We start from the raw sequence: 72,089 nt of genomic DNA, 5'->3' as shown, positions 1-72,089 counted from the left end.
ACAACTGATCCATGGGGGATAATCTCTTCAATCCATGCAGTCCAGAGATCAGTCTGTATAGATCAGTTTGTACAGTAGGTTGTAACATTTTAGGTATCAATTAAACAAGCAAATTGACATCCTTGTTTATCACATATCATGACTTCCACAATGCTTTTTCCAATACTTTGCCATGCCAGATGCATGAGTAAATCTGAGGAGAGACTTCTGTTTGACTGTCACACTGAATTGCTAAAACTTACTAATTATTCTATCCCTATGAAATAGATAATAGGCTTCACCTCATTATACCTGTGCTATTACTGCAGTATTAACAGGAAAGAACCCCCTGCAAATCTATTTTTCATAACACAGTAAAAGAAAAATAAGTAAAGATGTGTACAGGCAGTATATTTCAATGAGACATTTTCACTTTCAATGGGTAAATTTTCACAAGACATGCATTTAACTTTATTTCTTAAGTGGCATCATTTCAACGTTCTTGTGATGGAATAATTGCAGCGTGATCAGTTTGGAAGCACCTGCGCTTTCAGGATCGTATAGCCACAAAATTAACTTCTAACAAGTAAAAAAGAGACACAAATGGATAGTTTTTAAAGAAATACTAATTTGTCAGTGTGATAGTGTTTCCTCTTGTGACAAGATAGTGTACGCATAAGATAGTGTAACAATATTGAATCAGGTAATGCAAGTGCTGCATGCTAGTCTTGTACTCTTTATTTCTTTTTGATTTCAACAGGCAACAACAACTGACTCAGTCACCTCATCCCTGGAGAGGTGATGGAGCACCCCGTTCTGGAGGCAGCCTCTATCCGTAGGGATGACAAGAAGTCAGCATGGATTCACTAAAGGTAAATCATGCTTGACCAACCTTATTACCTTCTACAATGAAACAACTACCTGGATGGATGAGGGGAAAGCAGAGGATAATGTCTACCTCAGCTTCGTCAAGGCTTTAAACACAGTCTCTCATAACTTCCTCCTGGGCAAACTCGAGAAGTGTGGACTGAATGAGTGGACGGTGAGGCGGACTGAGAACTGGTTGAATGGTAGATCCCAGAGGATCAAAATCAGTGGCAAAGGGTCTAGCTGGAGGCCTGTCACTAGTGGTGTCTCCCAAGGTTCAGTACTGGCCCCAGTATTGTTTATCTTATTCGTCAGTGTCTTGGATGAAGGGACAAAGTGTCTCCTCTGTGAGTTTGCTGACAGAACTGGTAGCAGTGGGTGATACCCCTGAGTGCTGTACAGCCCTCCAGAGGGACCCTGACAGGTTGGAAAGATGGGCAGAGAGGAACCTTCTGAAATTCAACAAAGACAAATGCAGGGTCCTGCACCTGGGCAAGAATAATCCCAAGCACCAGTACAGGCTGGGTGTTGACCTGCTGGAAAGCAGCTCTGAGGAGAGGGACCTGGGGGTCCTAGTGGACAACAAGCTGTCCCTGAGCCAGCAGTGTGCCCTGGTGGCCAACAAGGCCAATGTTATCCTGGGGTGCATTAGGAAGAGCATTACCAGCAGGTTGAGGGAGGTGATCTCCAGCCCCTCTACTCAGCCCTTATGAGGCTGCACCTGTCCAGTTAGTTCTGTGCTTCCCAGTACAAGGCAAACATGGAGCTCCTGGAGTGGGTCCCACGTAGGGTAACAAAGATGATTAAGGAACTGGAGCATCTCTCTTATGAGGAAAGGCTGAGGAAGCTGGGCCTGTTGAGCCACCAGAAGAGATGACTGAGGGGGAACATCAATGTCTTTAAGTATCTGGTGTGGGGGGTGCCATGAGGATGGAGCCAGGCTCTGGTCAGTGGTGCTGAGCAATAGGACAAGAGGCAATGGGCAGAAACCGAGGCATGGGAAATTCTACCTCAACATGAGGAAGAACTTCTTCGCTGTGCAAGTGACTGAGCACTGGAACAGACTGCCCAGAGAGGTTTGGAGTCTCCCTGACTAGAGATATTCAAGAACCTTCTGGATCCAATCCTGTGCCATGTGCTCTAGGATGACCCTGCTTGAGCAGGGAGGCTGGAACCATATGGCCCACTGTGGTCCCTTCCAACCTGACCCATTCTGAGGTTCTGTGATTCTCTGAGAAAAGCAACACCTTCTTTCTCAGAAATAAAGGGGGAAAGAGTAAGAAGTTATGCAGAAGAAATTTTTATTCTCTAATGACATCACACTTCTCTCAGAAGCCCTTCCTCAGCCTTTCTCCATTCTTGTAGGCTATGCAGCTACATACAGTTTGTTCTGCTGCAGCAGGGGAAGAGAGGTTAGTCACTGTTGAATTTTTTTGACAAGGAAATCTTACAAAGCTGTTATTTCAACATGCATCATATATGCTTCCATGACTGGCACATCGCTGACATACTGCTGTTTCGGTCAGGAAGAAGACAGATACCTGATATTTCCAACTCAGGGTACGTGCAAGAGGAGTAAACATTCAGTGAGATAGACTCACCACATTTACCACAAAGTATAGCAGTGCAAGGATGTGCACAGAGGCAATTATCATAAAACAGCTGACATGCTGCAAGCTTACATCCTGCAGTTTCCTATTCATCTACTCAAATCAAAATGCCAAGCCTTGCAATCCATCCTTAGAATAGGGCAAGCTGAGTAATCATACAGCTGCTTGCTCAGAGGTGGCTGAGTAGAAGAACTTGCACAGGGAGAATATAAGGCTTGCCTCCACAGCTGTGAAGCTTAATCATTTTTAGCAGACTGCAAACTGCTTATGAATTCAGTTTGTTAGCAAGGACACTTTGTAAAATTATTTAAAGCTTTCATATTTCCCCACACGATCACTATCTCTCAAAGAGGGGGTGAGGTAGGAAATAATGTATGTTATCATCTCTTTATATTAAATTTGGCAGATGCTATAAAACAAGGAATTTCATAAGCAAGACAGTATTAGTTTACTGTACCAATGGAATGTTTAATCAGAATCATTGTATGCCACACACATTTTAAAAATTTCAAACAAGTACAGAAATTCAAAGAAATTAATAATAGGTTTGTCTGCCAAAGTCTCCCATAATCAGCCTGAGTTTGTGTCAAAATTGTTTTCCATAAAAATAAAAAAAACGGAGGAGCTAAATTAAGATATAAGGCCAAAGAACACATTCAAATTTAAATTTACCTTGCTTTCACTGATGGAGAGTGGATCTGTTCTGGAAAAATACTAAATTATGTATTACTTTATCATTAAAAAGCTTGCTATTGAATGAAAGTATTTTACACAATTTAAATCAGTCTGCTTGTATCAGATATGTATACACTGTCTAAAATAATGTTTTTAACATACTGGCTTTGGTTGTTCCACTGTGTAAATATTTTAATATTTAAAGAGAGATCCATATTTGCTGATGTTTCTCATTTTAAAACATAGTCTAAGCATCCGCCATAGGCTTTTTTTATAATTTCTCTCTGACCAAAAGTATGTACTATTTAAAGGAAGCGTGACTTCTTATTTAAAGTTATCAGATTAAAAAGATCAGTTTGCAAGGAAGTACATTTTTTGCATCAGAGTACACAATGGAGACCCTGTGTCGTGACCTGTATGAGGAGAGGACTCCCTTCTCCAATAAAGGAGACACATCCCTCTCCGTAACGACATGACAGGGAGCAAAGTGCTGCTTGTGTTAAAATTAGGGACTCCAAGTCTTCTGCAGTTTTGCTGCAGCTGGAGTGGGCAACGTCCAAGGGTGAGGGAAAGGCAGGGAAACTGCTGTATCTTGGATGTCAGAAATAAAACAGAATTAGGTTTGCATGAAATCAAACCTCATTAAACATCCTGGATGAAATGTTAAATCTGATGAAGTGAACGCTAAAATATCCACTGCCTTCCAAGGAGGTCAGGAATTTATCCGTCATTTAAAGCAGAAAAAAAAAAAAGCTGTAGACAGTGATCAGAGTTTAGAATATGAAGCATATTTTAATCACCATTCAAGTAAAATGTTAAAGAGCTATGGCAGAGTTCAGAGGGCCAAGGTCAGCAGAGTAGAATCCAGACAGAGGCCTGTAGTCAGTGGCATTTCCCAGGGATCAATACTGGGTCCAGTTTGATAAACATTTATAAGTCTCTTATAACTCTTACAGTCTTATAAACTCTGAAACCCTTGTTTATCAATGACCTGGATTGAGGATGGAATGCACCCTCAGCCAGTTTGCTGATGATATGAAACCCGGGATAGTCGCTGAAGCACCTGAAGGCTGTGCTGCCATTCAGGGGGACCTTGATAGGCTGGAGAGTTGGGCGGAGACAAACCTGATGAGGTTCAACAAGGGCAAGTGCAGGGTCCTGCAGCTGGGGGGGGGATAACCTCAAGTACCAGTACAGACTGGGAGCTGACCCACTGGAGAGCAGCTCAGCTCGGAGTCTTGGTGAATGACAGGTTGACCATGAGCCAGCAGTGTGCCCTTGCAGCCAGGAGGGCCAATGGTATCCTGGGGTGCATCAGGAAAAGTGTGGTCAGCAAGTCAATGGACGTGATCCTGCTCCTCTACTTGGCCTTAGCGAGGCCACATCTGGAGTATTGGGTCCATTTCTGTGATCCTCAGTACAAGAAACAAAAGGACTAACTGGAGAGGGTTAAATGGAGGGCCACAAAGATGATTAGAGGTCTAGAGCAACTCTCTTGTGAGGAGAGACTGTGGGAGCTGCTCCTGTTTAGAGAAGAAAAGACTGAGAGGAGACCTCATCACTATGTATAAATATCTCAAAGGCAGGTGCTAAGAGGATGGTGCCAGACTCTTTTCAGTGGTGCTCAGCAACAGGACAAGGAGCAATAAGCTAAAACACAAGAAATTTTACCTCAAAACAAGGAATAATGTCTTTACACTGAGAGTGGCAGAGCACTGGAACAGGCTGCCCAGGGAGGTTGTGGAATCTCCCTCTCTAGAAACATACAAAACCCCACCTGGATGTGTTCCTGTAACCTACTCTAGGTGACCGTGCCTTGGCAAGGGGGATTGGACTGGATGATCTCCAGAGGTCTCTTCAAACCCTAACAATTCTGTGATTCTGTTATTCTATAACTACAGCTTAGCTTCAAATTTGCTGAAAAAAATCCGTATTACTACAAAACTAAATTTGCAGTTTTCAAAAAAAGACACAAGTAATTTTAACTACTGTGGCTGAAGAAGGAGAAAAAAAGTTTGATCTATGGTTCTTTTAGGATGAGAGAGATTGCTGCTATTAGGGCTGTCTTTGTCAACGTCTTCTTGTCAATCTTGTTTTGTTTAAGTTTTGTAACTATAGTTGGTGCATTCCTTCCAGCAAAGCAAAATTAAAAAGGTAATTAAGTGCTCCTTTCTGCAGTAATATCTGGTAAATGTAGGAAGACATTCTCAGGCAATATTAACACTAATCAAACAGAAGACATGCAAGCAATTTACTGTGGCGTTGACAGAAAACAATGCAAGTAAGGAGCTTACTAGCCTACTATACAAATAAACAGAAGAGTTACATGGCTTTGAGGACAAGCACATGATGCTTTGTATTCACAGCAATTATAAAAGGGGCTCAAAACCCATGAAAAATACAGCTAGTGCTATTTATTTCTATTATGTTTAGAGAAAGAGGACTTTGTATACATATTTCATAAGCAAAAGCATGCAATTAAAAATACTCCTGGCTAGCAATATAAATGTTTTCCTCCTCAGTGAATAAAGCAAGCCAAATACTGTCAGACTCCATGGATAACAGGAGCAGAATACAAATTACTGTTTTCACCTAAAAACTACTAGGTTTACTCAAAAAATCTGTAGAACTTTTTTCATTAGTTTTGCAACTATCAGAATTTTCCTTTCCTTCTTCCTTGTGCTTCTGAGTATAAGGTGATCATAACTCTGGTAAGGCTTCCTAGACTGATAACCACCAGGGGTGTCAGGTCTTTGCTGTGCTAAAATACGTGCTCTTAAGCTTCACTAACTCATTTTTTCTTGTCCTGTCTAGCACACTTCAAGAGCATTCTCTCACCCTCCACACAAGTGGCACCCTCTGATCAATAATTTTTCATTCCTGTTTGTGTGAGTAGATGTTTTTTAGCTGCAACTTTACTCTGACTCCCAAGTTTGTCTCCTCTCTGTAATCAATTGCTCATAGGCTGCCTTCTGCAATTCTGTCTCGAAATACTAATGTACTCTGGGCAATGCCGAGCTGTGGTTTTGTTCAGTGCTGCATCTGAATTCACATTCGTTTTTAGACCTCTACCAGAGTACAAAAAGTTCCTCTTTGTACTTTCTCTGGATTTTAATTCAATATGCAAACAAAGGAGTTCTTGATTTGACCTGCATATAGATACACATTATCCAACATTATCCAAAAATCAAAAATTCCAAACTGTCAGATTTTTAACTAATCACATAGAACATTAAATATGATCTCCATTAGAAAATATTACTATTATATATTTCTAAAAAGATATTTACAATGAAAAAACCTTACCTGTTTGTGAAGCTGCCATCACCTACCCCATGAAACAATTAGAAGGACTGAAAGTATGTTTTGCTGTGATACATTGTTCTTCCTGCTGTTGGTTTATGTTTTACTTAAACCAATATACACATCTATATTATGCTTTATTACCTGTAGAAGGAGCTTTGATTGATGAATAATCCAGTTGTGTTCAGTGAGACTATTTACAAGCACAAGAGCATGCTTGGAAACTCAGAGTTAGAGAACACAAACAAATAGGCAACAATTAGTTTTGATGTTCATGAAATAAGTTTCAGCAATCCCATCTGGTAAGAGAAAATATGAATTTAAGAGAGGTTTCTTACATCTTTACATTCATTGTTACTTAATAGCAACAATGCTTAATGGTTTCTTACTCTCATTTAATGTAAGATTAAAATCTGTTAACAGTGTCCCATACTGTTTTTAAGCTTTAATCATACTAGAAAATACAGAAAGAGGTATGAAACCACTCAATGGTCATTAACAAAACTCCTGTAAGAAAGCTGAGGGGTTTTGCAGTTATACATGATAGGAAGCGGCCTTTTGTCCCCAGAGAAAGTATGGGATGCAGATAGGACTGTGGAGCAAACAGCAGCTGGATGTTAAAGGGGTAAGTATAAAATACTTAATATTGCAATAAAAAACCTGAGGCTATCAGAAATCTCAGATTCATTGATTCATCAAACCACCTCTGCCCTAGTTAAACTCTGTTCTTAGTTGGCAGTTTTCCTTCACAACCTTTAGAAATAAAGATGGGTTATTTTGTAAATAGCATGTTTCAATCCTGGAGCTCCATTTCCCTACAGACAACGGATGCTATCAGAGACATCTGCATCCAAACTATCATGAGTATACAATGAAAATAACACAGTTAGTTTTCTCACAATGTATTTACACAGCTTACCTTAGACTTTACCTGAGGTTTTGCTCTGTAATGCCCAGCAAATGGACAGTTCAGTGTTGGTTTTGGTGAACTAAAATTTTTAAAAAATAAACACCACACAAAGCACAAATGCTTAACCGTAGTTAATGTGAGATAAGGGCATCTGAGAATGTATTTAGATTAAATCTTGAAAATTTAGGGCTTCAGGGTCCTCTGAGAAAAAACTCACATTTTTATTAAACAGAGCATACATCTACAGTTCAGCGTTTCAGTGACAGATAATTTACCTTTCTAAGACCAAATGATTATAGCATTATTTACAAGCATACTGGACCAATTTAAAAAAAAAAAAAAGAAAAAAAGAAAGAAAAAGAAAGAAGGAAAAAGAAAGAAGTATGTGAGAGAAGCCTAAGCCTAAAAGCATGTAAAATATTCATTAAGCTTCTGGCCCAAGTTTTTCTTATATATGTGTGAGACAACCTAACTACTGTACAATATCAGTGACAGTCTGGGGAACTACAAGATGACTCCCAACAGGTATATAAACAAGTCTATTAATGGCAGACAACAGGCAGGGCACATTTCCCAGCCCCTGAGCTCTCTAAGAATGTGGTATGGGCCATTCTGAAAGCTGACATATCTCGATCACTCGCCTTTAAGGTCACACTTCACCCCATTTACCCGTTTAGTCTCGTACTATGATGTCCCAAAACCTAGTAGCAAAAGAAACTGAGGGTTTATCAGAGCTTGGGTATATGGGTTACAGGTTAACAAAGATAAAAGTCTTTATTCTAACCCGTATTTAACAACCAAGTAGAATTTTTGTTGATGCAGCAGCTCTCACCCTCAGCCCTAGTTGCACTTTTGAGAGTTGTGTACTCAGGGTGCTGTTTTCAAACAGATTAAGACTGTGTAAACTGGGGCTACTGTGGTCCCCTGCCTTGAGCTGACACTTTTGCAATGACCCAGATAAGGGACCTATTCTGACCAAAAACCAGACCTAGGAGAAAGGAAATGCTTTTAGTGAATTCAGGATCGTTCTTTGTTAAATATCATGTGATGTTTGACATCCTGTTTTAGTGAATAAAAACAGCAGAAAGGATTTATACCTTCATTAGGGATTTGTTTGTTTGTTTGTTTCTCTTACATAGTGCCTCATTCTCTCTGACTCAGAGAGATGTTCTGAGAAATTTATAAATCCAAAAAGTCCTGAAAAAAAAATCACCCAATATCTATCACATATCCATTGTATTAAACTTTCAGTGGCTGATGCTGTTAGAGACTAAGAGAGGGAGACAGAACACGGAGTCTTTGTGCACACTTAACATGTAACATCAAGGAACAGGAAACTTATTTACACCTGTCCTGAAGGATAAGCTGCTGTTCAAATCACAAAAAGCAATGAAAATCAGGAGAGAACACTGTAATAAAAGCCAACTTGTAACATATCTGTCCATTTTAATATTTAACATATTATAAGCTATTTAACATACATTTAAATTACAGTATCATACCTACAGAAATCTCCATTTCATTTCTGCTCTGTAAAAACAGCAATTACCTTGTGCAGTACATACATCAGGAAACTCCCATTCAATAAATGAAGTTCTTTCATATTCTAGGTACACCTAACCAAAAGGTTGAAAACACTTGCTAGAGTGTCCAAATAATTTGTGACAAAATATAAAAACATTATAATGTTCTCCATCTTATTTTTATAGTGATAAAAATATTAACCAAAATAAAAAAGTAACAAAAATAATTAAGGGAAATTTTAACGGGAAAAACTAATTTAAAAATAGTAATAACAAGCAACAAGCAGGATTCAATTACATTAGCATACTGTCCAAATAAAATTATGTATGTCCTAACTGCATAATGATTTCTCTTCCTCCTAAGCTAAGCTGACAGCATTCTGGAAAGTTTGAAGCGCTACAGATGCCAACTGTGTCTGGCACAGTGATTCTTAGACTTCTTTTGACTAGGACACTATCAATACCTAGTATTTTTTTTGTGAGTCACTCTACATCTTAACATCAAATTAAATGAGGAAAATGCTCTAAAGATGCTGTAAATAATCAGGAAGTAAAACTAACATTTTACTGATTGTTTTAATGAGATTAGTGAAAAACTTCAAAATTTTATTAACACAGTTCTGTAGGACATGCTGATTAGCTAACCATGGCGCAGAGACTACTTTTCTGCAACCACTGTTCTAGTGCAGATAAGACCTCAGTGTAAAATATCTGTGTAATACATCATTGTCACAGGCAGAACCAATTTTAACAGAAAACTCCTACCACGTGCCCTGACATTTTCATTGCCATTATTTCTTCAATCTATACTTTTCCTGAAACTCAGAAATTGCTTACAGTAGGAGAAACAAAATCCAGAAAGTATTGACATCATTCAGTAGTCCTTCAACATAATTAAGGTGTATTATTAAGGAGAAGGAAACAGCCCACTATGACCCATCAGCCATTAGCTAATAGTCCAGCTGGCCTTCTTGGTTGGTACAGCGTTTTCCCTTTGTTCATGCTTACTTTTGATTTACTGGAGATCTTATCCAAATTCGCCTCTAAACTACTTTGTACGCAATTTTTAAAATGCACAATCAGAATATGTGGGATGCTTTGTCAATATAATTGAAAACATGTAGATGTAACAATTCTACGTATATCTTTTGACACATCTGAATGAAATGCATCTCATACTGCTTCTGTTCAGTATTTATAAAAAATTCCTGAGTCCCTTGCAATTTATTGGGAGGCAGTCACGTGAAAAGCCTGAATGTACCCAAATTAGAGTGAAATTTGTGATGAATGTAACTGTCTAGTTTTTCATACCCAGTCAATAGCATTGAAGAATCCAGAAGACAATACAACCTAAACTTTATCAGTGTACGCTTCTACCATGGGTTTAGTTTTACGAAGTCAATCCTATATACCATCTTGCTGATGTCAGAAAAGGCATTCACATTTCTTCATTCCTTGAATATAAACTCTTGCCACTTTGTGCCACCTCTAAATGCCCACCTGACCTCTCACAGAGCAGATTCAGCTTGCCCAAGTAGCAAAAAAAGTGCGTTAGAGGGAAAACCCAGTACAGTACCACTGCATGCTCTCACTGTTTTTTCTTGCCTATAGTGAGTGAACCACAAGTGCAATGCCTGTTTTTGGTAAGGGGCATTGTCAGACACCAGTTGTGTTTGTGCTTTGGTCAAGAGTTACCATGTTTTAGAACTATTTTATAAATACATATAGTTAGTGAGTCACGTCAATAAAGAGTATTTAGTATCTTTTAGTATTAGAATGAAAGCCTCCCTTTAGTTTGCAACGAAAAGAGGGTGGATGATGGACGCAGTTAATACCGTATATTAAATAAAAATTCTGAACCTGACAGTACCAGTCAGTAGTGATTAACTTGATCTTCATTAAATACAGGTTTTCTTGAAGTGGAGTGTTTGTAGCTTTCTTCCCTAGCAAGAAACTATACCAAAACATAATCTCAGAGCTCTTCTACACTATAAAAATAGCAGAACAATGGATTCCTGTGCCTGAGACTCTTTGGAAAGTGACATTACACTAATACCGCATTACTGGGACACTATGAGAGGCTCAAATTTATTTTGAGATCCAAGGGAATATTTGCATTGGTAACGATGAGGTGTTAATATGATTCAGCTATACTGGAAAATCACATCCTGAAACATTAACCTTGACCATTGTTTAGGGAGTGGTGAGATGATCGATGGCCTCAGAAGTGAGTGCACTAAAACAAAGTTTGCCATTGTGTCAACCAGACTGGAGAAACTAATTGTAGCAGCTCCTTGTGGCTTTTAGTGACTCCCACAAGCAGTGTCTCTATATTTTTTTTAGTATAAGCAGACAAAATACGGGCTTTTAAGGTACCTTTTAGGAACTACACTCTTTAAAGTGTATACACACAGTTGTCTCTCATCATTTGCAATTGCTGAATATTTTTTTTCTGAACTGACTACTTGGTCATAGAATCTCTCTGTACTGACATTCAGGACTTGGATATTTTCAGTTGTTTAAAAAATTGCTGACGACTTTGTATTTAATTATCTGTTATATGTCTCCCTAGCTTTAGAAGACACAGTTAAACTTTTCTCCAGTGCCTTTTATAGATCCCCAATTTCTTGGTTGGAGTAAATCTGAAGGAGCAAAGCAACTAAGATCAAGCACTACAGCCCGCCAGACAGCTGCAGACTGTGACTGTTCGGTGACTCAGGTCTTTGAATAACTGTCTTAGCAATAATTACATCATTCCGATTTTTATGTCTTTTTAATAGCTACTTTACCGAGGGAAAAAAAAAAAAAAAAGTCTTCCCCTAGGGTTGTTGGTTCTGTGAAGCAGGAAAGAATGAAAACAGCCACTGAGACGTCAGTTTCACTTTTAAGTACACACGATGAAAGCTTTTCTCTGCTATGGGTTTTTCCTTTTTTTTTTTTTTTTTTTTTTTTTTTTTTTTTTTTTTTTTTTTTTTTTTTTTTTTTTTTTTTTTTTTTTTTTTTTTTTCTCATGAATAAGCTTGAGGCCATGTTCCGGTGTCTCTGGAGATAATGAGAAAATGGCCTCTTACATTCACCCCCTGGCTCCCCAAACTTTAATTTGCACTCTTGTGGACGTTAGTTAATCCAGCAGCACTAAGGACACGCTGCACACACGCAGCGCTGACACCCGCGATAGGGGCCGTAGGTCCCGCCGTAGCTGAAACCCGAGGGGTAACGCAAGGCAACTCTAGGGAACGGGCGCAACATCTGCACCCCCGGTCTCCTCCTTCCACCGCTGCCGGCCCCTACCGCCACCCCTTCCCGGCCGCCCGCCATGGCCGCTCCGGGCCCTCCGTTCGCCCGGCTCAGCCTCTGTGGCCGCGGGGCCGCCCGGGGCAACCGCCGGGGCGCCGTCCTGCCGCAGGTGGCCCAAGGGGACTACGCGCCCCAGCGTGCACTGCGCCCGCCTCCCCGCAGACCTCCGCGCGGGGGAGGCCGCGCGGCACGCTGGGTAACGTAGTCGCGGCCGCGAGGCGCGGAGGGAGTGGCAGGGGAAAAAAAGGCGTCCGGGGGCAGTGGCGGTTTCTGTTTTTCGCGAGAGCGAGAGGGGAGCTCCGGCTGAGGGCAGGGGTCGGGCTGGCGGGGAGCGGCGGGGCCGGCCAGGCCGGTAGGCGGCGGCACCACCTGGCCGCGGGAGCGGCGGCACCGCCCGCCCGGCCGGCGGGGAGGGGAAGGAGGAGGCGGAGGCGGGGGGAGCGGAGCCGCCGCGCGCTGCCGCATGTGCCTGGAGCGGCGCCGGAGCGGGCAGCGCGAGCCATGGCGGAGCACGGCGGCCCCGCCATCCCCAACGGCGAGTGCGCCGCCCGCCGCCCCGGCAACAGGGTCACCGTCGTGCTGGGCGCACAGTGGGGCGACGAGGGCAAGGGCAAGGTGGTGGATCTACTAGCGCAGGACGCCGACATCGTCTGCAGGTGCCAGGTGAGGAGGAGGAGGAGGCGGCCGGGGGCTCGGGGGAGGCCGCGGGTGTCACCTTGAGGCGGGCGGACCCCCCGGGCGCTTGTGCCCGCCACGGTTTCTGCCCCTTGCGAGCGGGGAGGCGCAGGGCCGGGGTCGGCGGTGGCCGTGGGGCTCTCGCCGGGGAAGGCTCTGCTGCCCCGCAGCCCTCCCGCGCCGCCTTTGTCCCGGCGCTGGGGAAAGAGGAGGAGGAGGAGGAGGAGGAAGGCGCCCTCCTCGTTGCCCAGAGCTGGCCCCTGGCAGGAGGAACGCGCCCGGGATCGCGTCCTTCCTCCCCCTCAGGCTTCCCACTCTTTGTGTCGGGGAGGGGGGCGCCGGGAAGGGGCCGCGCTCGGCAGCTCCCGCAGCATCGCCGCGGGTCCAGGATCCCCTTGCCGGCTGTGTCGGCGGGAGCCCTCCCGGGCCGCGGCGCCGGGAGCTGCGCGGAGCCGAGCGCCAGTTGCAGGATGCACGTGGGGGGATCCCTGTAGTCTGCCACAACTCGGGCTCTTCGGCCAAAACGAGATGCTAAAGGACTCGCCTGCCCTTTCTTTCAAGATCGTTGTGTCAGTGGAATCCTACAGTTAGATGTTTGTTTATTTATTTGTAATTTTTCTTGTCTGTGTAGAGGCCTTATTCCAGCAAAAGAGGGGAAAAAAAAAAAAAAGAAAAGACACACAACCAGACGAGTCTAGCCTGCAAGCATAGTAGTCTTAAAAGCCTACGTTAAAACAACACAGATCTGAGGAGATGTTTTTCTTAACATCTCTAGTGTAGTAGTGCTGTAGAGTACAACACAATGAGCTAAAGCCTTGCGCGGTTTTTTTCTTAAAGTTAAGAGAGACAGCAGCATAAAATGCCCACAGCACGTGCAGGCTTCGTGTAAGTGTTGTTATCTGTGTGCTTTTGTTGAATGCACAATTTAAATTTTCTCTTAAATATATTTTGGAAGAGCATACCATTCCCCAGAATGAGAGTTGTGTTATCCAATGAGAACTGCACGTAAACTGGTGTTTTCAAAAACAAGTCCTTGCAAACCTGACAAATCGATACCTTGAACTTCAGAGAATTTAATTTTGAAGTAAACAAACATATTTCTAAATAATGTTTTCACAAATGAAATTTTTTTTTTCCCTTAGATCATGGGGTTTTTTTAAATAATCTGATTTGGTGCTGTGGCATGACTCCCTGTCTTTGTGGGTCATAGAACAGAGTGACTCAGTTCGTCCTTTACGACTTTGTTCTTGAGACTCGAAGGGCACCTACGTGAGTGTGTATGTTTAATGCTAGGAAGTTTTGGAGGAGAGACAGAGAGGCAAACAGTGCATTTCTGTGTGCACGTCTTAATGTTACTTGTTTTGAATCCACTTGGTAAAGGATCAAGAAAAGGGAGAAATTATGGTGTTATCTCAAGCTTGAATTTCCTGGCCAGTTCTGCCATTTCTAACAGCTTGTTTCTTCTGATGAAGGAAGGAGTTTTTCTTCCTCTTTTCTTCCCTTTCCTGTTGATGACTGTGCTCCCCGAGTCTCCTCCCATGCACTGACTCTGGCACTTGAACACTTCTGTAAGTTGATTAAACTCATCAGAGTGGCAGGAAACTATTTTCTGTTGGATTTACTTGCTATGGTTTTAGTAAACAAAACTGAACTTTATTGGCTTAGAGGACCTTGGTGAACAGAAGAGCCCAGGACAGGATAAGCACAAAGAACAATTTCTCAGAATGAGAAGGGGAAATAGGAACATTTTCTTTCAGTGGTACTGAGCTATTAAAGATATTATTAAATAATTAAATATTAATTAAATAATTAAATATTAATTATTTAATATTATTAGATAATCTTGTTATGTATGTGAGCATATTTGTGATGCTTTTGTTACTGCTGGTAAATTAGAGTGTGACCCTTGTGCTTTTTGTAGTGGTACAAATCCAGAAAGAAAAATCACAACACACTTGGTTTGGCCCTTGCTAATATCAGCTTTCCGTAACTGGAGCTTCTGATCCTTATTTCAACGCTATACTCTTACGTATCCCAGGACGGTTCTTTCTGTTCATCATGCCAGAGTTGCTAGAATGCCTGTGGATGACGTCACATATTTCCAGCGTGTTCTTGTGGAAAACTTATTAGTACATCTGTTGGAGGACTAGGGAAGTTGTTGTAGCAGGTCTAAGATGTCTTAGAAACTTGGGTTATGCTTGCAGTGAAGCACTCTAGGGTTGACCACACTGTCCCTTGTTCTGGGCAGATGCAAAGCATAAAAAAGGTCCTGCCGCAGAAGTGAGAAGCAACTTATCACTTAATTTTACAATTCCTGTAAAGGCGTTCCAAGAAGTTGTACTCTCAAATCTATGGCTATGCCTTCTTGTCTCCTACGTAGCAGGTGTGCTAATGATTCCAGTGATTTGTTTGATTGACCAGCTGTGGCATTTGGAACCAGGTCCTTAGGCACACTTAGCTGAACATGTGTCAGGAAATAAGTTACGATACGACTACTTACTCCTTCTCAACCCTACCCTCCCTAGTATTTTATCTTAGGTTTAGAGGTTGTGGAAATGAGTCTTGTGCTCAGAGAAAGCGAATGGTATTTTCTTTTCAGGAGACAGTTTTGTATTTATCAGAATTAATATTACGGTTTCAAATCCAATTGTTGAAGAGGCTAAGCTAAAATTAAAATAGGTCCAGGGGGCCAGATGTTGTTGCTAATGCTGTGGCACTGGCAACTATGATAGTTTTGTGAAAATGTTGCTAGCACCAAGGGTTCAGATGCAGTTTAAACAAACATGCCTGTATAACATGTACTTGTTCTTCTACTGTAAAATTTGAACTGGTCTTGATTTACCTCCAGGAGGTATCTGGTAATACGATGCTGTTGATAAAACAAACACGTTGGTGAGACTTTTGCCCTTAAACTTACATCTTGTTTTCAGTGGCTTAAAAAACAAGGTCTGTTTACCTGCTATCACATAAATCATAGTCCAGAGAGTAAAATAGAACAAGAACTGGTTTGAGATTCACAGATAGTTGCCAGAGAAATTTTTGGTTTGTGTGTTTTGATCGACATAGTTTCCTCTGAGTAAGCAGCTAGCCTTGCTGCCATCAAACCTGGAAATTTTGAAAGTATACATTGTATTTTTGTCCATTCCCCAAGTAATGGAAAGTTAAAGGAAAAAGTTTCCTGTTTTGATTAAGGGACTTCCTCACCATTGCAGAATGCAACCAAATTGGGAAATTAATTACCAAGTTTCATTCATTTGTGGGAATGATGGAAGTGACAAATTAATGCAAGCAAATTATTTTAGATAATAATTTTATCAAATATGGTACCAGAATATGCTATATGTCTCTTGTATTAACATCACCACTCCCACCCAGTCTACCAGTGTATGCCATGCAGCAGAATATGTAATGTCTGCACTGCTTGAATCTGTTCTCATTCACTCATTTCATCAACACATTTTTGTTCACTTCCTGTTCTTACAATTGGAGGGAGCTGATTTATTCAGAGAATATAATTGACAGAGGTAAGATTTCTAAGCCTCCACATTGTTTCTATGCCGTGTTCCCCATGTTAAAGAATCCCATTTTCCTGTTTCTTCAGTTCTGTTGTACATCTTGTTGCTACTTCTAAACAGATTTGCAGCTTCTTACCACATATTCTCATCTGGTTTCAGTGGGGTCTGCCTGCTGTGGGGTCACACAATTCATGCTCCTGAGGTGCTAAGCGGTGTGTGAAGTCTTTGTACTCCCTTTTCCTCTTCCTTCTGCCCCAATAAGACTGTGTTTATTAATGCCACTGTTGATGACTTGATATGTGGCAACTGCAGTGCACGATCTAGAGAAGTCTTCAGTGTGCAGATCCTTGGGGTTAAGCAGTTACCATCGGCCAGCTGATAACTGCTGACTGAAGTCCTCACACCAGTGCTGCCTGATACCTCCATATCACTAGTCTGTATATGGCTACTTTTTTTAATCTTCCATTCTCTGAGCCCACTGTTCTTCTAAATATTCTCATTTTAAAAAGTGTTTTAGTCTAAAGCTTATGCAAGCCATGCAGAATTAGGAATAGCAGAATCAATAGCTATAGCTATTAGTGCTTTTTTTAGCTGCTCAGGCATTTAGTAAGTGATGCCTAGCTAGAGCTTTCTTCTTTTCAGTGCTGGGTGCACTTTTGGACCTTGTAGTGGTTGGCAATGTGCCAGTGATATGCTCTGGTGAGGAGAGAGGTCAGTAAAATGAGTTCTTTGGCCTACTCCATCAGTGAGTCATATGCTTTACAGACCTGCTTTAGAGCATCTCTGACAGGTGATCTCTTGTTATTGTAAACAATCACACAAAGTCTGCGTTATTTTAAATAGAACAACAGTTGAAATCTGATTTTCCAGTTCATAAAGTTTGTACCATTAACAAAGACAGCCTTAAGAGCACTGAAGAGCAAATTACTCCTTGATCTACTGATTTCTTATTGCGCTTTCAATCTTACTGTTATTGCAAAAGCTTAATGTGTGTGTTTGGTTGGTTAAGATGCAGTAATCTGTAGCAGCTTATTAAGATTTCAAATGCATTTTTTTATTTCTACTACACTACCTCACACATTTGGAAGGTGTTCTCTGTAAGTATTCCCAAAGTCACTTTTTGGTTTTGATATCTTTTCTCGAATGTTCTTGTGACTGTAGCAAACATTGGTGGGGTTTTGTACACTGGAGCAACGCAGTGCTGGACATATCTGTGCTTTGAACATTTTCTTGTTCCTGATTTACCTGCCTCACTTGATCTCTTCTATTTCTTTGGGATAAATTTGTCTTTATTCTGGACTTGAATAATGACTCCTCTTGGCTACCTAACATACAATAATATAAAGTTTTGCAAGTGAGATAAAATAAAACCAAAACCACCTCTAAAGAGTCCTTTTGAATTTTGTCTTTCAGTAGCAGTTCATCAGAGCTAATTCTGTTAGTACAGAGAAATGGATGGAGTTTCTTGAGATTAATAGACTTCAGTAAAGTTAATGTTCTATTTGTTAGAACACAGGTGAATGTGTAAAACATAATGTGCTAATTCCGTCATATTCTGCCTCAAACTATACTCTTGATCATGTTCTGATTCAACAATACTTGTACTACATGCTCAAAAATTTCTGAAGTCTAGCCAAAGTTTCAGAAACCTTCATAAAGTCAGTGACATAATGGCTCCTTGAACTAGGTTTAGGTCTTGCAAACATGAATGGATTTGCTAAAGGAGAAAATGGCTAGCTGCTGGATGTTGTTCAGACTGAAGTTTGGGAATATGTTATGCAAAGTAGAGTTTGTTAGATGTTAACTGGGGATGAAGGGGGGAGAAAGAAATTAATCTCAAGATCTGGGATGTGAGAGAATGAATTTGTTATCAAAACCTTGATTTTTATAGTTCTTTTAACTTATTTATGTTTTTTTGAAAGGGGGATTTTTTGCAGTCTTAATTTCAAAACAGGTTTTTGACAGTATGTATCAAAATGAGAAGCAAATAGCCTAGAAATTGCAAAGCTATGTCTGGTTGGGGTGTGTCACAGGGGTTCAGATATATCTTCCCTAGACTGATGAACTTTCTAAAGATGTGCTCAGCATTCCCAGAATCTGATTGTGGCAAGAAGCAGCCTTTAGTGTGTTTCTTGTAAGTAATGGTAGTATCCAGCTTTCTCGAAGTATTTTTAACTTTTCATCTAAGAGTTAAAAGAAAATGTTTACAGCTATATGATGCCAAAGCAGCATCGACTTGCTTCTTGTCCAACTTGGCAGTCACTTGGACAGCTAGCTCAGAAACAACAGTGGTTGCCCTGAGCTAAAAAGGAATGCTGGAATGTGGTAGCAATAAAAGTAAACTGTAGAAAAAATTATGCACACACACATCTGATGGGGAGAGTTGAAAGGAGTGTATGGCTTCTTCCTTAACGTAACATGAGATAACATCTCTTTAAAGTAGACAACTAATTTTTATTCTAGAGGAAATAACTTGAGAGACTTCTTTGCTCTTCCCTGAGGCATCATATTTTTGAGATAGACAACTTGGCATGATCGTGTCATAAGAAAAGGCAGTGATTGTCATCATAGACTTTTTGGGTAGATAGTTCTCTTAAATGCACGTCAGTATTTCAGAACTGCTTTAAATGCTTTTGTATTTAGTACCAGTATAGAAAGCCGTTCACAATATGCTGTTACTTGCAATTCCAGTCTGCTTCCCTCAAATGTTTCTTTCCCTGTGCACCTCCACTGCCTGGTAAAGTTGCAGTAATGCAGACCAGCCTTAGCAGTTACGGGAGTACTGCTGGCTGTAGGTGGGGCAGTGGGGTTCGAACTGCTGTCTTGTTGCATCCAAATTAATTCAACTGTTCTGGTTGTTATATGAATGTCTCGTCTGCCCTTGACTAATGGAGACATGCTCTGAAAATAAAAAACATAAATCAACTTGCATAGATCTAAAATGGAGAAAGATATACTGTTGTTCCTCCATCTTAGTTTCATGTGCAGTGATTTCTTTCTTGCACGTTCTACTTACGTATGTGCATGTGTGTCATACTGAAGTGTGCACTTCCTTGGCTAGCACACGTGGCACACATTTATTCTTGCTCTTTGTGCTCGACACAAAGGTTTTAAAAAACAAGGAATATGAGGAGTCTTATATTTGCTTTCATTTTAAGAGCAAGCAACTCTGCTTTCCTTTTTGGTTTTGCTGAAAATTAAAGTTAGTACATTCATGTTTCCTATTAGACTGTTGGCACGTTTTTTCTAAAAGAGAACAGGAAAACCCCAAAGTTTTAAGTTAGAATGAATTTGAAATTAAGTGAACAATGAATATATTAAATGTGCACATTTTTTTTCTGGAAGAGTCCCATGTGCCAGGAAAATGGAAGACCTGCAAATCCTTATCCCTTGAGTGGTCAAGTCCTTTGCATACTTTTCAGGCAAACCAGTGAGACTGGCTGCAAACCCAGGAGCAAGGAACTTCTTTGATCAAACTCACCAGAGAAAAAGGGTTCTGGTTCAGAATGTCCCTGTGTAAGCATTTGAGTAGGGCTTTGTATCATTTTCAGTGTCTTTTTGGAGATTCCATGTTTCCTTAATTGTTGACTTTACTTAGCTTCAGATGAGCTTCTAAGTTAGCAGGCATGTAGAATAAACCAGAGCTTGTAACACCCGGTTCCGTTAGCTGAGTTCTGATTAGTGCTGGTTATGCACTTTAAACTTGAAATCTTGGCTGATAAACTTCATTGTGCTATTTAAATTCAGCAAGAAAATAATCTTTTTGTTTAAAAAGAGCATCTCTCTTTAATCCTGTCACTAGAGGTCATGTTGCAAAAAGGCTTATGAAGTAGTCATCAATACAACTTTCTGAAGATCAGCATAAGTCATTACTGTTTTACCAAATTAATTTCATTAAATTATCAAAACTCTGCCATAACTCCAGAAAAAAAGATTGCTTCTTACTTATCTAGTGAATCAGCTCAACACATGAATGTTCCCTGGGGGCTTCTCACTAGTACAGCAATGCAATTCCAGAAGAAAAATTGCTGTTAAATATTATTAACAATGCTCCTTCTCCATGCTCTATATGTGATTTGAAAGCTGTTGTGCGTGGACAGAATATAACAAGCTAAAGAGCTCTTGTGCTGTGGGAAGGTTCAAAGGGAGAAGACTTATAAGAATGCATGAACAACTTCAGGGATGAGTTTACCAGTCTGGATCCAAAATATACCTTTCTAAGAGTTACACTTGTAAAAATTGTTTCACTGTTCAAAACTCTAAGGAAAAAAAAAATCATAAAACTGTAGTCAGGCACTTGCATTACTATTGTTGCTAGCTCTATTCCATTCTTTACCCAAAATACTTTAGGTTGCTGTCATGATAGTTAAAAGCTACAGAATGCAAGAGGCAGTAAGTAAATTTTGCAAGATGGGGGAAGTGCTGACATGATTGACCTTAAAATTACCATAGATGTCCTATTAGAAACACTGTTCAATTAGTGTGTTTTAAATGTGACCTCTTCAGTAATATTGATTAGCCTTTTGTAGGTCTTCCGGTGGTACCATCTGGACCATGGCACAGCGTTGTGTTACCTGGTGTGTTTGTGTCAGGTGCACGAGCGTGTTGTTTGTTGCCTTGCAGCGCTTTGATAGTGGGTTTTGGCTACTGTGAGTCACTTGTTTGATTTATTGATGTTTTGAGGCTTGTGTCTAGTCCAATGTCAACTAGCAGATAATGACTTTTCCCCCTTCCAAGTTAGTGTTTTCAGGCACTCAAAACTATTGCAAAAAGGGTGTTTCCAAAGAATGTTTATCGAACAGCCCCCAGATGAGCAATACTTGCAGCTGCCTTTGCTATCTAATAACCCCTCTGTGCATGTGTCACTGATTCTGTTCACATTTGCCAGGATAGGTATGTTTTAGAATAGTATCTTGTTTTGTGTGTAGTACTGATCAACCTATCTGAATTGAATATGCAGATTCTTGGGTGTGGTGCTTACAAGGAGAAGGATTTTTAGGCTACTTAATACTCTTTAACGAGCTGAAGAAAAAAATACCCTCTTTTTTGTTTGTTTGTTTGTTTTTATTTTGTTTTTTTTTTGTTTAGTTTTCTTTAAAAAATAATATCTCTGAGCAACTTACCATTGTAAAACATTTCAAAAGTAGTGTTTCGTGGGGACTGTTTTATGGAGTTAGGCTTTTAGAAAAGCGGGTAAATACGGGGTTTTTTACAAGGGTTGCTGTCACTCTAACAGTACTAGTGTGATAATTTGTCTCTTAGCGTACAACTTTCTGTCATATGTCCTGTATACTTTGCTTTTCTACATGTTAAATAGCTTGGATATTTCAAGATTACCAGCTACTGGTTAGGGATCGTATGTTTTTTCAAGAAAGTGATTTAAGCATACTGTACCAGTAAAGCTGGAATAATGCTTTTTAAAAAAGCTTATGTATTTGGTTATCCTACAACAGGTTTTGCTTAAAATATTATAGCCTGGGTGTAAAGCTCATGGTCCTGATCTTACTTTCAATATTCCACTTGAAATACTCTAAAATAATACTATAATTCAATAGTGTCAGGATTATGCAAGGAGAAAAAAAACTACTGTCTCTTAATAGGATTTTAAATTGTTCATCCATCAGAGCATCAAATTAAGAAGTCCCTAAACTAAATCTGTATACTGAAATCATAGAAACATACAATGGTTTGAGTTGGAAGGGACCTTAAAGATCATCTAGTGCCAACACCCCTGCCATTGTCAGGGACAGCTTCCACTAGACCAGGTTGCTCAGAGCCCCATCCAGTCTGGTCTTAGACACTTCCAGCAATGGGGCATCCACCAGTTCTCTGGGCAACCTGTTTCAGTGCCTCACTACCCTCACAGTAAGGAGTTTCTTCCTAATACCTAATCTAAACCTACCCACTTTCAGTTTAAATCCATTCCCTCTGGTCCTATTGCTACATGGTCTTGTCAGAAGTCCCTCTCCAGCTCTCCTATAGGTCTACAGGTAGTGGGAGGCTTCAGTAAGGTCACCCCAAAGCATTCTCTTCTCCAAGCTGAGCAAGCACTACTCTCTCAACCTGTGTTCACAGGAGAGATTTGGCAAAACTGATCATCTTCATGGCCCTACTCTGGATTTGCTCCAACACGTTCATGTCATGTTGGGACACACGACATAGTTTCACATTTGTTATTTGTGATGACTTTCACGCTGTGTCCTCAGATAAATGGAAAAAAAATGTTTTCTTTCCAATCCAACTGGTACCCTTCTGAGCTGGATAAGTGCAGAAGCTTTAAAAAACAAACAGCCCCCCCCCCCCCCCAACAAACAATCCAGCAACTCTTTAAATAGTACTAGGAAACTTTCATAGCTGAGGTGTTTTTTCCAATTCTATTTTGGTTTCTTTTTGCATGAAGACTGTGATTAGAGCAGCTATTTCTAAGGTTCCCAAATTCCTAATTCCATGAATTGTTTGAACTGATATTGTTGTGGGGAAAAAAAATAGGTGTTTGGTTTTCCCTCAACTTTGAGCGAGCTCCTGTTTTCTGTGTTACCAGCCCAAGGGCTCAGTGTCACATGGTGGTAGTTCTTCCTTCAGCATTGCAGGCTGGAACTGGGAATCTTGAAAACTGGAGACTGGGTTCAGTGATGAGACCAGCTGCCCTATCTTTGGTGTGTTTCAGAGTCTTGAGCAACAGCAGTGGTCCTAGGTATTGACTCCAAGGTGAAGTAAAAAGTTGAGGAAGGACAGCTTATATTTATATTACTTTCTGTTATGAAGTTCATGCTCCTGGTGGTTGAAAAGTTGGAGAAATTCAATTAGAGATACAATTTAATATTGTAATTTGGTACATCTGTGGGCTGCTGAAAGTGCAGCTTCTTTGGTCACCAAAAAATCCTTTGGGAAAGGAATGAGAACTTTTCCAAATACTGTGCTGAAAAATACAAGGAAAAAAAATAACAGAAGAAAAGGAGAAGGGTCAAACGAACAATGCTTTTAACTTTTTAGTGCTAAGAAGGTTGCTGAAACAGAAAATCCAATTTTGGAAACCTCAAAGTGTGCTTAAACTGATGTTCTATGCCTTGATAGAGATGCACAAATAAATGGTGCTATACTGAAGCAAAGTATGCCTGGAGCTTCACAAGCAGTGGCTGTGTTAGCGTCTAGATAGGAGTACAGTGTGTTGTTACTGGTTCTTAGTGGTCTTTGTTTTGGGTCACTGCTTCGTTGCTAGATGGAGAATCAGTTTTGTGTTCTGTTCTTTGTTCTTTTCCTACATACCAATTTTTCTGTGATGAAATGAGCCCAAGTCTAGGGGATGTTTTCTAATGTAAGGAAAACCTAAAGAGAAGTGGTTGGGGTGTTTTTTTTAAAGTCGCTTTCTTCTAAGTGAGCTGTATTAAACTTAAGGGAGAAGTCTGTTTATATTCTTACCTAAATAGCCTAGTAATAACCTAACCTAATCTAGAGAGATACCTCAATGTTAAATAAGCAAAAGTTAAGCATTACGCACATTGACTTCATTAAGTTCTTAGTCTCTGGTGTAATATTAACAACTGTTGTGTTTTTTGGTTTTTTTTCTGATACTTTCCAACTTTTCCAACTTTTTTTTTTTTCTAATACTTTCCAACAATACTGTCAGTTCACACAATTTGAATATTAGGTGATACAGCCTTTTGGGCAATGAACACCTGATTTTCTCTGGTGTTCTTTGATTTTGTGTCCTTGGTATGTTCTGGGATGATGCTGTGCTAAGAAAATGTTCAGGTAACTAGCAAATACCTTCTGTCACGAATTCTAGGATGACTTAAAATAACAAAATGTTGGGATATCCTAGATTGTGTCTATTGAAATTAGAAGCTTGCAGTGTGTAGGGATTCTGCTGTATGTAACTGAACTTGAATGATGTGCACAGGGGTATACTTAGAAATGAACACAATGATTGATCTTCTCTTTGGTAATTTTGTATTTAAGAAAATAATATGCACAGTTGTTAGTTGAAAGAAAATCAGAATTTCTGTGATTAATGTTTAGAGTGGTTTTAGGAAGCACATAAAGAAATGAGTAGGTCTGTGTGTGTGTGTGGTTGCTTTGTTTTGATGTTTTGTTTTTTTTTTCTTCTTCTTCGTATGTTAGGTCAGTGGGTTTAGACCACTATTATAACAGCTGTATCTGAGTATGGAAACCATAGAAGCAGAAGGAGAGAACACGAAAATTTATGAAGAAGGTTCAGGGGGTCTGTGTTTTGACCTTGAAAGCTCTCTTCTGGTCCTGCGTACATCCCCTGTCCTGAACTGTTTTGTTAGGTTTTTTGGCTTTTTCCCCTCAACAGGGCTTCTCTGCTTGTCTTTTTTATTAGGTATTTGTGTCTTTGCTGTCCTTCAAAAAGTGTCTTTTGTGTAATTTTGGAATAAAATATTGCATTGCAGTACCATGCAAGCACAGTCTTGAGTCTGTTAGACATTGCTGACGGTATCATGCTATTTTGTTGTACTGATTACTTTTACTTCTTAATTATTTTTTCTGCTTTTTCTACACCTGAACAATATTATTTTTCTTCCTCTGGCACAGCCTGGGCTGCCTGACGTCATCCTTCATAGCCTGCATTCTGAATTCTACCACCATTCTTCTACCAATTCTCTGCTGCCATTCTGCAGAATGGGAAGGAAGCATCCCAGTAAAGAAGCTCTTTGTTCAGAGTGCCACTGGGGCCTTCTTGTACCTCTCAGATATAAGAAGTCATCTTTTCCCCCTCTATCCTTTTGTGCAATCCATCTACTTGTAGCTGAATCCAGAGTTGCCTTGCCCTCGTGAGTATCTTGGCCATGCCACATGTGTTGGCTCAACTGAAGGAAGTCTTGTTGTTGTACAGGGTGAAAGGCAGAATGCTACATGCACTTAGTGGATTCCAGACTGAGCAGCAACATCTTTTGCTCTTGCCGCACACTTTTCCACCGTTTGTGTTCGCACAGGGGTGTTTCAGTTTTTTCTCCCCCAGTTATGGGAGACAGCTTCTGGTTTTTTTGGTACCTAGAAGGTTACTGAGATGTGGTAAACTGATTATTTTATTTAGTTAACTAGGTAGTATTGCCAGCCTCAAGAAATGACTTGTATGTCTTAATTTCCCCCTGGCAAAAGCTTTATGCAAGGTATTGAAGATCATTTGAGCATGAACTTTAACTAGTAGTGAAAATAAATTCCAGAGTTAGTTCTCCATTAATAATGTTTAAACATCTGAATGAAAGGAGTGTTAGTTTGAATGACCTAACTGATCCCATTTGGTTTAGTTTGAGGGAGGAGGAGTGAGGAATCCAGATGGAAAGCAAAGAAGCCAGGAGCAACGTCATCAGTTTACACTTGGAGTTATGCTCAGAGGCAATAGTTGCCTGCATTAACATCAGTTTCTGGAGGAGGAAAAAACAACCCAAAACAAACTCAAACCTAATAACAACCCTCCCCTTCACCTCACCACCACTAGAACTCTGAGTTCAGATTTCTGTTATTAGAATTGTTTACCAAACCCATGTTGAGCAATGTCTGAGCACACAACATGTGTACACTTTACTGCAAGTTCACTGTAAAGTGTGCAGTGTGAACCATTATTTTAATATATTACAATTCATATGCTTGCACTTCTGTGATTGGAGTAGAGCTTACCTGCAAATCAGCAGAAGAATTTTGAAAATTGAGTTTATGACATGCTGTTATTTCAATGCTCTCCTAAAATAGTGTTTGAAATTAAAAGTATTTTTCAAAATGGCACATTTTGACAGCATGACATCCAAAGCAGGGCGTGGAGTGACTTAATGTTTTACCAGACAGCTGTATCAATAGCACTTTTGAGATTGAATCTTTTCCTGTTGTCAGCATCATAATATTATCAACAACTAAATTCTGAGATTCAAATTTGAGTCTACTCCGAAAATAAGCTTCTGGAAACCTTGAGGTATTAGTATGGCCTAAAAGTGTCTTCAGAGAGTGATTCATCACACATTTTCTACATTAGTCTCTAGCAAAATCTCTTAAAGAAGAATACTCACAGTAAACATCCAGAAGTAAATAGAACTAGCTTACTTCTAGATGAATCATGAACACTGTTGTGTGAGTAGTTCAAGGTTTAAAAGGTAAAATGCCATTTTTATTCTGTTAACAGTGGGGTATTTTTCAGTGAGCGTGGAACCAACACACGTTGGCATCACTCAGCAGTGCAAAGAAGAAATCTTGACACCACCAAAAGTCAGGAGCTGTGTTCTCGTGATTAGCAGAGTCAGAGGCTGCGTGCTGTACACCTTACTCAAGCACATGTGACTGCTGAACTTTAGGTTTCCGCGTCTGAATGGCACCAGTAGCTTGGCAAACTTTGACACTAAGAATTTATTGTTGATCATGATCTAATCTCTATACTGACCATTTTTTTCTTTATTTGACATTCATGACACTAGAGAGCTCTTTTTTTTTTTTTTTTCTTAAATTGAGAAGCAAAACATTAACTCATCCAGCTTGTAGATAATTTCAAATGAATTTACTGATCTTAATATTGCTTATGGGTTAGTCCAGTTTGTTTATGCTGCAGTGGGAGACTTTGGACTTGTGTTCCCATTTGTAAATTACTAGTACCTTATTCAGTGTTGTACTTAGACTTATCTATTGAATATTCATCTAAAGTGCTTTGGTGTTCATGTTAAACTGATATTAACTAGACTGATAATAACAGTGGATCTAATAGAAAGAAATAATTTGAAGGAATCTGATGTGGAAGAAGGTAACTACCACTTTCAGCAGATGTACTTGACTATAAATGCTACTTCAGTGCATAAGTGCTCTTCACCAGGAAAGGTTTTGCTTACATTCTCAAACACTGAGTAGAAAACCAATGTCTCTTGTTACTTAGAAAAACTAGTATAGGACTTAATGGTTCTTAGAATAATATCTAGTTTTGGAGTAACTTGCAGTAGCTGAGGAGTGTCAGCACTGCATTTCAAAAATAGCCGTAAATGATCTATGTGCTAATGCAGCTAGTTAACATCCTTTAAAATCAAAGATACAGTTGAAGAGTGGTAGATTGCGAAATAATCTTTCTTAGAGCTACTACTGAGTAGAAAAAATGGAAGGAGGAGGATTATTCCTGAACATTTATTATTTTCTTAAAAGAATAAACTTGAAAGGCCTATTTTTTATTTGCATTCAGTATGTTTCACATGTTGTGAATCAAAAATTTGTCATTCTCTGCCTGAGTCGCCCAGATCACTTGCAGTGAAAATCTGCATCTGAAATCTTTACAGCTGCTTCCAGGTAGTGTTCACTGCATGGAAAAAAACCTGTGGTATGTGTGTTTATGTACTAGCAAAAAATGTTTGGTATCTACAACTGTTCTCTATTTGTATTGTCAGATATGGCTTTATGTATTGGATTCATGCTTTGAGATTGTAGAAGTAGTGAGTTCATTGCTTAAAAAAGATCTTATGTGAGACAATATTCTGGAATATTTCAGATTTATAACTCCATGGATTAATACTTCATATAATTTCTTTTTCTTCTTCTTTTAATATAATGCTTTTCTTGAGTTTGTCTTGTGCTGAAAGGCAGCTGAGTTTAAAAGTCTTTGCTTTAAGGTTTTCCTTCTTTGAAGCAGTTTGTTTATTTCTGGTGCAAGGTGCCTGTTCCTGTGGTTATGACAAACAACCATTTTGTATGTAACCTTATCTTGCACAAATGACTGGGTCACAAGAGAGTATAAGCTTATTTTCAAAAGTACAACAAACAAGATCTGGGGATATTTGGTAACTGTTTCGTAATCTTTTCAGTTTCATAAGCCTTTCTTGACCCTCTTTAAGACTTAGTCACAAGCTTCTTTTTGTATTTTAGACCTATTTCACACTTTAACAAATCTCTTAATTCTTTCTCTGTGGTAATGAAAAGAGCTAGAAATGTTAAGTGTCAGTTTGATGTAAATGGTTTCTGGTAACTTACAAAACCACAAAGTCATAGTTGTTTCTAGATTCTCTCCTTAAACAAAACATTTTAGGTGAAAATGACTTGTACTGTTACAGAACCACTCTCATCACACAGTAGGTATAGAATGAACTAGTTAACTTCGCTGGTTGCTATTCATACAAAAGCGCTCAAAAGACTGAACTCAGAATTCAGAACAACAAACCTGCACGTTGCCAAACAGCTAGACTTATCTTTCCCAATAACTGTATGGTTTTATGGAGTTTAATTAGGGATTTGGTTTTTTTTACTGTACTAAGGTTGCAGTTCCACTTTCAGCACTTCCCATAACTGTAACAGGAAGCTAATGAAATTGATGATGGCTTTCAGAAATGACTGCATGATCTAGAATATTCATGCTTCTGTCCAATAATTTTTAAAAGATTTTAATCTTATTCCAAGCTTTTGTACCTTTGATGAACCAAAACACCGTGCAAAGTCTATATGGCAGATAATACTGATGTTGAAATTGTCCAGTTTGACAGAAGTTTGGCTGACTTCCTGGGAAAAGGAAATCTCTGAAAGATCTTTTGTCAGTAACAGAAATGAAAATGTGGAATTGGAGCTGGAACAAGTTTATTCCGTATTTATACTGTGTTCATTTGCATTTGGTGTCAAAAAATATTAAAAAACTTTCTTCTCTCCCCTCTCTCCTTCCCACTCAGGGAGGCAATAATGCAGGACATACAGTTGTTGTGGATGCTGTGGAGTATGACTTTCACCTTCTGCCAAGTGGGATCATCAATCCAAAGGTCACTGCATTCATTGGTAAGTGGACATCTCTAAAAGATAGAGTATTGTAGTTACAGCCTTCTGACATGTTAAAATAATGTATCTGAGGACATACAGGGTAAGGATTCTTTTTCTTCAATTTTTCATAGGCTTGAACTGTTCTGCTGTCATCCTAATACTGCCCTAACTCATTTTTGAAGTTTAGATTACAGAAGCTTCTTTTATTGTCTTGCATAGTTCACATTTGTTCTTATCTATCGATACAAACAGCTAGCCGCCCAAGATATCTTCATTTTCCCATTCACTCTTATTTTCTTTATCAATTATTTATTTTATTCTCCAAATACCTCCTCTCTGTTTGATTTTTTAGCCCTGCTAAGTCCCTACCGGTACTTTTTGAAACATAGATCTTTCCTCTCTTTTCCATTGAATTGTGAAATGAAGGCTAACTCCAAAAGACTTCCTTGCTGTAAAATTCTTACTAAGAAGTCCTCTCAGGAGAAGTACATTAGAAGTTTAGGGCAGTGGCAGTACTAGGTGATGTCAGGATCTATGATTTGTTTTCTTCGTGAAAGGAGATTTAGACTACGTTGTCCCTACAAACCTACTTACCCCCCTCCTTGTCTTGGAATCCTGTTTCCAATCCTACATGTTTGGTTTTTTCCCTTTAGATTGTTTGTGTGACCAACCTGCTTAATAATGCTGTGTAGCCCGTACAACTTCCTTCTAAAAATGAAGATAAATATAAAATGTGTACACAGCATTATAACTATGTATATCCCTGAGTGCTGTTTCACTGAGTAGGTGGATCTCTGGGTCACTAAAGGCTATGACCTCACGACACTTCCATCTTGCTTTTTTGATACCCAGAACTCCTGTCCCTTAAACAGTATACTTGTCCAAATCAGGACTCTGTTACCATGCTCTTCCTGTCCCTTCTTCCTGCACCTCACTGCTTTGAGCCTGTAGTCTTGCCTCTCAGCTTGGTACATGTGCCAAGAGCAAGTGGTCATTGACAGTATTGACAGTTTACTAAACATCAGCTTGAGAGTCTCTGTCACAATTTACTCAATTATCAACAGTCCAGTTTGTAGTGACTGTGTACTCTCAGTCAGCACTAACTCCGTACTTGATGGGATTTGGTGGTTAATTGCCTCTTTTCAGCTGTTATGTTGTGACTTGCTAATGGGATAGTTTTGGATCAGCTTGCCCTGCCTAATACTTCTGTAGAAATTGAACCAATGGGCACGGAAATAGATTCATGCTGATGAAGGGGAGTTTGGTATGTTAACTGTTCCTAGTTTTGAGGGCTAAGGCAGATGATGGTACTTCTGTTCTTTTTTGTGTTAGTGTGTTACGTTTCTTAAGGAGATTATTGCTTGAAAACAGTAAAAAAGAATGCCCCTTTGTCATATGGTGTTTGTGTACTTGGTTGAGTAGGAAAGCCCCCATCCTTTAAAACACGGTAGACAGTAGAGAACTTTTTACAGAACCTCTTGTCTGTATCTTCCGTCTATTGATCTTGGCTGTTCTGAAGCTTGTTGTTCAAGCTTCTTACAGATTTGCCTGGTGCTTAAAGTCTCTTTTTGGGGAAAAAGAACCAACTTAGGATTCTAGTGAAAGAGCTTATAGGTTCAAAAAAGGGCAAGGGCAAAATGATTGGAGTATTATAATAAAGTATTCCCATTGTTTAGGACTGCACCATGAAGGTTATAGTGAAGAAGTCTTAAAATACTTTATATTTTGATGCTTAAAATGCCTTTATTTCTTTGAAATTAGGTGATACGCAAATAGTTTTGAACAACAGGTCTCTTTATTACCTAGGTGTTATACTGGTAGCTTTGGATCTACTGAGTTTGGCATGACCTTAAGATGGTTCAGTTTTGCCGTGTGGGAATGCTCCTCCTTAGGCACTCAGTGATGCCAGTTAATTGTATGAGCTAGTAGTCTTTTTCTGAGCAATGTGACAGCTGTAGGAAGGTGAGCATGCTTTCGACAGATCCTTTTTTACTCTGTTATTTTTGCTAGTCTGTTAACAACCCCAACTCTATGTACAGAATACCTTGTGTCTGTTGCTGAGGGAGCACAGCCTGAGGGGATGTTAGTGTTTATAATGATCATAGAAATGTGCCAAGCTTTTAAAAAACAATAGAGTTATTAAAATGAAGTATAAAGCAGGAAGTTAATTTTAGATAAGAGGAAGAGGAAGTTGCATTTCAGACTGTCCCACGATTTTGTTACTGCTTGTCCTCATCGAAATTGAAAGTTTAGTTGAGTTTATTAAAAAGATTCAGTGCATGTAGGTAGAAAGGAGTAAATCTGTCTTTTAGACAAATACCTGAGGAAAAAAATTGCTTTATCTTGAAAGTTAAAAAACTTAAGTAATAAAATACTCTGCACATAAAATATGAAGTGCCTTTGAGCTGTTATTTTTTCCCATACTCAACAATGCATTAAATTAATGTAATGAAATGGTTTTCTTCAGGAAATGGCGTTGTAATTCATTTGCCAGGACTCTTTGAAGAAGCTGAAAAAAACTTAAAGAAAGGAAAAGGTGAGAAAATTTTAAGATACTACTTTTAAAATATTTTGTGGGGCTTTCCTCAAAAAATTTAAATGGAGGATTCCTCTGTTGAGGTTATATACAATGTATTTTTCCATAACTCCCTTTAGCTGCTGCTTTCTGACAAGAGTCTTGCTAGAAGTTTCATGGTCCTCATGAGAAGACAGATAGAAGAAGTCTCTACAGTTTCAGAATATATTCTAAATACGAATTATCTACAGACATTTTTCTTTGCTTAAAAAAGTGAATTTAAGAAGGGAAACAACTTCTTTAAGTGTGTTAACCAGTTCATAGTTGTTTTGTGTCTTACAATATTGGTGTACGCTTTGACCTTGTTAATGTAAACAAGTGCTGTGGTAATCACTTCTTGATTCAGAACTCAGTTTTTGGATACTTTGTGTTATGTCTATTGCTGTGCTTGGCATCAGTCTACTGTAAGTGAGGTAAAGCAGTGGTCTAGATTATTCAAAACCAAAAAAGCTACTAATTATTTGCTAAAATTGAGGAATTAGTAGAATAGCTTCAATTCTTCAGAATAAGCCTGATTTTCTCAACTTTATAGGTTGATGCCAACTTTTAATTACTGAAATTACTTTTTTTTTTTAATTCTACAATGTGATTGCTCAGTCTTTAAATAGATTGACTGAAGACTAAACATGAAAAGCATTTATACTTTATACATCAGAAGACAAAAACACTATACAAAACATAATTTGAACTATTTACTTTTGTCTTTTAAGGGCTGGAAGGCTGGGAGAAAAGGCTAATAATTTCTGACAGGGCTCATATTGGTAAGTTCCTGTTTGGGGTTTAGTTTTCTGTGTGGTGGTGTTTTTTTGTTTGTTTTTTTCTTTGTTTTGTTGTTGTTGTTGTTTTTTGGGGGGGGTGGGTTTTTTTTCCTGTGGTTTTGTTTTGTTGTTGTTGTTGTTATTCTTTTATTTCTCTGAACTTTTTGTGGCATTAAAAGTGTGGCAATTTTTAGCTATCTCTTTACATAGGTCTGTACTTTTCTTTGGATTAAGTCTCTGTGGGCTGCTTTGGTTTATTGAAGGTCCTAGAAGAAAACATTCCTCACTCAGAACCCTCCCAGTTTTATATTCTAGTGACTCTTTAATCCTACTCCATAAGCATCACCTAGTCAGGAAAGCAGATTCACTTCATAAGTCACAGATGAGAAGACATAGCAGTCAAAAAGCATTCAGAAGTGAATTGACTGGAGGATTAATTTACCCTTTTGGTGCAAAAGCTGTGTTGCTTACAACAACTTTTCTGTTGGGAAACCACATGACCAGGTTTAACTTCAAACTAATGTTCTCCTTACCAAGGAAATTGCCACATGCTTCCAAAAGGAGATTCTGTGGTAAGGACTCTGTAGGGATGGAGGGAATGACTGCCCTTCTCGCAAGGAGCTCATCAGTCAAGCACTGATTCCAGCCTATGCTCCAGACAGCACTGCAGTTCAGAGCCTGGAGTAAAATAGTGTTTACAGTCCAGTCCACCAATGCAGAGCTTCAGAGACTCTTCCTCTGCCACACCTTTATTACATGGATTCACCCTTAAATTAGCTCTTTGGATATTGTAACATTATTGCTGCTCTGGGAGTCGTTTTCTGAAGATGCAAACTGTTTAGGACTTTATGAGATAAAAGCTTATAACACCGAAAAAAGGGTTTGCTTTTGGTTTTGCTTTCTTTGGGGTTTTTGTATGTTGTTTTCTTAAACAACTCTGGAGTAGCTTAGTGAATGAACATGTTATTTACAATAAATGTTATTACTTTGGAGTACCTAATGAGTTTGGAATAGTTAGTAACTGTTTTAAGTTACCAATATCTTTTCTGATAGCAGAATCACTGTAGGTGAACTACTTGGAACTTGCTTGATTATTAGAAAAACTTTTCTGTGGTGATTATATTGCAATGGCAATAGTGGGAGGTTTTTATCACTAAACAAATTGTGAGTAAAAAGGATTAGTAACTGACTGTCACTCATAACCATTCAGCCTCTTAACAGAAATGAACTTTCAGAATGCCTCTGTTTACAAAGTTTTGATGGCAATCTGAAGATCTGTTGTCATGATAAAAATGTCTTCTCTGAAAGGGCTGTTGTTGTCTATGAACAATCAGTTTGTAACAAAGGATCAACCAAAGATAGGTTCAAGCTGCTGGGTATAATGTAATCCTTTACAACACGGGAATGTGTGGAAATAAACACAAAAACAAATTGGTAAGGCAAACAGGAAAACCACACTTGTAGAGAGATGAGTACTTACTAAATGAAGTAAGTACTTGTAAGTTTTCAGTCTTTGCTGTGTAATGTGTACGTTAGTTTTTAACTTTCAGGAGGATATCACTTAAGAAAATTAAGCTGACTTCTGTTCACCTGTATACTATGCACCGATGTTTGTATTTGACATGAGTCTTGTAAAATTTGGGATTTTGGTTGGGGTTTTTTTGGCTTTTATGATAGACAAAGACTTGATGCAAGGGATACTTTGCATAATCTTTGTTATTAATAACAATGTAAAGCGTAAAAATTCAGGCCTTATGAAGATGACCTCTGTTATCATAACAGATGCTGGCGGGAGCTTTTGTATTTCCAGATGTGTTTTAATTGATGTTGTCTAGAACATAAAAATGGTTTAAGAAATCTTTAGAATAAGTGAGAATGTTCATTTTAAGTTCCCACCTAAATTTCAGCAGTATGACCTTTTTTTACTACAATCTGTTTCCAGGATTTTTTTCCACTGCATGTTTTTTTTAATCCATATAATCTTTTGGGCTACTACAAAGCTGAAATGGCTTAGTTATTCTGTGGGATGTGTATACTCAACCTGCAAGTATTCTACAAAATAAACACTTTAAAGAAAGTATCTGAAAAACCTTATAACTTTTCCCTCTGAAAAAATGTTACTTGTAAAAGAGGAGAAAAAAAACTCTTCTCATTTTACTTGCCTTTCTTCAGTGTGTGTATTATTTTTCCACATTGATAAAAAGATAGGCTGCAGTTGATTAATAATAATCTGAATAATTAATAGTAATGCAGAAATAATGATATAGTAATTTGTTTCACACAAATTTTCAACTTATTTATTTTCGTAGTGTTTGATTTCCACCAAGCTGCTGATGGCATCCAAGAACAACAGAGGCAGGAACAAGCAGGAAAGAAGTAGGTAGTTTTATTTCGTCAAATGTGGGATGACTTAGAACAAACATGACTTAATGCATTGAGTATCTGTTACTGTTTGTCACTGAGTTAAAAAAAATATTAATTATCCACGTAACTCTTCAATGTGGAGAATGCAGGGATCATTTCTTACACTTTTGTCTTTCAGGGGCTAGTGAAAGATTATATTCCTAATTACAGAGTTTTATTTTGATATTTTGTCTTATGAAAAAGTTCCTAGTTCTTAATTTGCTTTATAAAAAAAGTTCCCGCTTCCAAATGTTTTGTTTGCTGGAGGTATTAGTTTCTGTAAAAGTATATTTCTTGCAATGAAGATAGAAGGACACTTCTGTCATCTCCAAATAACTGAAAGGTGTCTTGTATAACTAATTTAGTATCTCATGATGCCTTATTGTTAGAAGTGCAAGTAAATGTTCACATTGTCTACTATGGGCTGCTAATGACTTTTTGAAGCTTTCAGAAACTATCTGCTATGTTTTTAAATTGTGCTTTCCAAGTAGCTCCCTAGTTCTTGGGGATGGGGAAAAAGCTGGCAGAATTAAGTGACCTGTCTACAGCTGGAAAGTAATGGTTGCACTATAAACTTCTCAGATACCAGTAAACTTAGACTTCCAAAAAGAGATATTGTGTGGATGAAAAGGAATTCTGACATCCTTACCTGTAAAAGGTATCGTCCACGATGATAACCTTTAAGAGAGTGTCTGGTTTGAGTGTATCTTATTTCACACAGGCTGCTATTGAGTGATGATTGTCAGTTATTTTTACATTGGGTCATTTTCATATGACTTTGCTGTACCAGCTCTCCCCTTACCTGTTATTTTAGGAATTAAGAAGCAATCAGGAAGACTACAGAAACACATATATGTATATGGAAGAATATACTTTTTTTAATGAGTCAGTATGTGGTTATCAGCTATTCTTGAATACTGATGGAGTGAAACCCAACATTGCTGTATGACAGTATTTGCAATTAAAAACACTGTTGATCAATGAGCTACTTGAGAGAAGGCACTACTTTGTTCGTTAGTGTTAATGATTGTCAGTGAAAGCCCAATTAGTGTTGTTTTTTTTTTTTTTTAATAAAACAGGAAAAAAAAGCTACATTCAAAGCTAAAAAGCTCAAGTCACTTTTAAAAATGCTGTATTTCTTCTTTCTGTGGAGTTCTTGAAATTCTGCAACAATCATACAGTTTCCAAACTCATTAAAACTACTCTCGATTTCCCCCTAAATTTTAAGGCTGTCTAAGTGAATGTAGTGGGGAGAGAAGCACTGCAGGCTGGTTAAGAACAGACTATCGTGGATTATCAAAAGATTGTCTCCTGTTTGTCGGGGGTGAGGAATTGAAAGAGCCTGCTGTTATGTCTATATTTGACTACATAGCGTATCTGGTGTTTAAATTCTTTTGTGTCTAACACTTTGAACATTGTAAGTGGTAAGGTTATTTTTTTATTTTAATAAATAAATGCTTTTACCTGTTCAAATGTAGCTCAAAAACAGTCACAAGTAAGGCTCATGTAGTTTTCCTTGCAGAAAGGTTATAGAAAAGGTAATCTAATAGAGTACCTTCTGCTTATACAATTGTTATAACTTCCGTAAATACAGTCTTCTGATAGCTTAACTGTCTGGTATGTCATAATGAAACAAAATAAATGGAAACTCTTCCTCCTTAAAAAGATTCTCTGTGGAGGGTATGAATTGGGGTGGAGGCTAGAGGGAGTTATTTAATCCACGATATCCTGGTCTGGCTAAATGATACTGTGTGATGCAAAGTTGATTAGAATGTCTGGTTGTTTTGGACTGGAGGTAAACATCACTCCCTGAGATAACTTGATTTTGAGTCTAATTGGAAGAAATCCAGGTATTTTTTTTACAAAATTATTATGTTGAATGTGATACAACTACTAAGGACCTAATTAAAATGAATAGTGAACTGTATTTCTGTTTACTCACATATCAATTGATACTTTTTATCATAAAATCCAGATATGACCTGTGCCTCTTACTTGAAATGGAGACCCTCTTGAACTGAGCTCTTGTATAGTACCTTCAAGGCAGTTGTGAGAAATATGGGCCCCTCTGTGCATGCAGAATTTATAATTGAAGAAAATAAGGTTGTGTGTCTGGTCAGGAAAAACAAACAAACCAAAATAGTTTAAATTAAGTGCAAAACTAAGCTTAGCAATATACAGCAGATTTCTGGAAATGCTGCAGCCGTTGCACTTTTTAGTAAGTTCCTTAAATCTATTGTGGGTGATGAGGAAGATATTTGATAATCTGCCCGTAACGAGTGCAGGTTGGCTCCATTTTGATAGCTGTTTAGCAAGACTCTGGTAGAAGACACTTTCTGAACTAGTACGTCTCTCACACTAAAATCAGTGCAAGCAAGTTATATGTTATGATATCACTGACTAAAGCTGAAAAAAACTTTTCAGGCAAAGTGGGCAGGTAAGGAGAAGAAGGAATTCAGGTTTTCAGAATTAGATGCAGTGGAAAATCCATCCCTAAACCCTTAACATGCTTGGCAGCGTTTTCTGTTTTCCTGGCTCCAACTCATGTATTTGGAATTAAATGAAATGTTTCTTATATAGAGACTTGAAATCCATACTGGTTTTGTTGTTGCTTTATGGAGAACTTCTTTAGGTCTTCAGGACAATGCTTCAGAAGGTGTTTAATTAGTTTCAGTTCTTAGTACTCCAGGATGTTTTCTTTGCATTCGGTTCTTTAGGTATAAAAGTTGGAAATCGTGTCCGAATAAATATTTAAGAATTCACTGAAGTATGAAAGGCTATTGGTTTAAAACCAGAAGTATGTATAAGATTAACATATTTGCATGTATAAACAGTGATATTCTGAAACTAGATCGCATACTAGAAGTATCTTGTTTTAAATGCTTAAAACAAGGTTAAATGCTCACAATTAACAGCATTTTATTTTATGCTAAGGATGTATTGCCTTTCAAGAAAAAACTTAGTTTTATATCGAGAATAACTCCTGTTATTGTCTTTTGCAAGTTTGGGAACTACCAAAAAAGGAATTGGTCCAGTGTATTCTTCAAAGGCAGCTCGAAGTGGACTCAGGATGTGTGATCTTGTTTCTGATTTTGATGAATTTTCTGAGAGGTAACTTCTGTATTTTAATACACTCTTACAAGCTTAGTTTTGAGTTTCTGGGTAGTACCCGGTGTAAGCAATTACATCTGTTTCCTCCCAATTTTTTTTTAATATCAAGATTATTTTTAAATATAAAAATAACTTTAATCTAAATTTTATTAAATAAGTCAATTATTACTGTAATTTATTACTTAAAATTGTTAAATTATCAAATTATTGCAGATATGTAACCAGTAAAACCTAATGTTGGTGGGGGGTTGAGGTGGAAAACAAACAACAAAAACCTTAATGAAGCATTTTTACCTTCCAGGTTCAAAGTGTTAGCCAATCAGTACAAAGCAATATACCCTACCTTAAAGATAGATATTGAAGGGGAATTGGAAAAGCTCAAGGTAAGCCTGCTTCTGTATCTTAAAATTTATGATCACTGTATGCAGATACTGATATGAAATCCCTTGGGGACTGATGCTTGTGCTTGTGGGAGAAGTTAGAATTACATATCATGGAAAATCGTTATGTATCCATTTTGAAGAGTTTGCTATCCTTAAGGACACTTTTGATCCCACTTCATGCAACATTTCAATACTTGGTTTCAAGAGAAATACTGTAAATTTTAAGAAAAATTATTGCATATGGAGAATCATTTTTTACTTAATTCCCCTGGCTCAGACATACTGTCTAGGATTAAAAGACCCAGGATTGTAGCTGGGGAAAATATGTTTCATTGTAAAGCGGAATATTAATTCCTTGTGTCAGAAGCTGAAGTAAATTGTTATTCTAAGTAACAAGCCTTAAGAAAACAAAAACAACCTGTATCTAGCAACATAGAAAAATGTAAGTTGATAGCAGCAGAGCTAATGAAGCCTTATTGCCAACGAACTAGTCCTGTGGTTAATTACGGTTCCTGATTTGGTGTTTTCCCTGCAATTGGGACAGCTGAGAGATTTCTCACTAGTGTTCACTTTTTTTTTGCACTCATCCAACTTATTTGAGAAAGTTGTGAAGTGTCTTACCCTTACACCCAGCCTTTTTGTTCATAATTTTTATAGAAACTTAACTATATGACATTTTTTTACCTTTAGAAATGTGACACATTGTTTAAAACCATTGAGGTATGTGTGGAACAGGGAGTTACTACATGTTTTAGTTCTTTCAGAAAATCAGGCCAAAGAAATCATTCTTCTTGTACACTTAGTTGGCACTAAACTCATTTCTACAGCTCTAGAATAGAATATATGGGAGTTCTTAGCACTTCTGGTTTTGTCACTCTAAATAATGCCTGTTGCACATGTTGAGTTGTATTTTTATCAATATTGTAGACCTAGAAACCTGAGTTGAGTTCCTCATAATGCTTTATGGTTTACTTAATGCACATCAGGATTACAGAAGATCTACAACTCATTGTTAGGGTGGAAAAAAAACATGTATTTGTAGCTTGAGGAAAAATACTTGTGTTATGCTAATGCACTTGATTCTATTCTGAAAGACAAGGTGTTATATTTCATGTGAAGTAAATTGTTAAAATGAGAACTTCCACATGTTCTAATGGGGAAGAAGACTGTGTACCAAGTGATAATCTGAAAATTGCTGGCTTCTTGCATTCAGCCACTCAATGGCATTCAAGCATTTGACCCTCAATTCCAATAAGTAACTTTTTTCTTTTACTTACAAATTACAATTTACAATTGTGTGCATTTGCTGGCTTCAGACAGAAGTGAAATTCCCTACATGCTGGTTTTTGGGGAGAATTTTGAACACTTGGAAATAAAATACCAAATACAGTAAAGTATAGTGGTTATAATCATGCTTGAATAGTTCTTAAGTATTCCAGAAGTTTGGATTTTATTTCTTTGCTCCCACTCCCGCCTCTTTTTTCTTTCTTTCCTCCTAGAGCATACAAGTCTGTTGTGTAAATCTAAGTCTCAAGGGAAGGAAGAACATATTCACATATTATGTCATATTTAGCATTTCTTCATTCACTTTTCCTTTTCAGAAGGAATATGAGCATTGTTATGAGGTAACAATAGCAATTCTACTCGGGCTGTCTTTATCATAATGAAATTATACTATACAACAGTCTTTTGTATTATTCAGGGCTACATGGAAAAAGTAAAACCAATGGTAAGGGATGGTGTTTATTTCATGTATGAGGCTTTACATGGACCACCAAAGAAGATCTTAGTAGAAGGTGCAAATGCAGCACTGCTGGACATAGATTTTGGTAGGTATGACCTTTTTGAGACACGTTGCTATACACTTATGTTGTGAAAGAAGAACACTAAATATCAACTCTTCCGTGCTTAGCTGCTCTTATGGCAGAAGTGTTTTGTATTTTGGAAGAACAGTGCTCTGTATAACTAGCAAATAGTAAGGAGTGGATGAGTGGGTGTGTTAATTAAAGTATTTCAGAAAGGTTTAGACTCTCCCTAGAGTAATTGTTTGAAGAACAGTAAAGATGAGGTGGCTTTTCTTAGAGTGTACCTATTACTTCAGTGTCTGTAATAACTCACAATTCTATACATCTATGGAAAATACTTGAGAACAGCAATGGAGAACTTAAAGGGCTACGTGTATATGCAAAATACTTCCTGACTTTTGGAATATCAGCTTGCCTTTTTTTTAAAGTCTTTATATAACACTTAGTTTTCCACTGTTTCACAATGTCAGGAAAGGTGTCAATAATTTCTAATGAGGCAAGAGCGAGAAGGTTATCCCAATCAATTTGATATTAAAAAAGGTGCAGTTTTCCTTTAAACACTGTAATTTTGCTAATAAAATTAGAAGCTTCTAGATAGAAGCAGCTTCTTATTTTTTATGTTTTGTTGTCATTATATTGTAAGAACAGGTAATTTATTATGCCTCTGTGTGTGTGTGTGTATATATGTCATAGCCTCTATGATTGACTCCTTCATTTTGTCACATTTTTCTTCAGTCTTGCTAACCTTGTAGCTGTATCATTTTTGTTGTTAGAAAGATGCTAAAGCCTGAAATTGAAGCCTGTAGGTAGTGCTGTCAAACAAATATGAAGTTGACAAGCACTCTGCTTTCAACTGATATGAGTTTTGATATTGGGCATTTTCAAACATACTGAATTTGAAAGCCTCTTCCTTTAAGAGGAAAAGATATGTCTTAGATTAGTCACTGTAAGTGCACCAAGTTTTCCAGTGATTATCTGAATATTAGAAGGATGCATTCTTCTTTTAACAAGTCAGAAAAACAAAGAGGAAAGAATTCTTCAAATATGCTTGTCACGGGGAAATCTTTGATGCAAAACTGAGGTATTTACAGAAAACCCTAGGTGGTTGATTTATAAGTGGTGAGGATTTTGGATTTCAAATAAATAGGAGATGCAAATAGTCTGAAACTCATCAGGTGTGTCTGTGATATATACAGAGTTGCTTTGGTCACTTAGATATATTTTTTTTTATGCTTTTGCATAAAAAAAACACACACACACAGAATATCTGCTCTCCTTAGGTAGACACCATCAGTAGATTGGACACTTGGGTTAACAGTAGACAAGCCCTAGTCAAAAGGTTTGACAGTGCCAAATTTGATCATTAAGCATTCTGAATGAGGCTTTTTTCTGTGCCTGGTTGCACAGAAGTCTTAATACTGAAGTAAGTTTTATGAATATGTGGCTCTTGTCAGTGAGGTTGGTAAATCCCTATCCTTGCAGTCCATCACCCTTTCCTGGAGCCTGTAATGAAGCTCACATGTGCATTTGTCTGGGGGTGTGTGGTCTCCTGTTTTTAAACACTGAGTGAGAATAAACCAATTGAAATATATTGGGTGGGAGGTAAAAGTGATTAAGAATTGTCTCATTGACTCTGGTTTTGACCTCTACTTGCTATATTTACCTGTTAGTAAATTAAAACTCAACTACTTTGTGTTCTAAGAAAGATAAAGACTAATGCTCGCAAACTGCTGTTTCTGTCACCTGTAAGCCTGGGTTTTCCTCTTGAGCAATTTGAGTTAAGCAAAAGAAGCGAGAGATACCTGAAGCTAATCTGCAAGACCTCACTGAACAGTCTGAAGGATTTTGAATTTTTAAAGTTGTCTGTATTGCTGAAAGAACTCTATTGCTTTCAGTTGCTTTTGTCTTGGATGTTCCTCTTATACCAGTCTCTGACTCGTATTGAAAGACAAAAAAAAGTGATGTGTGAGGTAGAAGTTTCTTGATTATGTGCAGTTATTATGAGGCTGAAGTATTTATTCAAATTCAGCTAAGAACTGTCATGCTCTGTTTCATTTTCCATTACTTAAAAAAAAAAAAAAAGCTATAAACCTAAGGATTTTGAGATATTTAACTCTTCTCTTTGCAGTCCAGGCTGCATTTTAAATGAAGGATAAGTATTTAACTAGAAACAAACTATTACCACTAATGAACTAGACTACCTTCCAGAAGTCTTCTGTTTTAAATTATTTTTTTTTTTCATTTGATTATGGAAGCAAAGTTGTTCTTTCCAGAACTCTGCATTTTATTGCATTTTCTTATCCTTATAGTGTGCTGACCAGTATGTAGAGATTGTATTTTATTTTTTCTCTCAAAATTAAAAATGGCAAACCTGTATTCTCTAACCTTTTAATACAGTTTTCTTAAATCTCCACTTAAATTTTTGCGTTGTTCTGTTGGTGAGTATATCGTATATGAGATAGCAAGGCATGGCTTTCTGGTGTCCTACTCCAGTTTTTTTATTTATATCACTCAGAATTGTTATGTAGTCAGCTTTTCCCTCTGTACCAGTTGAAGTAAGTGGTAAGTGGTAAGATTTCTACCTTTTTCGGTAGAGGTGGACAATGTACGTACAAATCTAAGAGTTCATTGAATGTGTTCTTGACTGCAGAATACATTTATTTTGTGTTCTGGTTTTTAGTGTTGTAAAACCTAGGTAAGTGCAATGCAAGTACTATTTATCACCAGGTTAGGTCTTTAAAAAAACCTCAACACTTTAAAACCGAGTTTTAATAATTTTCTAAAATAATTGAGTTTATTTTTTAATAGGCACGTATCCCTTTGTGACTTCATCAAACTGCACAGTTGGAGGTGTGTGTACTGGTCTGGGCATGCCCCCACAGAATGTTGGGGAAGTGTATGGAGTTGTGAAAGCATATACAACAAGAGTTGGAATCGGTGCCTTTCCTACAGAACAAGATAATGTGAGTATTAAAGCCCTAGATGTGACCTATGACTGGGTGAAATAACTTACTGTGTCTCGTCGCTCTTATGTTAAATCAGAGTTAACAGTTAAATGCAAGTAGATGACTGTGTTTAGATAGTTTAATCTTCTGACTCTACACTGAGCTTACAAGGTTGTAAGCCATTGTAATATGGTTGTAAGTTTCTTAAACCTTTCTGTGGAATAGAAGGCTAGAGCAGGAACAAATTTTGAAAAGTTTGCATAAAAACCATTCTCATGAATTAGGAAGAGCGTTTTGTATTTCTGTTTTCATCCCAACAGACAGCACTGTGAAAATTTCTTAAGGTAATTTACTATATATTGTAAAGTGTCGTTAAGTAGTCACCTGCAAGATGTATTTCAAAGCAAAAAACACAACACTTATGTGATAGCCTTACTCTTTCTTAGGAAATTGGAGAATTGCTGCAACTGAGAGGTAAAGAGTTTGGTGTTACCACTGGTAGGAAGAGAAGATGTGGCTGGCTGGACCTCGTCTCACTCCGATACGCCTACATGATTAATGGATTTACTGCGTGAGTGTTTTTGACAGCTTTGCTGGCAAACTGGCATAAAATCATGAAATTATGCAGATTACTGTAAATTGTACATATGCTAATTAGTAACATTCAGACTGTTAGTATTGATTTGTTGATTGTTAATTTAAAATAAGATGCAGCCAGGTATTTGCTGAGCCAGTGTTTGCTTATTTTGTGGCTGTCGCTGTAGGACAGGAATATTTGGCAGAGGACAGGAACAGACAGCAACAGGCATCATGAAATAAAACCATCTCATCAATGGTCATAAAGTATCTTGGCAGCACGCTCATTAAAAATACAAATTATATATTATCATTAAAATTATACCAGTTTAAGCTATAGACCAATCACTTCAACTAGAGAATACCTGTTCTTTGATTTTTGCCATTTTCTTGTTGTACTAGATCTAAGGATGCAACAAAAAGGATGTTTAAAGCTTTTTGTTTTATTGCTTTGTTTGGGTGGTGGTTGTTTTTTGTTGTTTTTTGTGGTTTTTTTTTTTTTTTTTTTAAGTCAGACCAAATAGTAGATTAGTGCCACATGAAATGGATTGCAATTTGCAGAAATCAGTATTATATGTCTTTGTTGTTGTTGTTGTTTACAAGTGATAAGATTCATTAGTTGTTGAACTTGTTTAACCACAGTAATGTTTCTTTGTAGATTGGCACTTACCAAATTGGATATCTTAGATGTATTTCCAGAAATCAAAATTGGTGTTGCATACAAACTAGATGGTGAAATCATACCTCATTTTCCTGGTAAGATTGCTTCTTTAACAATTTTAGATTTTGGTGAAATATAATCTGATACTTTAAATGCATTTTGCTCGTAAAACTTAGGACAGCAATGTGTTACTTCTGATTCCAGCCATTAATGTGTTCCCAGATGCGACAGGGACGTGTAATACCACACCCTAAAGACACCTGTACCAAATACTGCTGTTTGCTAGAAAGTTGCAAATTGCTATATAAAGCTTCTAAAACATAAATGTTGTTACTACTTTATCCCTTTTCTTTTATACAGCCTGAATCACCTTCAAGCTAAATTAGAAGCTTGGTTCATACTCTAAACGCAGTTTTGTTCCCTCTGTACTGTATTGATCCCCATTTTTAGCAGGCCAAGTCTCATTTAAGCGTTTTGTGAACCACGTGAGAGACATGGTGCTGTTGAAAAGCCACATTTTTCTCTCACTGTGTTACTTTTCCAATAATTCACTTCCCTTAAATGGTTCACAGAGCAGCCAAAAACCTGTTACACCTATGAAGTGGGAAAAGGGGTGGAGGAGGAAACGAACAATTAGTTTAGTTGAAAGCAAGTCTATTTTCTAATGCATGACGAAAGTACGTTGTCTTAGCATGATAGAAACTGTAGCCCCTGAGGAGAATGGGGGTCATTTTAGTGGTCATTTTTACTTCATCAGTGTAAATATATCAATGTTCAACTACCACAAGCCAGTGTTTTTATAGATAATGCATCTTGTTCAGTTTGCAGTAGTAGAGATACTCCAGAAAAAAGGAAGAACATTATAGAATATGAAAGACAGGGCTTTTTTGTTTTTCTAATGTGTGCATAGATGCCCGTTTTCATTCTAATTGGTAACTCCGGTAGAGGCTGGTCACAGGTTGCAGTTTTTCATATGATATCATCAACAGAGAACTTTTTGTGAGTGAGGAGATCAACTGTAGTAATTGGATACAACTCACAGCAGGATTTATGAAGTACAAAGATGTAATTACTTATAAAGGAATAAGTGATGATCTGCCAGTAGTCCTTGAAAACGGCACATATCTGGTAATTCATAAGGCATTAAGAAAAAAATCTTTTGTTTCAACATGTGCTTGTGGGAATTCTCTGATTTGCCCTTCAGTATCTTCAAACAAAAGTGCCAGTTAGTATGAATGCATGCTGAAAGACATGTCGTGCAGTTTTATTCAGGAAATTAGTACCCATCTTGCACTAAACCAGGGAATGCTTTTCCCTTTTTAAGACTCAGATAATCCAAATTTATACCCATATCAAAACATTAAGGACATGTGTATGTGCTTTAAATGGCCTTTGAACATAATGGAGATTGCACATTTGAATTGAGAATGACTCAGTAAATGCTTTTCCTGTAGCCCTGTCATCTAACCTGAGGCTATTTGGACTGTCTTGTGCTCAAGCCAGGAGGACCATCTCTGGCAGTCCATCATTAAAGATGACATAAGCAGGGGCCATGTTGTCGAGTACCAAGACTGTTGTCCAGTACTTTTTTTTTATTCACTGTGTGTCTCAGAACCAGAATGTGGTTATATACCCCTCCTGAGGAGGCAGACTTTGTTCCCTTTGTATGTGCCCAGGTAACAGGTAGCTGACCTTTTGGTCCAAGCAGCATAACGTGGCTCATCGGCCTCTGTTTTTCTTTACTGTATGAACAATTAAGAATTCTGGTAGAAATTTAGTAGAAGCTGTTGACATGCTGTCTTCCTTAAAGTGTCAGGAAGGAGTTTGAGCTGAACTTCTGGTAAGCTGGAAGATGCTGTCTCTCACAGTGCCTCTGTGTTCCACACCTCACTTTGCTATACTCCTCAACATTTGGCAGCATTTTCAGCACATATGCTGCAGGTTACCCCTGCCCCTGGCACAAAAAAACAAAAGGTAACTTTCTTCCCCCTTTCTTTTGCAGACCATTAGACTGTTTCTGATGTCTGCATCTCTGCATGCTGTGTGCCTTTTTTTTTTTCTTTTTTTTTTTTTCCCCTAAACTTGCCACTGACATTTGAATTTAATTTAGAAAAGATCCAGTCTGGGAATCTCTCACTGGCATACTTTCTCCCCTTGCTATCCTCCCACTCTCTTGGAGATGTTCATGATTTACCCTTCTTGTGAAATGACTGTCTAAATTAGAAGCACACACAGTACCCACCATCTCAGGAAAAGCATGCCATATTTCATATATTGTTCCTTTTTCCACCTGGATCAGAGAATCATACAAGTCTCACTCAGAGTTTTTATTTTTTTTAGCTTAACTTTCTGTGGGCATTTCATAATGGCTTCTTGAAAAAGAACTTTAAATGTCTTATAAATTTACAGCTGACCTCGGTTGGTATGATGGAGGTTGTGGAGCTGGCCAGTCATAGGAGTTCTTGGAAGGTCAAACTCTCTGGTATCTCTGAGCTGATCAGTTTAAAAGGAACGAGAAAGCTGGAGTCTAGTTCTGCTAAGGCCTCCTGTCCAAGTTCAGACATCAGCTGATCTCAGCAGAAAGACACACAACCTCTATAGAGCTCAGGAAACTTTGAAAACACAGATCCTTAGGAAATTGGGAGATTATTTTGGAGAAGCTTTACATCTTGCTTGCTTTTTTTCTCTTGTGCTTTTTCCCTGGACTTCTGCTGTAGATCAAAGAGCTGGGACGCTATTCTAGATGCACCTTTGTGTGATCTGTATGACCATTTTTATGTTCAGTTTCTGGAAATTGCTGGAGGATCTTTCGCTTACAATGGTGCCAAGTCCCAAATTCAAGCTGTTATTTTTGAGTTGGAAGTAACATCACATCACTCTCCGAATTATATCATTATATTTGCTCTCTCTGTTATCTAATTAAGCTGTTAAGGAATATTCTAGAAACCCTAAAAGATAAATCCCCTTAGTGAAGGGCTGAGAGAAATCTAGATGGTGACTACATCTGTTACTGTTACTACATTGAGCTCAGTGTACTGCTTATCTTCACCACCCATCTTCTATCACACCTGCTGGAACAAAATTAAAGAATCATTTGAAACATCAAGAAATGTACCCCTTCTTTTTCTTCTCTCTTATGGGGAAGTACAGAATTGAGCTAATACAGACTAATGGAAAGATGGTAGTCAAAAGGAGACCATTCAATTCCAGTTGCTTTCAGCTTTCTCCCTCTAACTTCATCAGAGAGGCTTCAAAATAAAAATGCCTTTGGACCTCAAAGATGAGGTGTTTTATCACTGTCCCTCTTCAGAAAGAGAGGCTGACGACAATCTGCACTGCCTGGAGATTAGTTTGTGGTTTTGCGCTTTGAGTTTATCTATTCTGTTTTACAGATCACCTGGACAGCAGACAACACCTCAGTTGTTACTGCTGGCATTTAAGAAAGTGCTTACCCTTGGCCTCTACAACCCAACATACTTAATGTGCCTGTCTGTCTGTTTGGATTACCACAAGTATTGAGTCAGGATCTTTTGCCTTTAACCTGTGAACACCTCAGTCCAAAAATGGCACATTTCTTTGCTGTTTTGAGGACAGCAGAGCAGAGTTTCTGTCTTACTCAAAAAACGTGGTTTGTAAAGGCTGTCTTTACAACGTTGCTGCTGTTGAACTACTGCCTGCACCAGGACAGATTGTTCAATGTGCTGAGCCTGACTTTGCTGGTTGCGCACGTGCTGGAGGGGATTAGCTGTGGCTTCGCGTTTGTACCTCTGCTGTGCCTCTTGAACCTAAAACCCTCTCCCAGGCTGACTAGATGTCTTTGCAGGAGCGACTTGATGTGAGACAGGGAGCCTACATAATGTTAATTACAGTGCCTTTGGCAGGCCCCTGTCTTTTTTTAGGAAGGCAAGAATGAATGCCTGCCACCTCCCATTTTTTGTAATCAATGTATTTTGACCATTTTCAGGCTTAAGGCTTTTTTGTTTTGCTGCCCTGTGTCATTCCGAGACTAATGTTCAGATAATTACTGGAGTGATTGCCAGAACAATATGCCTAGCATCTTTTTCAGTACTTGAAATCATCACAGGGTTCAGAGTTAATGGACAACATTGTAGCAAGTTACTAAATGAAGGACAAAATGGAATGTGCTTATTGTTTCTATTCTGAGAAGCAGTTGGAACAGTTACTGTTCATATATCCTGTGGGACTCCACACTGGTTGGCAAATCCATTGTGGAGTATTGGGGCAAAGGGACTGTGGGCATCGAAAGTTTTTTTAAGTATGAACTACATCTTATGACTGCGTTTGTAAAAAGTACACTCCTATGCCATTTTAAAATGTGTTTTAACCGCCTTACAAGCTGGTGCTTAGTTTTGCTTTCACAATTCCCTCATGAAGGGGGAGCTGGATCTTGGTGTTTGTTCAGAAAAAAAGTCAACATTTTTGGGAATTATTTTCCCTGAAAAGTTGTTTTCTGAACTGAAGAGATTGTGGTTTAAGCAAAATAAATGCATGTGACTGAGCACTGGAATTCCTAAAGTCCTGATAGTTACTGGATTTTTTTTCCCTATGCTTATATTAACAAAAAAATTACATCTTCAGTGCTTGTATTATCTTAAGAGCAAACCTCTTCGTGTAAGAAAAGAATAAAAAGCTTTATAGTTATGTGTTTCATAATAGAGAATATATAATATGCAGGGACATAATATTTTTGGTTTTGTTTGCTTCTCAGCCAACCAGGAGGTCTTAAATAAAGTAGAGGTTCAGTATGAGACACTCCCAGGATGGGATACGGACATATCAAATGCAAGGGCGTTTGATGAGCTGCCTGTAAATGCACAAAATTATGTTCGCTTTATAGAAATGGAGTTGGGCGTTCCTGGTAAGTAAAACAGATTTTCTTGTTGGCTTGGTTTATTCCTGCTCCATGAAACCTGTCTGGTATTTTGTATTAATGAACACACAAAATACTGAAAACTAGTTTGTTGCTGTCATAATGGTGATGTACCTGGTGACACTTGTGATGATGGTTTTACTTCTTTTTATCCATCTGTTTTAGTTGTTGAACTGAAAATTTTCAGAAGCTTTAATATGCTTCTTTCTTTGGCTTATACTAGAGTTCTTGTTCAACAGAGATTTTTGTTTTATAAGTTGCTTAAGTGTCTTTCAGATTGGTTATAAAAGGGGTTTAGTTTTGCTACTTTATGAAGTCAGTACTGTTTATTAATTAATGTGATTAATTATATGTGACGTAAGAGTTCCTAAACTAATAAATTTCTCTTATGCTACCTAATAAAGATGATCCTGCCATTCCAACCAAAGCTGGGAATTCGGAGATGATGCAAATCTTTACTTTTGTGACAGTTTCTATTTGTCTTTTTATCTGGAAAAGTGATTCATTTATTAGGGCAGCTCCAAGGCTGTACCCGCTTTTCTAAGTTATCAGTGTGTTCTTACTTTGAGAGCAACAGACATTGTTATAATTTCTTAATGTGCAAATCGTATATGCTGTGCTTTTATTCAGAGTGTGGTACTTAAGATCTTAAGGGCTTAAGAAGATAAGTTTGCCTCTTAAGATACAATCTGCTCTTGCTTTGTATTACTTACAATAAAAGTTTGCTTTTCTCTCCTGCAGTTAAATGGATTGGAGTAGGGAAATCCAGGGAATCAATGATCCAGCTGTTTTAAAGATTTCAGATGCATGGAAGAAAGCACACTCCTCAAAAGACTGCTCATTCTTAAATGCATTAGTAGCCCGCAAAGCAAAGATGTTGGAAAGATAGATTTTTGCATGGAAAGAAATGCTAGAGTTGATACCCCTAAATCAGTCGCTACTCCTGAAAGAGACTTTCACATGAACGTGTATGAATTCTTGTTCAACTGCAATTTCCAGGACACTTGTCACTTGTTGTTCAAGGTGCCATCAGTTTTGTTTTTTTTTTCTTTACCAATACTTACTTCATAATGTAATTCCTGTTTGAAAATCTAAGGTAGCATTGCTTTCATGACTGTTTGTCTTTGTTATCCTCTCTCTGCTTCTGGCGGTGTTACTTCCCTGAAATTTTAGACAGTAAAAACAATGCAGTTTTGCACAGATAGTTTTACATCCTCATTATTTGTATTCCTAAAGCTGTTGTATTCTAAATGACTGCTCTTGTGAGTGATTAAAGAGGGGGAGTCTGATTTTATAATGCTATAAATGCTGTCTAAATTATTGTGTGATCTGTTTTTTAAAGGAAGATGTGATGCCAAGTTGTTAAGAATGTCCAGGTTTTTTTATCTGTATAACACAGAAAACTTACTCTTTGTAACTCACAGAGGATGCTCAAGTGTTTACCAGGAAGTGTGCCCAGAAAGTTAGAAAACTGATATTGTAAAAAGTTCATTTGCGATTATTAAAGAACTATTCTGATTTTGAGTTAACTGTTTTATAACGTTAATTTTTTTTCTGGCATTTTATTAACTGTGCTTCTCTGCTTCCAAGGCGCAGATCTTAAACTGTTTCCCTAATTAAATGAGGTTATATTTATATTTGGTGAGAAGTCTAACATTTTGATGCCCTTTTAAATTCCTTTCTTTAGAGTCAATAAAAGATGTTTCTCTGGAGAATTGCCAAAGTGCAGACACTTTGTGATTATAAGTTGAGATGCTTTAGAAATAACATTTAAACTATTTCACGTATTTGCTTTAGACGTAGGGTAAATAACAAGTATTCACCTCAAGATATCTGACATATTTTGGCTTTTTATTGTTGAGAAATGGGAAAATGTTCTAGAATTATTTAAATTTATAACCATTATTATATATTCCAAAGACTCTGATTTCTTTTTTCAACAACCCTATAGTTGCATATTCCTTTTCTAGATTTGTTGAGAATGACTGTTTTTACACATTATACTATGATATTCATATGCTTCTTTTCACTTTAAAATAAAACTTACTTTGTTTCCTGAAACCAAATTTGTATCAGGGTGGGGCAATAGTTTTAGATTTAGTTTAATAGATTTCAGCCATGCAGATGAATATAAGAAATTTCTAATGCAAAATAAAAGATACAAGGCCTTCTGGTTTGTCTTGAGTAACCATATACTGCCTGAAATGGAATAGATTTGTTATACTGGAGCTGCTGTTTAGGTATTTAGCACAATGTTTATATTTTAAAATGACACAAACTGAAAGTGCTTATCGTAAGAGGAGGGAAGGGAGGGTTGAAGGATAAAACTACTGATATTTAAGGAACATTTTCTACTGAGTTCCTTGCATGGGACAGAACAGTTAGCAGGGTGTGTATTTTACTTGAGTAATATGTAGAAAGAGTAGGATACCACAGAATGCTGGAAAATCGGTAAATACATTGAGAGACCCTTGCATCAGCATTGCATGTAAAGATGATTGTCCTGTGCGTTAAAATCAAATAACTTGACGCTTGTTTCTTCTCTGAGGGCATGAGGATCTAGTTTTGCTGTCAGCCTCACAGTCCAGGAAGGAACTATACCATCCCTCCCTAGCTAAAGGACATCTTGAGTTGGAAATATCTTTCTAATTCCCTTATGGAGAGAGGGAGGGATGTAACTGTGTGAAACATAAATTGCAGTGTATTTAGAAATAAAAAATAAACTGTTTATTTTCTGGGCAGTAGAGAGAATTGACCTTGCAATGTGAACAATAGGTAATAATTACTGAGTATTCTTGTTTTCCTGTAGCTGTAGGAGGCACCAAGGGGATTTGTGCTGTCAGTGAAACTACTGTCCAAGGACTAGGGGCCTAGCTGGTTCCAGAAGTGAGTAAATAGATAAATGAGGGCATGCATTTGCTTCTGCAGTGAGTGAATAAAGCACAACCATGTAGTTATGTTTCACTTCTTCAAAGCAGAAACCTACAAGTTCAAGGCATGTCTCAGTTCTTCCGCTGTTGTTACTCCACTGTACAAATGACCATTGTTTTTCAGCGGAGGAATTCATATTCCCAGATGCAGCAATATTTCTAAGCAATACAGCTACAGCCCACAATGATACAAAGTATTTGTGCAGTATTTTGAAAGAAACGAAATAGAATTGTCTCGGATGCAACAGTGACTTATGTTCTTTTGCTTTCTTTTGATTTCAGCTGAGAGTTTTCTATGGTTCATCCACTCAGGTGCAGACATGGAAAGTTAAAAACATCCTCTTACCAGTACTTGTCCAGGATATGCATAGTCTGGGATCTGCTGGTGTATATTTACTTTTATGACCTGGAGCAAAGAATTTTTCTTTTACAATTTCAGATGGTTAAGCTTGACATCTGTAAAGTGTATCATGTTGTCCCTGCACGCTAGTTTTGCCCAGGTTTTCCTGGAGTGAATTCTTGGACCTGCTGCACACACACTTTCCTTCTGTTAAAGAATTTCCCCCTCCTCCAATGCTGCCTTTTTTACCTTTTATTTCATTTGCACATAGGGGGAAAGGCTGCGATGTGTTATCACCAACCTGACTGTTGTGGAAACAAATATTAAAAGTTACAGAGGTTGTTTCAAGCTTCATGTTCAACTGTGGAAGCGAGAAGGAAGAAGAGACCAGTAGCCGAATACTCTGCCACCAGCAGTGTGTTCAGCAGGGGCAAAGTTAAATAGCTTTGAAGACACACGTAGTTTTTTTCCTTTAGATAAAATCCAGTGTTTTGCTTTATTCCACCCCCTCATCCTGCCCCTTCCCGCCTTGGTCTGAAAGGAATTGCCACACTCACTGGCAAAAGGCTTTCAGTTGTCTGTCACAGGCAAGTAGTGAGCTGTAACAAAAAGAAAAACATTCATGCTTGGACAAGCATGTATTCTTAGGCCCTTCCTGTATGCTTCCTCTCTGAAGTCTCTTCTCTTGTTGGCTTGTAAGGGGAGAGGATGGCAGCATAGGATAGTAGTTGAAATTGATTCTTCTCCAAGCGTCCCCTCCTGCTAATGGGATGTTTTCAGGAGGAATGGATACCTGTTAGACCTAACAAGGCCGATGACAGACAGGGTATTTTGATCTCATTCTGTTCTTGCTGCCACTGAAATATTTACAAGGCTGATTCTCCCAGGCTTGTGCTGTACTGGAGCGTCAATAGCCCTTATGTCCCTACAGTTTAGTGAGCCTCCTTTACTAACTAGGTAGGAAGGAAAGTGAGGGATACTTCTGCTGCTTAGCTTTTCCATTTGTGTTCCATGTGTAATTGGGTTTTGGCATGCAGCTAATGGACAAAACCTTCAGATAGAGTGGCAGATAGATAATATTGATGTCCGGCATGACAGCTGCTTTTGTCTGTCATCATCCTGGAAGTCTACATCTAATAGAAGATGATAGTTTGCTTTTGCTGTCATGGCCAGCTCCCTTAATGAAACATAATCGAGGGTTTGGTTTAGAAAAAATAAAAGCCAAAGTAGCTGGGAATGAAAGTGACAACTAAATCTGGTGAGTTTTCCTCTGCCCATACTGTTCCTAGTCTGTGAAACAGTGAAACGTAGTAAACCCAGTGTTACAGTAATCAAGCACACTTGGTTTTGGTTCGGGACAGCTTTACCTACTGAAGGTAAAGTACAGATTGCTGTGAATGCACATGTACACACAGGTGATGCATTATTTGAAGAGGCTTAAACACTATTGGGCTCAGTGTGACAACTTATTTGACATATCTTTAAAATACCTTGCAATAGACACACATTAGAATATGTTCCATTCAACTTTAAACAGGTAATGTTGAGTTAAATTCTGATGATCTTCACTGTCGCTTTAGAACCACTAAATCAAGTCTATCAAAGCAATATGTTTTCTTTCACTAGGTTAGATTTTTTAAGTGATTATTCAATTTGTGCATACATCCAGGTACTTTTTAGCTCTTCTGATGCACACTACTGGCATTATCTGCAGTGTGTTTGAGTAACTATTTTCAGATAACAACCACAAAGTACAAGTGATTTTCCTTGTTCATTGGATGCCCTCTACATTGTTACAGAGGGAACTGGGATACCTGAGTGTTGGTAGTCGGTATGGCTTTGGGGGCAGCCCTTTTTTCCAAAAAGTGAGATGACTGTTCACTTTTTTTGTGCATGCAAGTTAGGATAAGTTCATTTACAGTGAGGCAGACCTCCCTAGTTCATCTTGTGTGTACCTCTCGACAGGAAAACCAGCATGGATCGCTTAATTGTGTTTAGATAGGGTAAGTCAAATGCCATAACTTTTTATGAAGTTTGATTGTACCAGTCACTAGTGGTCTTTCCCTGAGAGCTGATTTGTCAGTCAGGTTGGAGTGGGTTTTCAACTTCATAGTTTACTGGAGCCAGTTGCAGTTTACTGAAAGGTCTGGGCAAAAAGCATAAATCATTCTGTAATCTCATGCTGACATATGGTATGTAAATACCATGATCCACCCAAAGAGTAGCCAGCATTATAAATGTACTTTCTAATCTCCTGCTGAAATGAGTGCTCAGTATAATGCAGCTGTAATCTAATAGATATTAACAGCCTGAGAATGTACAGTAAGACCTTAATAATTCAGTATTGTTCAATTGGCTCTGACTTGTAATTAGCTTGAAAAGGGTTGTGCCTCTTGCAGCCGAGCATCTGACTGTATTAGTTTAATATCACTCGAATTTCCAAAGCCTTGACTTCCCAACAGAAATAGCCAATGGCATTCTACTATTTTTTTTAATTAAACATTTTTTAAGTTAATGTGCAGTACATCAAATTTTCATGGTGGGAAGAAGTCCAGATTTTTTTTTTATAATGATTTCCATTCTAGATTCTCATATACATGATGAAGTCATGCAGCACTCCTGGTATGGCCTGGATTCTCTTGTTTCTCTTGTAGACCAGTCATAAAAAAATCATTAGAAGTTGTTGCAGCATTGCCCACAATAGGCATAAAAGGGTAGGGCTTATTCCACAGGTCTAATGGGTTTACTTTGATGTATAAGCTTACCTGGAGCTCCTCTGGATGCAGGTGCCTTGTGGACACATTCTAGTTGTGTGGGATAGAAATTGGACATCCTTTCCAGGATGAGCAGCTGAGCTGATGAATCAAGCAAATAGAAGTTAGTGAAGCAGGAGGCCAGAGAGCAGGAATCCCACCCAAGCTGTGGAAAAGCAATTTATTTTGTATGGCAGTTATGGAAAAAAAATATTTCTGTCCCAGTACAGAGCTTACAAATGAATAAGGGGATGGCATTGATAACAACACAAAATCTTGCCTCTCTTGAGGGAATGTGAGTTTGTGCAGATGAATGCACTTTTTTCTTAACTTAAGAACTAAGAGCTGGGCAATTCCTTCCTCACCCCCACCCAAAAAAAAAAAAAAAAAAAAAAAAAAAGAAAATACCCTTCTGAAATGCTAAATCTCTTGAGCAGATTTTTTTTATACAACTAACTGATAGCCTGGCCTGTGCACATGCTGTGTGCTCTGTGGTTCAAGAGGCTGGTGGCAATATCGGTGCAGGATCTATGAACTCCCTTAGTTTCTTTGCAGAGTATAACATGCCAGATTCCTACAGGCAATGATGTTAAATGTTTGGGGATTTTTGGTTGGTTGATTGGTTGGATGGTTGATTGGTTGGTTGGGGTTTTTTGTTAAGGAGCTGATAGACCTAAAATAACTTACTTACATGGCTTGAATATATTTATCTCCATTTTGGTAGCAAAATCCCTGTGGGATAGCATGCCTATTAGGGATCCCCCAGGAGGAAAACAAACAGTGTCTGCATGTAATAGTAAAGATTCTACAAAATGTTAAATTTTGCAGAGCTATGGGAGTTTCAAGAATGAGTTGCACAATATCAGTAGCAGTTCCTAGAGACGAAACAAATACAGGAGCCAGTTAACTTTTTAAAGAGTATTTTATGGCAGGACAACAGCGTGCTGCTCTGTGACTAAAGGCAGAATATCTTTGCAGACTGATTCATTATATCCATGGTCTGATACGGTCTGCTTGTTTGTCACAATTAAGTAATAATTTATTCTACCTCCTGAAGAATGAAATTTGGCTGCTGTGTATAAAACACTGACTCACCAGTATTTGGAAAACAAAGTAGATGTTTTCTGTACTTTGTTGCCCATCAAAGTTGGTGATTTATGTTTTGGCCACTCCATGGCAACTACTTCACTGGAGTGTGAATTAATATTGCAGCTCCAGGAGTTTGGTGTTAAAATTGGTTCTCACCAGAGATCTTAGTCAGACTATTGCTTTGAACAGTGTCATGACACAGCAGTCTTAGAAACTCCTTGAACACATCCACAGTTAGATTTTTTTTCCTAAAACTAAGACCATTGCATCTTCCACTTACTTGTAGAGCACGATGTAAAAACTCCTTATCTAATTCAGTCTACAAAAGAATGTATTTTCATGCTTTAGATAATTTCAGTCAATCTTGGAAAATGTAGCTATACAACATACAAAAGTGACAACTCCAACACTCACACACAATATGAGCTGTTGAGAATCACTGTTATATTTACCAACATTTCCATATCCCTGTCAGCCAGTTCTGCACAACTGTTGTCCTCATCATAGTCAGCAGCACCAACAGAGATTCCTCTCCTCTCCCCAACTCGTCCCCGGGGGTGATTCTTCTTCTCCAGTTTTACCCTGGCATGGCTTCAGCGGGAAGCATTCTTCATCCCTCATCTTTGGGAAGTGGGGGATGTTTGCATCTTCCTTTCTCCAGCAGGAATCTTGTATTCAGGTTGCCAGCCCAGCTACCTGAGAGAGTGCCAGTAGCAGCCATGTCTACCACAGAATTGACAAGGTTTCTCCCAAACCCTGAGTCGCTTGCCTGTCTCCTGGTGTACATTTCCAGAGCCCCTCATGTCAGAATTTATCCTTTGCCCATAAATAGTTTTGAAATTTGCCATTGGAATGTTCAGGTTACATCTTTCTCTTGTAACTTTGCACGTAAAACTTTAGTTACAAGTTTCAGAAGCTTTTGGAAACATGCTATTTTAAAAAACCTTCATCATGCTCTGAGTGAATGTGGCTTTGGACTTAACAGACAACCCCATAGGAGAGAGGCCTAAGGCAGAGGTTAAATGGTTCATGTAGGGACCTGCAGGGAGCCTGTGGAGACAAGGGGAAGCAGCATGTCCAAATGCTACAGCCATACAGTTAAAATTGCAGGACTATCTGTAATCTGCTTGCTTGTGCTAAATAGTAATAATCCATTTAAAAAAATAGCCTCATCTTGGTTTTGAACCCTATGTAGCTTAACACACTGAAAAAGAAATCCATACTGCTTTTGAAAACCAAGGAAGCCCATACCAGTAAAGTTTGACTAAGTGGTATTTCTGCTTACAGACTGGACGAAGACCAAGGCTGCAGTGTGAGCTTACCTTTCTGGGCTCATGCAGTGAGGTTACAGGCTTTGATAAATTATGGAATGAAGATTGGGAAAGGGAAAGCCTGCAGGCACAGTCCCAGGGGCTGTCTGCCTGAGCTCCTTTTCCCTCGCTAAGATGGTGTGAGCAAGTCCCTCTGCCTCTCTAGGCTTGGCCTTTGTGATGGTTCCTTTTTTTCTTAATGACTTTGGAAGGGGCAAGGGGAGCAGTCCCATCAGCATCAGCCTTTTGTGAGTGCATTTTGGAGTGCTGTTTAAGCCAATTTACTAGCAATGTTGCAGTTGATTATACACAATAAAATGGAGTGGTATCTTGGGAGATTTAAGAGCAGGACAGGGGAGGGGAGAAGTTACTCTATCAACAAATCACTTGGAAACTTGTGGCCCTGCACACCCAAGCCACCATCCGGAGTGCTGCTGCACTTTGGTAAATTAGACTGTAGTGTCTGGTAATCCTCAGGTTGCATCTCCTCAAGTTACTCCTAGGTCTGAGTGTAGGATCATCTACTAACTGGTGAATTTTAAAGACAAAAGTCAAAAGGAGAAAAAAAAAAAGGTGATCTGGCACAGGAGAGAGTCCAGAGTTGATCTTAAAGGGGAAATCTTTTTCTGATGCCTTATTGGACATGCTCTCCAGTACGTCTTACTTGCTGTAGACAGAAGGTAAAGCTTTCTTTAACCTTTCTGGAATTAGAAATGTAGGCGTAATTTGAGTAGTTTTTTTTTTATGCACCCTTCTGTCACATGAGCTACGACCTACATCTCAGCACTGAAATAGGGAGACCAGGAAAAATGAGGTGTGGCAGGGAAGAAGGAAGAGCTTTATCTGAAACAGAGACTCCTGGAGCCAGGAGGGACCATGAGGGTCTGGTATGAGAGGAGGGTCTCTGCCTTCAGTGACAAAGACAGGCACTTGCCTAACCTGAGACCTCACAGCCTCTGGAGTGATATGCTCCAGTGTTTCACTCTTAGAAAGTTTCCGCTACGAGCCACTCAGAGCCCTCCTGCTGCAGTTCAAGCTGTTTGGTGGTCCGTTTGTTGTGGATAGAGAGGACAGATCATTCCCTATTTTTCTGCAGCAATGTTTTGGGTATTTGCTGTGTCCCTGTTTTTTCCCCCAGGCTGAACAATTCTCTGAAGCTCTGCTTGGACATCATTTTTAGAAATCTCCAAGGCTGTGTCTTTGCTTTATTTTTCTCTGTCACTGAGGAGTTGGGACTTGAAAGTGGTCACAGTTTTTTTAACTGATATTTGCTGTGCTGAGTGAAAGGGATGGATGACATCATGTACCTTGCTGGAGGAAACTTAATTATGGATTCTAGAATGATGTTTCCCAACTTTTCAATGTCATAGCTTTGCTGATTCATATTTTGGTCCCTTTTTCTTTTGCTTTATTGATATTTTTTTGCTTAGGTGTAGAAACTTGTCCACAGCCTTACTGCATAGTAGACTATTTTTCTCAGACCATTTCTCCAATTTGTTAAAATAATTTTGAACTCTCTTTTCTAACGTACTTTCAGTTGCTTTTAGCTTTGCATCCACTGCACATTTACTGAGGACACTCTTTATCCCATTGCTGGCTTCACCAATGAAAATTCTAAATTGTATGAAAGCAGGGCCCATCCACTGAAAACATTTTGCTGGTTTGATGATGAACCATTTTCCAGGGCATGATTTTTTTTTTCCCCTGACCAAGTCTGCACCTACCCCAAAGCAGTTTTATCTAGACCACATTCCTTTGTCTGCTTCTGAAAACATCCTACAAGTCTGAATATGTCACAGTGTGAGCTGATACCAACAGCTTGCTAATGCTGTCAAGAAAATAACCTGATCTTCACTTTGTGGTTGCTGAGTCTTGTGCCAAACCAGTTCGCCTTGCTCACCTGGAGGTGGTACTTGCTGCTTCCCATGAGGAGAAAGGTCGAGTTTGCATGTTGAATAAACAAGTGGGAGGCAAATACAGACAATATTTTCACTAATTACTAGCTAATCATAACTTTTAAGTTACATAATAATTATTAAGTTTAGAGTGATCTTAGAAAGTTGGCTGTAAATAGATGATTTTTGTGCCACTTTTTGTGTGTGTGTGAGAGAGTACTCTGAACATACTTGTTCAGTCAACCACAATTCATTAATTTATATGGATGACAGCTCTGTCTACTGAAGCACCAAAAAGAAATTCCAAAAGCACATAATCTCATTGGTATCAAGCTGCTTTCAGAGCAGAATGGAAAGATGGATTTTTTTCACACTGACCACCCTACTCACTCCAGGCTTTGGTCGTCCCTGTGGGAGCCCAGTTCACTCTCACTCAGAAACAAGCGATGATGGTCAGATTCAGCCCTGACATTTTGCAACCCTTCTGTCTTCCTGTTTTCTCCCTTCAGGCAAAATAATGTCAATGTGGTAATCTCAGTGCAGGTGGAGTCTTGTCCCTGGAAAAGCAGCCTGCCAGCGGTGGGGCTGCACAGGAGAGGAGAGCCAGAAACTGATGAGACAAAGGGCACTTGCTTGAGCTGGTCCTGGGCTTTGCTGGGCTACTTAGAAGAGCAATTTCCAAATTCAGCACAGTTAGTAAGGGAGAAAAATAGGTACAGTAAATAAAGAAACCTGCAAAGTTTTTTTTATAGCCATTCTAGAGGGCAGAGCTGGAATTTAAAAGGTTGTGACAGCTATGGTCTGTGCCCAGTAGCAGGGGGGTGAGAGATTTCATTCCTTATTGTAAGGAGTCCGATTAATTTCAATTATCAGCTAATTTCTTAAATAAAGAAAAGGAAAGAACAGTTTCCTCTCCTCTCAATTACCCCCCCTGCCCCCTTAATTTCCCAACACTGCACTTGCATTGAAACTCGGGCTAAACCTTTCCCTTCAGATGCTGCCCTCTGCAAAGGCTTTTCAGAGGGCAGAGGCAGCTCGAGAACTGAAATTTACTGGGCAGCGGAAAGTGAGCACCTCTGGCACCTGAGAGCTGCCGACCCGGCCCAGTGCCGATCAGCTCGCCACTTGCCGGGAGACAAAGGGGAGCCGCATCTGAGCCGTGCTGAGCCTGCACTTGCCGGAAGAAACCTAACAATTCTTATTTACCAAATTGGCAAAATCCTATCATTGCAATTAAGGGGATATGTAATTAACTGTGTCTTAATTACAGCAGCTGCCACTTCATCTGAATGCAGCAATTTGCGGAGAAACCGGGGGAGATGCTTTAAATTCGTGTGTGTAAACAGCGCGAGCACAAACAGTGCGGCGTGTGCGGCTCCCGGGGCCGCGGTGCCTGTCCCGGGAGGCACGGGGCGAACGCAAAGGCTCGGTGTCTGCCCACGGCGGCCTCTGGAAATCCCTCGGGGAGGCAGAGAGCTTTAGAAGACCCTGCCACAGACCTACGGCCCCAGGGGTTTTACCTCGAGCTGCAGGGTTCGGCGTTGCCCAGGGCTGCAAAGCCCTTTCTCACAGAGAAGCGTTTTCGGGAGATTCTCACTCCTGACTCCCGGACTCTGGGAGAGCACAAGCCCCTGCTGTGTGTGCTGAGCGTTTTGGGTGAGATTAATTTCGCTTGGTCTTTCCCCGTCCACTTCCATGGCTTTCCTCACTCCTGGCTGGCAGGAGCAAAGCGAGCGAAGGGGTGGCGGTAGCACACACTCTGCCAGTCTGTGTCCCCTCTGTCCTCTCTCTGGCTGCACTCTCCCTGTCTGGCTGCTGCAGGTCTGTGTGATATTTTCAAAACGTCTGCTCCCTCTGCTGCTGCAGCGGATTACGGGAGTCATTTCCTGGGAGCTGCTGTGGACTTCCAGTGTTGCTAAGTTTTTCTTAGTGAGGTACCAAGAAGGTCAGAATATTTGTGGATTCACTTGAGTACTTGGGTTTCACCACCATTCCAGCCCACCTCAGTGGTTTCCTGCTCCAGCTTTCTGCCTGTAACCAGAACTTGGTGACTGGCTGTGCTGGGTAGAGAGCTGTGACAGGGTGGGTGTGGTTTTCCATACCTGAAGAGACAGCGTGGATTTCCCAGCTCTTCTAAGGCAAGAGCCATTGGTGCTCACTAGGTAGGAAGAAGGCTGGGACTGCCTTCCAGCTCTGCTCCCCAGCAGTGACTCCTCCCAGAGATCACGCTCAGGAGCCATGTTATCCCTTCATGCTTCAGATTACTCACCTCAGCACGCAGCATCTGTGCCTCAGGTACAGCTCACAAATACCGAGCTAAGCCCAGAGGGCACTAAATGCTGAGCTACAGCTTGGAAAGAGCTGTGAGCCCCCTCTACCACTACTAATAAATAGGATTGATGCTACAAAGGCTGAGGACTGCCTGCTGAAGTTGGTAGACGTCATGTGGGCTCCATGATTCAGCTGCATTGATTTGTCCCATATGCGTCACATGTGAAATAAAGCTTCTCTCTGTCAAGTCAGCACAGGAAGGATATCCTGCTTGGTACCAGCAACATTCCTCTGGTTTCCTAACTGAAACCTAAACTATTTTCTGAGTATTTCAGTAATGTGCATCATCACAAAGACTTCATTATTAATATGTGCAACAAGAATTTGAAAAGATGGGATGACATTCTGTCACTATTTAAATGATGGCATGTGCTCCCATGGATGCTGGTGTGACCAGAATTTCACCAACCATTGCTACTCAGCTGTCACAAGCTATCTTCACAATCACTCTGTGGGCCTCTGGGTTGCAGTCAATGGCTCTGGAAGAAAAAAAAACACCATAGTTAAACTCGTTAAAACTTGTCCATATTAATGTCTTAAAAAGCACTTAGTCCTTGTAGATTTACATGATGAGTCAGGCTTCATGGAAAACTTTTAATGTTTGTCTTTCTGTCTTCTTTGGGATGGAGCACTACCCACCTGGTGTTTTCAACACCAGTTACATTTGCATGGATACGTGCACTTTGTTTAATCGACCTTCTTGTTTTGCATTCCATATTTGGAAAGGTAAAATAGTAGAATATTCTGACTCAGTTATTTCCTTGGGACTTGTCTGTAGTGCTAGTGGTTGTGATTTGGGTACAGTCTTAGCAGGAGAAATTAAATAAAAAACAATAGAAGAAGACAAAGAAGCCTTTCGATTTTTTTAACCAAAGTGTAGCACCAAGGCAGGAGTGATGTAACTTTCACAGCTGTGGAGAACTTCAGCTTTCACCAGTATAATCTGCAGGTTTCAATATGGGTGCCAGGAGTCTGGCTTTCTGTAATAGGATTTGGAAATGCCACTCAATTGTCATCCAAGTGACCCTAGCAATGATCACAAAAGTAATGCAGAAAATATCAGACACCAGAAAAAACATTTTTTCTTCATGTTCCCTGTTTGATAGGTGCATGGTTTCATCCCACCCTGCTGGCACTGCCACCTTCACAGGACACATAAATGCTGTCAGCACAGTCACCTACTGAAGACCTCCCTCGACCCTGCCATAGCCTAAGTGAATTATGTTCGCTCTCCCGTGCATAAACCTGGAGAGGCAAACCTGCGGTTGGTCACACTTAGGCAGTTTATATTCGAGCATCTGTCATGCAGTTAAAAATGCTTTTTTTTGACATCAAGGTGTTTGACAGCAGTGAATGTCCAACACCCAGGAGGTGGTGTGGCAGTGCTGTTGATCTGTGAAATCCCTCCCCACCCCTACCCCTGTTGTTTCAGCAGCTGAGATCCCTGGATTAGAGGGACACGCTGGTTTTTACTATGCTCCCCCTGCCCCCAACCCACACCATTTCTATTCCCCAAAGGCTGGCCCCTCTCTGCAGGAGGCAGGCAGGGGCCGTGGGCTCTATCAAATCGCAGACTGTGAACAAAGGACCATGAGGAATCGGAATGAGATCACCAAATCCATTTTATTTATTTGGGATTTGAGCCTAGGTCTTCTGGGTGAAAGTGAGTGCATTAACCCACTGTGGGAGTTAATTCCTTGCCTAGTCATTATTCAGGCATCATTAAAGTATGCATTGTACTGGAAGTCAAATCAGATTACTCTAAAGAATTTGGAATGGGAAAAATGCTGGGTTTTTTTTTCATCAGTCTAAGTGTTTGGTTATCTCAGTGTTTAGCTATTTACATTGTGCCTGTCACTGTGGCATGTCACTGTATAAACAAAGGGATGCTCTAAATCTCTTATTATTTTAATGGCATTAATGTTCTTCATCTGTGGAAAAAAATAAAATAATTTCCCCCTGGAAGATGACAGAGTAAGTGGCTTAACATAAACAGCGGCTCTGGGAAAACTGCACTTAGAGGCTCACCCAGGCAGAATGGTCCCGGTCCCACAGCTCTGCACCAGCAGTCACCCAGGCACACCTGGAGATGCTGCTTCCTCCCCTTCACCTAACGCCAGGGACAAGCCCCCACCACTGCAAGACGGGCTGGCCTGCAACAGCAAAAAAAGTGAAGGAGGGTGACAGCCTGGATCTAACACTTAAGGAGAGGAAGGGGAGCAGCACTGCACGGCTCTAAACACTCGTGCACGAGTGTAACTTTGTGCAGAGCTCTCCCCAGAAGAGGTAAGCTGGGTGCCTTGTTTGAATCATATGCTCTGGCACCAGGGGGGAGAAGCAACACATGGGTTGGATCAAGGAGTATTCTTTTCTTGGCGATTCATAAAGATACAACTTGGATTTTTGATCCAGATATATGATCCAGACATATGCTGCCCTTATCACAGAAAGGAAAGACGCTAGGATAGTAGCTCCATGCTGGAGGGGGATCAATGAAGCAGAAGCAGGAGCAAACAAAGGCTACAAGAAGTCAGCTCCCACCCCAGAGAAACCTGTCTGGCTTTCCGTTTGTAGCAGCAAGGGAAAAGCACCCAGGAACTAGAAGCAACTTGAAAACCAGATCAAATTAGTCTGTAACTGTAAAATTAGACTATGGTCCCCCCTGGGGACACATGATGGCTGTGAAAGAAGTCTAAATACTGAGACTGTTTCAGTGCCAAGAGACAGAGGTCATAGAGCGAGGCACACTTTAGTGAGGAGGAAAGAGGAAGGGTGAGAGCACCAACTGGCTGTATTGGGGATTACAGGCAAAGGACTCTCCTAAGGCTGAAAGAGGCCTCTATAAATTTGGATCTGTGGGGCTTTTCTTTAATCTTGTTTCATGTAGAAACAAGGCCTAGACAGATGACTCCCGAACTTTCTGGCCAGCTTGGGGAAAGTGATGTTCTCAAAGCTGTTCAGTCCCTGCAGTTCAGTTCCTTTGTCTAAACAAGCACTAGAGAAGAAAACACAAAACCAGACCTGCAGGAGCTCAGAAACAGCGTTGGCCAGATGCCATGAGGGAAAGGGGATTTACAGGCACGGAAGCTGCAGATCTCCGCCTTCTGCAGCGCAAAATGGAGAAATTGCTAAAGAGAGCACATTAGACATGAGGTAATCTGGGAGCAGGACATGTGGTTGCAGGGATCCAAGCTTCAGATATTCATCTGCCCAGCAGTACCTATTTTTAATTCATTTCAAACTGAATCTGAATTTCCTATGAGTGTCTCCATCCAGGGGCTGAAACACGTTTGAGTACTTTGAAATCGCCAAGGGGATGCATGTCCTGAGCACAAGACTCAACCCAAGCCCCACACTCGAGGAGTTTAGGGGACATCTGAGATGCACTGAGCTGAAGTGAGAGGTACTGAATGGCAGTGCCCAGTCAGCATGAGAGAAGAGGATGGAGAGGTGCACAAACTCGAAAGCAGGTGGAGCTCTCTCCTGCCATCTTGACCACTCTTCAGTCCTCTTGAGGCACTTCCAGCCCTGCCGGCTATGAATCTGGTATAGAACTGAAACAGTATATATCCGAAATGTCCTTGTTCCTGACCAGTAGCACAGGGAGCAGAGTCCACTAAATGCCAGATGAGGATCTAAACCATGTCATTCATGTTTCAACCTAGTACGGAAGGTACCGGCTCTGTGTGTTAAAGGAGGGATACAAATCACTGCCTTCATTTCTAAATATCCTGATTGAGGCCTTAACTTTACCCTGCAGCAAGGGATCTTGGAAGCACAGTGTAAGATCAACTTGCTGAGGAGGAATTATTTGTGCATGGAGTTGAAAAGCACTTTGTGCCTTGTCAGGGATGGTCCTGCCTTCGCATGCACTTGGATATCGCCCAGATTTCATCTGTGCCCTCACTGGGAACAACTATCATCCGTGTATTTCTGTACACTGAAACATAAAAAAACTGGGACCAGTCATAGAGTGCCAGGCATTTAGGTACTGGGACAGCCTGGAAAAGTGTCCTTGTGGGTGCTTTTGCCTTCTCCCCAGATACACCCAGACCAGTTCCTCAGTGCCTACCCCTTCAATGACCTAGTGGCCTTTTACCTCCAATACAACACTTGCAGGACACTGGCATGAGTCTCATAGCATGTGATGGCATTTTGGACTGACTTTCTACAGGTGGTAGGGCAGGAGGCCTGTGAGCCAACACATCTCTTTGGGGCAGGACCCTTGACACACAAATACCTGCCGATGAGCACAGCTTTGTTTTTCCAGTAACATGGACTCATTTTACGGGATGAACTAGGATGACTGCACTCCTGCATTGTTGTACCTGCCTACTTTGCCTGCCTGCTGCAGCCTGGCAGGTTGGCAGGGTCCTGAATTCAGCAACAGTCAGCCTGTAGTGACTGCGGGAAGGTGAGAATGGGAGATGCTGCCCCATTCTACCTCAGGGATGAGGCTGCCTGAGAAGGACCTAAATGCACTTGATGCTAGCTGGGTGTATCCGTGGGTATGTGAAAGCCACAAGCCTGCCCTGAACCATTGGGCCACTCCTTTTTGTTTTCAGTGTTAAAGAAATACTACAAAAGAATTGCACTGGGGATTGTTAATTTAACCTCCTCAAAAATGGAGCCCGTTTAACACCTTATTGGAAGACAGCGATGTTTACCTCTTGTTCTGCAGTGGTAGCAGCATCCACTGATATCTTTGAAAAGACAACTGGGGCAGAAGTGATGCTTATGCTGGGAAATAGGTCAGACGTGATGCGACACCTTATCTGTTTAGCTGTAAACCCCACCACTCCTACTTGGCCTCTGTATTGATTATCTGGTGGTTTTAAAATGCTGCTGAAACCTCTGCCTGTCGCTTCATATAATTGCATTAAGGAGTAAGCACTAGCCCTATGTCCTTTCAGCTCGAAGGATCCAATTATTGTATCTCATTTCTGTAACCCAGGAAAAGAGAGAGGGCCATCTTAATGCACAGATGGCCTGTGATTTACATCAGGAGCCATGGGATTAGGGACTGTCCCAGCAGAGAAAGCTCACTAGCCTTTCTTTTATTGAACTGTCTGCAAATGATGTGTAGTTAAAATCCCAGCCACCTGTGGCCATTAAACATCCAGTGGTGCTTTTTTCAGGACTAACACCCACACCCTGAGCACATTCAAGGCAGGGGTGTGTGGGTGTGTGTGTGCATGCAGGTGGAAATACACTCCAGCTCTCTAAATCTTGCTTCCTGACTAAATTGCAAGAAAGAGGCAGTTTCTCCTTCCTGCCCTGAGTTATGTTATTAAACTGTAGGCAATCAAATAGTTACTGCATATTGTCCCAGAGCTGGGAACGTTTCCACTGTGAATTCAGGAGATCCAAACCTGTCATTTCGGTTTGTGAAGTGCCTGGGAACAGTGCTTACTGCTTGGAGAAGAAATCTTCAGTCCTGCAGGCATTTTTATGAGGCTGCAAAATGTCCCTGAATCTGCTAAAGACTGAAATATTAGCCAAAAAAAAATTTTTTTTCAAAAAATTTTGAATGCACTTTTAAGCTTCACCTTTTAGACTTCACCTTAAATCACTGGATTCATATGAAAGATTTAAACATCCATGTAGGAGCTGAACTGCTGGGGAGGAGGCACCGCTTTGACAACAGCAATGATGCAGACAAGTCGTGAGTAGGTGCTTTGTGGCACATGGTGGAAATGTCTGGAAAAGACACCAACCACACTCGGGCTTGTTCTTCCCCTAATTGCCTGACTTTTATTGAGGAATACACAAAATGAGCACTTAAAATTAGACTCTGAGAGCTCTTGCTTGAATGAAGAGACTGTCAATATTTGCAGAGCGATGCTTCGGCTCACCCAGACGGTATCCGAGTACATAGCACTTGAATGGCTGAATACATGGAGCACTCTCTTCCCTTTCTCTGCTTAATGAAAAACAAAATGAGGAGAGTCTGATTTTGCTTTTCAGATTCAGTGTGTTTGTGTTATTTCCAGATTCTCCCAAACTTGGTCTTGACTTTGCAGAAACTACTTCAAGCAGCAGACTCAGCACAATGGCACATACTGAACTAACACTATATGAAACAGAAAACAAATGGGGGGGAAAAAAGGCTTCCCCCCGCGCCCACCCCCCCCCAGATGTTGTAGGTTTCTGCTTCTCTAATCTCCTGTTCTCTCTGGATTGTCAGATGAAATACTCAGAGCAGACACTCACTGGTTCTGGAAGCAGAGCAGGAGTGCATTGCCTGAAGGCTGAGTTGAATTGTAACACAGTGTGATCATGACAGGATGGCTAGGTAAAGCATCCCACACAACACCCCCATTTCTTGCACTTTAATCACTAAGAAATCATAATTTAGAAGCTGATGGGCATTACTATCCCAGGTGCTTCACATCTCTTTGTGAATTTCTTATTTTACTTTGCTGGAATAGCAAAGGACACGAGATCCTGGTCCAAGGCAATTTCATTCTTTTTAGGTAGGGTCAAACTCTGTAGGATCTGTACTGCTACAAGATCAAAGTATCCACAGTGAAGGCTTTTGCCCTCTAATCTTTCCATGCTCAAAGCATTTCTCATCCATCCCTGACCTCTGATCTTGTGTCTCTGGCTTTTTCAGGCAGTTTTCTGTCCTCCTGTGGAAAACTTTCCCTGTCTCTGTCTCCCGAGTGACAGGGAGGCTGATTCCCACATCAGGGGGAACTCTTGCACTCCACAGCAAGCGTGGCTGCTTCCCTGCCCCATTGCATTTATCACCCTGCATGCACACTGTTGGGTACCTGCACTGGAAACAGCAAGAGCATAAGTGAAGTTCTTGTAACAGCACTTCCCATCACTTCCTTCTAGAACTCCACTTAATAAAAGTCTTGTAAGCCTCTGATTACTTTATAAAGCAGGCTGAATGTTATTATATTCCCCATACAGCCAGGGAAACTACAACTCAGATGCTTGCTAAAAGCCACAACACATGAGGAACTCAATTTCAATTTTCCCGAACCGATGTCCTGGCCAAGGCACCAGTTGCCTCCATTTCTTCACACAGGTGGTCCCTGAAGGCGAGAAGATGTTCCCCACCCTGGGAGTACTCGCTGGCCCATCCCTGAGGTCAGGGGATACAATTCCAACCCTGATTTCCTGGAACAAACCAGTCACAAAAGCAGAAGTATCTGACAAATTTGGTCTGGCACAGACTGTTCATTGCAAATCTTAATGCAAATAAGAGAAATGTCAGTGCTAAAAGAAAAAGAGTATTTAGGAAAAAAAAAATCTTGTGCTGTTTTGTGGCATTTGTGCATAAAATAATGAGGCCAAATATATCACCATTGGATTTGAGCCAGATAAGTTCATAACGTCTAATCCAGCTGGTGGATCATGACTCCCTTCATTATTTAAAGCAATGCTGTGGGAAAAGAGACACAGCAAAGCTAACAAGATGATGCTTGAGCTGCCATATTCCTGGCAGCCGAACAAATGCAGCGTGCGTTTTCTCACACCAGCAGGGAGAGGAAAGGAAAACGTGGAGCTAACAAGAAGCCCAGCACTCCCTCACGATGCAAGCTGAACCTCACCCACTGCCATCTCCCCTGCAGTCTGGCTCTGTTCGTCTCCAGTGATAGCATTTCCCTGCTCCTCCTGACCCTGGTCCTGGCGTTTGGAAGGTGGTGTGATACCTAGCCAGGAGAAATACCTAGCCAGGAGAAGGCTGTGCTGGAGCAGAGTGATCCACACAGCTCTCCAGCCTGTCTCTCCAATACTGGGAGACAGGTGGCAAGCACCCACCTTGCAATGCTTCTCTTATGCACGTTCCCTGGCAGCTCAGGGACGGAGCTGGTGTTGGTAACTTTGCACGGATCAGCCCTTGAGTGACTTATTTTCTTCTCCCAGTTCACTCAGTCTCCCACGCAATCTTCTTGGGTCATGATGTCAGCGTGGAGATCATGTCTTGGTTGCATACTCTTGCGGTACCCTCAGCTGCTTCCTCCTCTCCTGGATTCCATACCCCTCCTGCACTTCTGCCTCCCTGCTTTTGCCTCCTCCACAACTCAGCTGATGGGGCCTCACAGTTTTTGGCTCTGTTGATTTGGGAATGGTCTACAGGCCTCACCACAAGCCTGTCCCTGCACATGGTCCCCCTGCCTGTCTGTTGCTGATCCTTGGGGGGCCACCTTGCAGGAGCTGGTGGACATTGTCTCAGGACAGCTGACATGTCCCTATCCCCAAAGAGCCTCCAGCAGCCTTCAGCCCCAGAAGGCATCACACTGCCTTGTGTTTATGTTTTTCAGCCTATGAGCACCGTGGGTCTAGCACAACTTCCATGGCAGGGAGGACACAGAGGTTCTGCGTAACTCAGGATGTACTTGGCTCAGAAGCGGCCATGTGTGCATGTCTGCGTCTTTCTGTATAATGGTGGGAAGATTGATTGGGGTGCAATGGCATTGACCTGTGCAACTCTGCTTCTCCTTCTCTGTACTTAGTTCTTTCAGCTCTTCTTTGCCCGTTTTGGAAGCAACTTTCTGTGGAAAGAAATAAAAGACACCCTTCTTTCATTGCTCGTGCTAGGACAAAGCATTTTTTTTAATGTTTCTAGATAAAATATAAATAAGATATCCTGGTCAAGACATTTGTTTTCCCTCTGAGGTTCGTTTTCCAGAAACATTGTTTCTTGTCTCGGAGAGCTCATTGGGCACCTCAGAGAGCATGGCACTTGTCACTGAGGTCCTTAATTGATGCATCAACAGGGCTGTCGTGTCACAAGCATCTCCCAAATATATGCAGATATAAACAAAAGCGCAAGGCACAACCAAAGGTACAAAAATATGATTAAGTAACTTCCTTGCAAATCAATTTTCACCTGCTTTTTTCCCTCCTGTCTTAAGCTGACAAGCTCCTGTGTCATCCATCCAAGCTTCCAAGAAAAAACACAGGGCAAGACAGACATTACCTTGTATGGTGGAAAACCAAATTGATGCCACTTTGTATTGTAGGTGAATTTTTCTTGCTCTTTTTCATAGAAAACAAAGAATACAACATTATCCATGTATTTTGTACATCAGCATCGGAGTCTGGGAGCTCAAACAAGAGGAGACAAAGAGCAGGAATCATAAATAGCTTTATTGAAGTGTTGAGTGTTTCAGCAGAGGATGGACGAGAGCAGTAAAAAAGCCCGTAAACACCCAGAAATAGGTGTGGTGCTGCTGTCACCGTGTACTCAATAGCTGCTTGGGCATGGTTTACTTGGAGGGCAAACATTGGCTGCCTGCAGGCTGAGAACAAGGGACAATGATTTTGGGTAGAGGGAGCAGAGGCCAGTTCTAGACTGTGGGGAGAGTAGAAGGGGCAGTGGGACGGTGCCTGCTCGAAGGATGCTGAGTGCCAGAGCCCTGAGGCTCAGGATGCTGAGCATCAGCCTGTACTCTGGCTCCGGCACTGTGGTCGTTGCTGGTTCTGTAGCTCTGATGCCTATTTTGCTGAGGCAACTGGGGACTCTGGCCAGGCCACTGCTTTCCTTGGACTCCCAAATCTGAAAATGCACACACTTTGTGGTCCCCTCCCCAGATAACCAATGTACCCTCATTCACTCAGGTGCTGTCCGTAGGTTTGAAGGTGGTATCAACGCCCATGCCAAGGACAGCTGTGGCTGAGTCTTGGGCTGAGCTTTGGGAACAGTGAGATGCTTGTGCCTGCACGGAGGAGTGAGGCATGTGCCAGAGCGAGGCAGTGGGGTGGTTGCCGTAGCATCATCTCTGAAGTTCATGTGCGGTTACACAAATGCAACCTTTCTACTCTTTAAGGACACTTCTGGGTTTTCCTCGAAGGAAACAAGGCCAGGGAGGGAGATGCAGCAGGGAGCAGGGACAGGGGCAGAGGTGGGGATAGGGAAGCCCATGAGCACACAAGACGCTACCAAACCGCAAAGGAAAAAGCCAAGAGGCCTCCAGAGCTGCTCCCATACAAAAGTCTGTGTAATATTTATGTGTAATATTTATACTAAATATTTATTTCTACCTATACATACGTTTTGTATTTTTTATATTTTGTATTTTTGGGCCTGGGCTGAGTGTTAAAAGTTTTGCAAACTGCCGACGGCTGCCCAAGCACAAACAAACTCCCCTGCCGCCCCTCCAGGGAAAGGCGCGGCGCGGCTCAGGAATGTGCATCCCCTACGCCCTCCGCGCCCCCAGGAAGGAGCTGGGTGCGGAGGCGCAGCCCGGCGTGGATCGGCCCAAGCTGCCCCTCGCCCGAGGGCGGCGCTGAGA

The 72,089-nt window shown here is 40.0% G+C and overlaps 1 protein-coding gene across 1 annotated transcript; it reads left to right on the top strand.

Moving 5' to 3' along the window:
- Window positions 1–12,416: 12,416 nt before the first annotated feature.
- ADSS (adenylosuccinate synthase) lies at window positions 12,417–51,244 on the top strand. The gene is made up of 13 exons (XM_027887287.1): window positions 12,417–12,827; window positions 28,996–29,098; window positions 31,548–31,616; window positions 32,366–32,416; window positions 34,723–34,789; window positions 37,820–37,927; window positions 38,229–38,310; window positions 40,013–40,139; window positions 42,924–43,078; window positions 43,507–43,631; window positions 44,295–44,392; window positions 49,027–49,176; window positions 49,930–51,244. Exons 1-13 carry the CDS (start codon window positions 12,666–12,668, stop codon window positions 49,980–49,982), a joined length of 1,350 nt encoding a protein of 449 aa, XP_027743088.1. The 5' UTR covers window positions 12,417–12,665; the 3' UTR covers window positions 49,983–51,244.
- The last annotated feature ends 20,845 nt before the right edge of the window (window positions 51,245–72,089 follow it).

This window comes from Empidonax traillii, unplaced genomic scaffold, assembly GCF_003031625.1.
Source record: "Empidonax traillii isolate 1590-97213 ecotype Southwest subspecies unplaced genomic scaffold, ASM303162v1 scaffold206:size1282135, whole genome shotgun sequence".
NCBI lineage: Eukaryota > Metazoa > Chordata > Aves > Passeriformes > Tyrannidae > Empidonax > Empidonax traillii.
The sequence above is the reverse complement of the archived record's forward strand: the minus strand, read 5'-3'. Positions and strand labels throughout refer to the sequence as shown.

What these genes read in the sequence shown, in the direction of transcription:
- ADSS (XM_027887287.1), top strand. Translation starts at nt 12,666, where the DNA reads ATGGCGGAGCACGGCGGCCCCGCCATCCCCAACGGCGAGTGCGCCGCC. An exon ending in CAGGAACAAGCAGGAAAGAA is followed by an intron (nt 34,790 to 37,819) that starts GTAGGTAGTTTT and finishes GTCTTTTGCAAG; the next exon opens with TTTGGGAACTACCAAAAAAG. An exon ending in TTCCTACAGAACAAGATAAT is followed by an intron (nt 43,079 to 43,506) that starts GTGAGTATTAAA and finishes ACTCTTTCTTAG; the next exon opens with GAAATTGGAGAATTGCTGCA.